At 48.4% G+C, this 65546-nt stretch overlaps 2 protein-coding genes across 4 annotated transcripts; both read left to right on the plus strand.

The window, feature by feature from the left end:
• The first annotated feature begins 20921 nt into the window (after positions 1–20921).
• Eif3d (eukaryotic translation initiation factor 3 subunit D) lies at positions 20922–34949 on the plus strand. The gene is made up of 14 exons (XM_008851337.2): positions 20922–21128; positions 23384–23517; positions 23742–23787; positions 24576–24712; positions 25289–25374; positions 25921–25993; positions 27991–28103; positions 28785–28917; positions 29668–29815; positions 30527–30657; positions 31101–31316; positions 33769–33911; positions 34088–34371; positions 34784–34949. The coding sequence occupies exons 1-14, from the start codon at positions 21041–21043 to the stop codon at positions 34795–34797; spliced, it is 1746 nt and encodes a 581-aa protein (XP_008849559.1). The 5' UTR covers positions 20922–21040; the 3' UTR covers positions 34798–34949.
• Positions 34950–37554: 2605 nt separating this feature from the next.
• On the plus strand, positions 37555–59866 carry Foxred2 (FAD dependent oxidoreductase domain containing 2). 3 transcript variants are annotated; one of them, XM_008851338.3, is made up of 10 exons: positions 37555–38701; positions 40666–40917; positions 42109–42378; positions 43117–43283; positions 49256–49421; positions 50323–50415; positions 50617–50858; positions 52338–52508; positions 56614–56867; positions 58437–59866. In XM_008851338.3, the coding sequence occupies exons 1-9, from the start codon at positions 38181–38183 to the stop codon at positions 56844–56846; spliced, it is 2115 nt and encodes a 704-aa protein (XP_008849560.1). In that variant the 5' UTR covers positions 37555–38180; the 3' UTR covers positions 56847–56867; positions 58437–59866. The 3 variants fall into 3 exon arrangements, with proteins under 3 accessions (XP_008849560.1, XP_017658247.1, XP_017658248.1); XM_017802758.2 differs by having other exon boundaries at positions 56614–59866; XM_017802759.2 differs by lacking the exon at positions 50323–50415 and having other exon boundaries at positions 56614–59866.
• The last annotated feature ends 5680 nt before the right edge of the window (positions 59867–65546 follow it).

Genomic DNA, 65546 nt, shown 5'->3' on the forward strand with positions numbered 1-65546 from the left:
CAATCCTCCCTTCCTCCCTCCCTTTCTCCCTCCCTTTCTCCATCCCTTTCTCCCTCCCTCCCTCCTTTAGCAGGTTATACTGTGATTCCGTCCATTCTCCAGACAAGGCTCTGAAGATATCATCTGCCCAAGATCACCTAGTTAATGGAAACCTGGGATCAGACAGCCTGACCCCTCAGACATCTGCCTGCACTGCATCAAAGTCACACTGCCTCCAGTAGACCCCCCCAAAATAAGATTTTGCAGGCACCTGACCCCAATGATGGGTCAGGACAGTGGACACCAGGACATGTGCTGTTCAAAGGGCTAAGGCTGAAAGGCGCCCCTCCTATTCTACTACTGTACAACCAGATCAAGTCAAAATCAGTTTGCCTTTGGCCCCAGAACCCTAAGCCCCACTTCCAACAGAGGAAAATGTGGGGTAGAGGAAAGAGCCACAGGAGGCCTGGCTATTGCTCATCCCTTTGAAACAGTCAAACACTCTGCAGACCAGCTAAATGGTTCTAAAGGAAATGGGAATCTATTTTGTCCCCTGTCATCAGGGCTGCAAATCCTGATATATCTTGGGCATAACCAAGAATCGGATGGCTCAGCACTTGGAGAAATGCCCACACGGCAGGAAGTGGGGAGGGGGGGCTCAACAGGTGTCTCTCTATTCTGAGCATAGTCCTGTGATGGGTGAGTGTATACCCAGCTGAAATAAAAAATAACTTTCAATGCCCGTCACTAGCACCAACATGCAGGCAGCCTCCCTTTCTCCTAAGGACAAGGGAGCATGCTCTGTGGCTTGCATCCTTCCAGGCTGGCTACTTTGACAGTTTTGTGGGGGCAGTAAGGCTCTAGGGAGGCTAAGGAGGGTTGGTGATTTCAAAGCTTCCCTTTGCCTGGACGTACCCTCCCAAAGAAGGACGGAATGCTGAAGTTCTCGGGAGGGTCTGCCTAGGCACTGTGTCCTCATCCCTGAGTCTTCCTCATCTGTAAGAAGAGGGTAGTGAAGTCTGTCTCAGCGAGACGGAAAAATATCATGGGAGAAGCAAAGCCCTTGCAACAAAATATAATTTAGAGCTTTAAATCTGTAAGCATTATTTACCATTACTTAATTTGAGGTGGGGCTAGAGAGATGAGTTAAGAGCACTGGCTGCTCTGGCAGAGGATCAGGGTTCAGTTCCCAGCATCTATATGGCAGTTAACAACTATCCATAACTCCAGTTCCAGGGGATCTGATGCCCTCTTCTAGCCTCCATGGGTATTGCATGACACAGGTGCACTTATATACATGCAGGCAATACACTAATACACATAAAAAATAAATAGTTTTAATTTGGGGGTCTGTTTGCACAGGCATACCAGCCACAGCACATGTGTGGAAGGCAGAGAACAATTTTTAGGAGTCGGTTCTCTCCTTCTACCATGTGGATTCTGGGGAACAAATTCATAGCATCAGGCTTGATGGCAAGAGCCTTTATCTGTTGGGCCAGCTAGCCAGCCTAGAGCTTTAAATTCTTTGGATTGGATTGCAAAGCATTTTCCAGCGGGTTAACCAGCAAACTCCAGGCAGAATTCCATACGCCCTAGGTCTTTACTTCAACAAAATAAATAAATATTCATGGTACATGGGATTGATTCAACACAGACTCACTTCTGTCATCAGATGTTTGCCTGACTTTATGAAAAGCTCCTAGCTTCAGAGTCTGGGAATGTTAGCACTGTGAATGAGTGTCAGCCTCAGTCACCACTGTGCCTAGTTTCTATTCCTACTGCACCTTAAGCAGTCAGCTGGGCTTGGGATATACAGGCCTCTGAGCCTCAGTTTTCTCACTGTAACATGGGGCACTGACCCCATGGTTCTGAGTGTTGCACTGGAGATGCACGTTGGCTCACTAGAACTGGGGCTGCCCACATCAACAGTCCACAAGATGTACTCAGTACCTCAGGTCTATCTGCATACAAAGCAGAAGCAGAACCCCTTAAAGCTGACACATGAACAGAAGATCCATCAGTAACAGACAAGAAATCCAGCCACCGGCTGACTGGGACACTTTATGGTACTTTATTAGCCTAGCCAGTCCAAGCTCCACAGCACTGAAAGCACCAAGAGGTTCACAGACTCACCAGGCCAATGGGGAACAGGGACTTCAGGCCCCACCATGTGGTGAAGGCATAGCAGCCGGAACTTAAGGCTGGTCACACTGCATTCACAGTCAGGAAGCAGAGAGAGATGAATACTGGTGCTCAGCTCGCTTGAGTCCTTTTTTTTTTTTTATTTTCATCTTTTGGAGACAGGGTCTCCCTGTAGCCCCAGCTGGCCTGGAACTCCCTAAAAGACCAGGCTGGCCTCGAACTCACAGAGAAACACCTGCCCCTGCCTCCCAAGTGCTAGGATTAAAGGCTTGTGCCACCATGCCTGGCTCACTTGATTCTTTTTATTGACTCTAGGTCTCTAGCCCAGGGAAGATACACTCACATTTAGAGTGGGTTTTCCCATCCCAATTAACCCCATCTAGAAATTCCCTCACACATATATATGCACAGAGCTTTATCTCCTGGTTATTCTAGATCCTGATACGTGGACAATCAGTATTAACCATCCATATGCTTTTTCCAACAAGGGTACAAGCTAAGTGACCAATGTCCCAAGATAAATCCTGATCCCAGCCAAGGGTCCTCCCTCAGAAACTCCTAGTACCTGCTGTGTCCTAAACTCTTCAGTCACATGTTTGCAGACAACCAAACTGATGATTCTTAGAAAAAAGCTCAATTTTACAACCCTAAGCAATATCTCCCACCCAACCTATCCTTCTAGCACCTTGGACTTTACCCAGAATGACAGACATTTCAGCTTCCTCTACTGTTGCTGTGATAGAATGCTCTGACAAAAGCAACCTAAGGGAGAAAGGGTTTCTTTCAGCTCAAAGTCCACCATGGCAGGAAAGTCAGGGCGGCAGGTGCTTGAAGCAGCTGGTTGTATTAGGCCCAGAGTTAGATAAGAGCCATGAATACATGCTCAGCTTACTTTCTCCACTCTTACACAGTCCAGGACCCCCTGACTAGGGAATGGTCCCACCCACTGAAGATGGATCTGCCAGGCATAGTGGTAAATGCCTTTAATCCCAACACTCAGTAGGCAGAAGCTGGTGGATCACTGTGAGATCAAGGCCAGCCTGGCAAGTTTCAGACCAACTGGGGCTATATAATGAGACCCTGTTTCAAAAAAAAAACAAAGCAATAAAACAAATATGGATCTTCCCATATCAATTAATGTAATCAAGATAATCCTCCCATAGGCACATCAATAGCTCATCGCCCAGGCGAGTCTAGATTCTGTCAAGCTGACAGTTAACACTGACAATCAGAACACTAACCTTCATTCCTTTCCTTTGATTCTAGGAAAGCTTGTAACTCATTCATAACCGTGAGTTACAGGAGGGAGACTTGGGTGATGCAGCTTCCAACTCTTGAAGTCACCAGTGCCCGAATGAGAGGTCTAACCACCCAAGGCCACCTTACTGTGAGGAAGCCAAAACATCCCAAGTGGACTCACCACACAAGTACTAAGACCAAGTAGAGAGGAAAAAAAAAATCCAGAAGCTTCCACCTACTCCAACTCCACCATCTAACTCCAGAGATGCCAGAGACCCCAGATCAGAGCCTCCTGGCCAACCCTCCCCAAACCCCTAACCCACAGAAACTGAAAAACCACACCTTTAATCCCAGACTTCGGGAGACAGAGGAAGGTGGATCTCTATGAGATGGAGGCCAATCTGGTTCACATAGTGACTTCCAGACAGGTTAGGACTAGGGGAACCATGTCAAAAAAAAAAAAAACCCTGAAAAACCATGGCAGGATTGCTGCTGTTTTATCTGCTAAATTTTGGAGTTCTTTCTGACTCAGTGTAAATGGTCCCATCCCAGTGAACAAATACCTGACAGAAACAATGTAAAGGAGAAATTTATTTAGGTGCCTGGTTTCAGGGAACTTCAGTCCATCACAGAGGAAAAGCATGGTGGAGCAGCTCCATCCATGGAGGCAGGAGTGTGGGGCAGTGGCTGTTCACATGGTGGCAGACCAGGAAACAGAGCAATCAGGCCAGCACCAGGGAGGATATGACCTTCAAAGGTCCCCCTCAGTGACCAGCCTCCCTCAGCCAGACCCTACCTCCTAAAGGTTCTAGAGCCACCAGCTAGGGACCAGGTACATCCAAAACATGAGCCTGGGGTGGTGCACTCCTTTAATCCCAGGACTTGAAAGGCAGAGGCAGGCAGATCTCTGTGAGTTTGAAGCCAGCCTGGTCTACACAGCTAGTGCCAGCCTAGCTGGGGCTATAGCGAGATCCTGTCTCAGAAAAACAAACAAAACAAAACATAAGCCTATAGAAGGCAGTTCAGTTTCAAACTTTCACACATAGCAACAGATAAGCAGAGCCAAGGGTGACCATGTATTATGAGAATTCTTTCTTTGGGGAGACTTAAAGGTCCAGCCACACCTTCTAAGATCCCAACAACAAACCAAAGTACAATTCCACTGAAGTCCACCTTGAGAAATCAATCCGTTTATTGGGCTTACCTACAGCACATGGGCGACCCCCCCGAAGCAGCCACACCACCAGAAAGTCTCACCTCAACATGGGTGACAACTTCCCATAGCCACAAAGATGGAGTACCACCCCTTCTGTTACCCTCCACATTTTATATACTCCATCTTCCCGGGACCATGAGACTACATGCAACTTGGGCAGAATTTCATTCTAGTGTCAGGGAGGCACAGGAGGAAGCAACTGGAAACTCAGGTGAGGGTCCAATCACCCTCCTTCTAGGAGGGAGGGTCAACTGTCAACAAGTCTGATCTCAGGGGTCTCTTGCAAGTTGTCACCGCTGCTCTGATGATGATGATGGCTGTTATGCTCAAAGAACAGAGCTCTCTAACACCACACCTCCCATGAGACATGGAACAGTCCCAGTTGACACCTTTTTTCTGACATTTATTGATCATGACTCCTTTCTCTCTTCAACATGCTCCAATTAGAGTGATATACAGTCACCCTTCACTTGTCCAAGCCCTCCCTCACAACCCAGAATGACAGCAATACATGACATACCTTGCATACAGAAAGTTCAAGAAATTGATGCTCTCAGGCCTGCCTCTGTGGTGAAGATGGGTTTCCTCGCAACATGGCAGCTTTGGGTGGTCAGACCACTCATGTGGACACTGGAGACTTCAGAATGGAAATCTGCATGTACCATGTAGCCTCTCTGTAGGAGGCTAGGCATGAGACCTTGGCTGCAACATCTGGCACCCAATGTGGTAGATGGACCCGGTGTTGATCTTGGCGATCTTACACCCTTTTCGTTTTTCTCTTCTGGATCATCATTTTTACAGTCTGCTGCGCCGACTGCACCCGCCCCTGACCTTTCCCGCTCCTCTCAATCGACACACTTCTTGGTGTCCCCTTCCACTGTTTTCTTGGTAAGTAGGCCCCTTTCTGTTATTTGTTCTTTGCCTTTGGTCTGGTGAGTGACCAAGGCCCGTCTCCTCTTCTCATTTGTCCATGTTTGTCTGTCCATGGGGCACAAAGCCTGAAAATTGGTTCGCCCGGCAGCATCTCCACATAAGGACTGACCATCCAGGAGACGAAACCACGGACACCCTCCCGACAGGGTGTCCCACGACCAGAGACACCATGTGGGCATACGGCCATGGCCTAATGAACCTCGGAAGTCCCGCACCAAGCACACTGATACCTGGTTCCTAAACACCACCTTTCACTCTTCTTCCTCCCCTACTTTCACTTATGGTTTCGATATTTGCCTCCTTTCTCTCAAAACCCGTGAGGCAACCACCAGTTAAACACCCCAGGGCGGTGGACGGTCTCTTAAATTTGCGGGGAGCACTGTGGAATTCCCTTCCGCCTTCTGGGTAAGGCTGGTCGGAACGTTTACGTTTTCCGGCACGGCTTCCTTTCTCTTACTTTCAAGTGTATTTTGTCTGTCTGTGCCCCCCTTTCCCACCCCCTTCGCATGACATGGGCAACTTCCCGTCCCACTGTAAAGAGCCCCAAATTTCAGCCCTCAAATCCCTGCTTACATCCCGTGGGATTAGGATTAAACACAGTCACCTAGAGGACTTTTGGACCGAGGCTTTGGTCCTTGCTCCGTGGATCTCCCCTGAAAACATGTGGGATCCTGACATGTGGATGCGGGTCCTCTTCCTAGCAAAGAAGCAAGAGGTTCAAGAAGGCAAAACACCACCCGCCCCTTTTGTCCCTGTTTTGTTGGGCATCCTCAGTTCCATTAAAGCGGGCTCTACTGAGGAGATCCTTAAATCTTTTAATGACCACTGCCAAGACCAGAAAATGGTGGCCCTTTCTATTCAGTCACCACCCACCTTGCCAGAAGATGTTGATTTGGATGTGAGGAATGATTCCTTGCCCTCCCCCGCCAAACCGTCGTTCTCATTGTATGGATGTTCCTCTCTCCACCGAGCACCTTTGACAGCTCCCCGCCTTCCGACGCCACTTTATCCCTGGGGGCCGTTACAAGCCCCCGTGGCCCCTACCGGGCCTCCTCCTTCCCCGGCCTGTGCTGCTAAGCCTCCTGACTAGTCCCCTGACCATTCTAGGCCTCCACACGTCTTTGCTGTTAACTTGGGCCCTGGATTCCTACGCTGCTGTCCGATCTATCCCTGATCATAAAGCCTGCAATGACAGCGACCCTGACTCACCTTATTTTGAACAGATTCTTAACCAATGGAGTCAGACATTACAGATACATGACTGGTACCACCTTCTTAAAGCAGTTCTCAATCCCCCGACCTTCCTGACATGGAGGGCTTCTTATCAAGATCTAGCTGAGGACCAAGCTAGGACCAATGCCCTCAATAACGTTCCAGTCTCACTTGATATGCTCCTGGGCCACAGAGCCTTTACCACCCATGTCAGCCAGGCTCAGATTGGAGACGCCCATTATTTTACACAAGTCCATCAGTTGGCCTTTCAGGCCCTTAAATCCTGCTCGCTGAAGGATCCCTTGTCCTATTTTCATAATCTCATTCAAGCCCAGGGTGAATCCTTTACGGACTTCTTGTCCCGGGCCACCACTGTGGTCCAGTGCCGTATCCCCTACGGCCCCCATCAGGACATGCTTTTAAAGCAGCTGGTTTGGGAAGGCCTTAATCCACTGACTCGCACTGCCATTGCCCCGATTCACGTGGAAGGCATTAATAAATGGATCTCAGCCACCAGAGATCTCAATTACACACAGGGACCCATTCAGGTGCTAACTGCTTCCCTTTCTGCCCTGCTCGCTGACCACCTCCCTCCTAATCAGGCACCCCCCCACCGGGTTTGCTGGGGTTGTGGTAGCCCCAGCCACTTATGCCGGGATGGTCCTAAAGGTCATCCTAAGACTAAATGTCCTAAATGTAACAAAGGATTCCATTGGGCACGTGATTGCCACTCCTCTACCACTGCTCCTTTAAACTTATCCCAGGGCAACCCTCAGCCCCACAAGTAAGAGGGAAACAAAACATTTTTTGGACTCTTCCTCTGCTCTCCCATTCTCCTATGATGGCCATTTATCTTGACAGCCTCCCGGTAAAGGGTCTGGTCAATACGGGGGCTGACGTAACCATCATCACAGATAATGAGGCCCTAAGATTCCCCCACTGGAAGTTCAGACCCGGCCCTCTGATCACGGAAGTCTGAGGACAGCAATCTTCCCTTATGACCCTTCACCACATCCAATGGAAGGACTTGGATGGTAGTAAAGGGACCTTCCGTCATCATCGCGGATGTCCCCCGCGTCCTTTGGGGACATGACCTCTTGGAAGAGATGGGGTGGTCCTGATGACGGACGATAGAGCTTCTCTTGAGGACATCATTGATCACGATTCCTCTGGCCTCTCAGGCCACCCTATGGAACCCCTTCACCCCCAATCCTAAGGGCCATTGCTCCCCCAGGCAACGTCGAAACACCCGAGCCTGTCCCACTGACATGGCTGTCTGATGACACTGTATGGGTAGATCGGTGGCCTATTGCTGAACCCAAGCTCTCTATCCTTAAATCCCTCATGGAGGATCAACTCAATCTGAAACACCTGGAACCCTCTTTGAGTAAACATAATACACCCATTTTCATCATCAAAAAGAAATCCAGTAAATACCATCTGCTTCAAGACTTGCGGGCAGTAAATGCCCAGATGGAGAAAATGGGCTCCCTACAACCTGGCCTTTCCCATCCGGCCGCTATTCCCCTAACCATCACATATTAGTGCTTGACATTAAAGACTGCTTTTTTCAAATCCCCTTGGTGCCACAGGATAGGCCTCGCTTTGCTTTCATTGTCTGGGAACCTAACCTACAATGACCTGCAGCAAGGTTTCAATGGAAGGTTTAACCTCAGGGTATGAAAAACAGCCTGACCATATATCAAATCTATGTTAGGAGGGCCCTCACCGAGGCCCACAAGGAGTGTTGGTTATAACTATACGGATGACATCCTGCTTGCCCATGCGAGTCCCTCCCTCCTTAAAGAAACTTTCACCTTAGTCCTTAAAAACTTAAAACTCCTTAATCTTTTTATTGCCCCTGATAAAATCCAGCATGTACCCCCTTTCATGTTCCTGGGATACCATGTCAGCTCAAAAATAAAACCACTTCCCCAGGGATCATACCCCGCAACTCTTACACTCTTACTACCTTTCAGGAATTGGGTGGAACAATTAACTGGCTCAAGCAATTCCTCCCCATTCCCGATCACGAAATGAGATCGCTCTTTTCACTTCTCAAAGGCCATGCTTCCCCAGCTGAGGAAGTCACACTCACACTGGAGGCAAAATACCTCCTTGTTAAGGCAGGATCCCTTCTCCTTTCAGCCTCGCTAGATTGATACAACCCCTCTAGGCCCCTGCTCGCTCTTGTGATCTGGACCCCTACCGGCATGCTGGGAGCATTATGGCAACAGGGACCTCTCCTTTGGCTATATATAGCCCACTCTACTCTCAGGATAGTCACTTCCAAATTTGATATGGCTTTCCAATTGGGACTTAGAGCTTATCAGGCACCCACCGCATGTTTGGTACGGAGCCAGAGAAGGTTATCCTCCCATTTTCATTAAGGGACTCCCAACCTCTGTGGGCGGATTCTATCCATTTCCAGTTAATGATGTCAGGTTTTACAGGAACCTTGGACAATCACTTCCCACGAGATAGGCGATTAGCTGCTCTCCCTTCTATGGAGATTACAATCAATGCCTTCTCAAGCCCATCCAACTGCCCCCTGCCCACCAGCACTATGGCCTTCACAGACACTAATAAATCTACCTTTGGCCTTATTATCATGAAAGAGGGCTTGGATGATCTGCATTATCGTAGAGATAACCCGGGCTCGGTTCAACTAGGGGAACTCCTAGCTATCCTTATAGTCCTTGAGATATGCCAATCTGAGTCCGTCAATATATTTTCTGATAGCCTATATGCAGTTCAGACAAGCAGGACAGTATCTTTTGCGAGGCTTAAGGGTTCTCAAGATCCCATTTCGGTTGCTATGCAATCGCTACAAGACCTCCTAGAAAATAGTATCCCTGGTTCATTTCCCACATTAGATCCCATACAAATTTGCCAGGCCTGCTCTCGGAGGGCAATGACAAAGTAGATAAACTCATTGTCAGTTGACCTTCCCCTGTTAGAACAGGCCAAACTGCTACACCACAGATTTCACCTGACACCCCAGAATCTCCACCGCATCTTTCCTGAACTTAGTATTATCTCCCAATGTAAACACCTAAGCAGGTCCTGTACAACCTGAGCACCTTTAGCCCCCTTAGACTCCCTCAATCATTATGGAGATAACCCCCGGGGCCTTTTGCCCAATGCGCTCTAGCAGATGAATGTTACGTACCACCCTCCTTTTGGAAACCTTAAATACATCCATGTGAACATAGACACTTACTCCTCCTATGTTTTTGCCATTGCCCAGTCAGGTGAAAGGGTGACAATGATTAAAGCTATAAAATCTGCCACAGTAGACATGGGGGTACCCTGGGCCGTTAAGACTGATAATGGGCCTGGCTACACTTCTCAGGAACTTCGAAGTTTTCTATCAGAATGGAAGATAGATCACACCTATGGCATTGCTTACAACCCACAGGGGCAGGCCATTGTAGAAAGAGCCAACAGAACCTTAAAAGAAACTTTAAAAAGGGCAGCAAGTCCCGAGTCAAAAAGGGACCCCCATTTGGCTCTCACAGAGACGTTCTCCCTCAATTTCCTATCTTTTGATGATAAGGGCGTCAGCCCTGCTTACAAGCATTGGGCCTACCTCCCAAGAAGCACCCCCCTCCCATTGGTAAGATGGAGGGACCCTATTACTTGCCAGTGGCAACCCCCCGCTCCTCTGCTAACACAAGGGTGAGGGTATACTTGTGTTTTTCCACAGGATACTACCTGGCCAATATGGGTCCCGTCCAGTGACATGAGACCAGCCATGGATCAGGAAAACCTGACAGATGCTTCTTCTCTATGATCTACTATTGGTAAGAGCCATGTGGACGATAGACCTGTGGGCCCTGGTGCCTCTCCCTCCAAATGCCCATCAATGTGGATTCCCCTGCTTTCCCAGTTCTCTTTACTACCAGTTCCCTACAAGGCTCCCATATATGGATACAGTAGACATCGCTACCCCAGCCGAAGGCAGCTGGAATCTATACAATGTCCTCTGTTTCACCACTGATCCTGCCCCTGGCCCTTGTGTCAGATTATTCAACACAGCTACGGCGGATTTCATTGGAAACTATTCCAAGGGACAATACTTCTCATTGACCGGCTACATGCCACTGATAGAGTTGATAACAACAACCTGTTTTACAAATAGTTGCCCAAATTTACAAAAGCCCAACCTTACCAGATGTTGCCCAAGCGACTGGACCATTGATTTAAATATTCCCATCACTTGGGAAGAGTGTCTACCCATCCTACCTTCTAAAACAGATCATTTCTTTAGAATACCGAATGTAACTTCCTTGGGCGTTTGAAAACAAACGCTGACTAATGTATCTGATTCATATCTCCTAGCTGGGTCCCCTTCTCGATTAAATCAATTCAACCCTGTCTTCAGCTCCTGGAGCCTTTGCGGCCCATCCGCCTGCCTGGACATCCATCCACTTGCTTTCCTATGTGGAGCCATCTTGGGTAATGGGACATACACTGGCTCCAATGTCACTGATGGTTGGCACAATCAGGCAAATCTTACACGAGTCAATCATACATCCTTCAATGCTACCGCCGTCTGTGTGTGGCCCCCTTTCTTCTTCTTACTCATTAATTCATCTAACACCTCCTTGGCCTGCACAAATAGGACCTGTCTCCTTGTGGCATGTTGGGCCCCCCCACATCAACGGTCCATCATCATGCAGGAACCGGCTGCCATATGGTTCCCAGTGACCTCAGATTCTCATTTTCACTCTGTACAATTCATGGAACGAACCGAGGTTGCCTTAACTAGGAACAAGCGTGATTTTGGCGTTACCGCTGCCATCATCGCTGCTATTCTGTTGGCCATACTGGGGGCTACTGTGGTGGCGGTATCCCTGACCCAATCCACGACTACCACTGTCGCACTCAATAAGGTAATAAGCAAATCCGCCGCTGCCCTCCACACTCAAGATTTAATAAACCAACACCTTTACAGTGCCATCCATATTCTACAGCAACAAATTGACTTGCTGAAGGAAGAGATACTGTTAGAGAAATTACCCTACTTGCCTGTGACCCAAGGTATAAGGATGTCTGTTTGACCCCTTACCCGGTCTCCAATATCACAGTAGCTAGAAAAAATTTAAAGGATTACATTACTGGCTCATGGTACAATAAATTTCTCAATTACACCATCCAATTGCAAGGACAAATTATTGCTCTTAATTACAGAAGAGCTCCAGTTATAGAATTAAATACCACATTCCTTGAACAGAAACTTTTTGACCCATCCTGGTTGGTCACTTGGGCCCTCCTGGGTTGCACAGCTATCACACTAATCCTCTTGTTCACGTGTCTTTTTCAGCACATCCATAGGCAAAAGGCTGCCAACAAAGCCACCTTACAGATCCTCATGACTCTACGAAATCCCAATAGGGGCCCCCCTACTGAAGTAATCCAAGCCTGGTTCACCAAAATAAAAAAAAGCTTCGGGCTAAATGGCACCTCCTAAGAGCTAGCCCACCACCCTGGCAGATCTCATGCTCTCTGAAGGACATCTAGGTCAAAGCTGGTGGTCAATGACGGGTAAGATTCTCCCACAATAAGTCAACCTAAGACAGGATGGGCATGAGGCTAGATGCACACTCCAATGACAGGTAAGGCTCATGTGTAGGGAGAACAACCTAAGACAGACACAGCTTCATAAAAATGTCCTAAGACCTGAGAGGACAGTTAGCTACTGCCTCCCCCGAGACTGCCAACAATTTAAAACAAAAAGGGTGGATTGTAGGAGCCTAGGCATGAGACCAACGGTGCTGGTGCACCCTGCTTCCTGTTGATGAGCAGGAAGGTGCTGACTGGAAATCTGCCCCGGCAGCTAGAAACCAACAACACATCCACAGCTCCAATAGAGGGACACCAACGGGACATAAGAGACCAATGGGAGGAGGGAAGGGGGTATAAAGGAGACGCCTGTGTTCACAATAAATGAGCTCACTTGCACATTGCCTAGTGAGTGTCCTGGAGTGTGTGTCATTGACTTCTTGCCTACTTATCCCCTGCCCCTGTGGGGAGGAGGTCAAAGGGACCTTGGCTGCAACACTCTCTAGGCATTCTTCTATTCCAAAGATGATCACTGATTCCTTGAATTCTGTATGTGAGGCAGGAGTAGGCAAAGGGGAAGAAGGTGATGAGAGAGGGCAGTAGGGATGAGTATGATCAAAGTACATTCATGTGCATGTGTGGAAATGCCATAATAAAACCCATCACTTTAGACAATATACACTAACTAAAATGTTTAAACAAAAATTTCAAAGCAAATGTCTCCCACATGTCATCTAGGCACTCAGGACTGAGGCAGAAAGACCACAAGTTCAAGGTCAGCCTGGACTACAGGAGCAGGTTCAGACTCTCAAAATCTCCAGAATGCCCTTCTCCACTAACCACACATCTGGCACCAAGAGAAGAGTCCCACAGAAACTCAAGAGCTTCCCTTTCATAGAGCTGCAGTCCCTGAGCCCTTCCCATAGGCAAATGCTGCAAGTGCTTCTGACACTCAAGAGTGAGAAGAGTCTCTGTGTTTGGGGGAGAACAGGTAAGAGACAAAGAGGACAGATACAGAGAACCCTGCACCCAGGGAAGGCCGCCTCCACCTTGCCACACAGTGGGAAAGCTTTAGTGTACACACACTGCTGTCTAATCTTGGCTCTGTTGCTTGCTCTTGGACTACCTACCCAACTGCCCTAAGACCCCTTCTCCCTTGCAGTCATAGGACCGGTGCTCATCTCAAAGAACTCTCAGAAAGAAACAGTCACTGAAAGTACCTAGCACTGTGCCTGACATACTCATACTCTGTACATGTTATGCCCCTTCTTAAGGCTTTATAGGTTCCCATTAGAGCACACACTTCTCTTATCTAGACAAATGTCTTATCAGGACAGGACGGTTTGGCACAGGATGGGGCCTCTCACTTCTAGATGTAACATGTGGGGACATACATGGAAGGCCTGGCAGGCTCTTGTAGTCACTTCCAAATCTACATGGGAGCTCTTTGAAATAAGAATTCTCTTTGTCCATCTTCAAACACTGCTGCAAAGGGGAGGCTCTTGATGATGCCAAGTAAACACAACCTTGTCCACTGGACTGACTCCAGTTGTTTCATTCCTTTACTAAGCCAACAAATCCCCACTGAGCACCCACTCTATGCCTGGTGCAATTCTAGCACCTGAGAACTCACTCATCCTCATCTCTTGGGCTCTATGTGCTGCCAGAGATACCTGGATCAAGTAAGTGCTCAGATATCACTGGTCCTACAGTGTGTGGAAAGAGCACAGGGAGACTGGTCAGAAGGCACCTGACTTGTTTGCCAAATATCACTGCTTAGGAGACACTTTCCTTCCACCCCAGCCTCCCTCTCACATCAATCACATGGAGCATCCCAAGGAGTGGAACACATGGCTCTCAATTGCTAGAAGAGCATGGACGGAGTAGGTATAGGGAGGATCTGTCACTCACTAGCCGTGTGAACTTGGCTGAGTGAACTCATGTCTCTAAACCTCTTTTGGCCATCTGTAAAATCAATACTAACATATTGCAAACATGAGGATGATTGAAACCCAAGGCTTCATCACATAAATCCCTGTGCCAACCTTGGCCATTGTGAGCAATAATGAGAGGATGGTTATTCAATTACATGAGGAGATGCTGTGTCTCCCCAAACTAGACAGACTGTGAAAACTGTTTTAGAGAAAAGGGTTCCAGTTCCCAACTGTATAATTTTTTCCTGGCAAGAAGATAAATTTTGTTCCTTTGAGACAGGGTCTCATATAATCCAGGCAGTCTCAAACTCCATGTGTAACTAAAATTGACCTTGATCTTCTGATCCTCTGCCTCTATCTCCCAAGTGCTTTACAGGTGTGCACCAACCACCATGCCTGGTTTGCACAGTGCTGGAGATCAAACTCAAGGCTCTATGCATGCTAAGTAAGTACTCTACCAACCGAGCTACATCTCCAGCCAAGAATGCAAATACTTTTCATTTCCTACATCTAAAAGTGGGCTCTAAAGGCCTTGGATCCCCAAACACTTCTTGGGCACCCTCGAGAATGATACCACCCCACAAAGGTGGTGAAGAATTGAAGAATCAGAGTCTGGGAGGGGAAGCAGGGTCACAGCATAAACTGTAGGGAGCTGAGAACTGGCAAGACTCTCCAAATTCTTCTCCATCTGGAGTGAGCAGGACATCTGGGCCAAAATAAGGGAAAGATGATTAAACTCTGACACGAGAGAGGCTGCAGCAGATGGCCTGTGAGCCTACAAGAGAAAGAAAAAAGACATAACCCAAGCAGTTCAGTAAAAACACATGCCCCCTTATATTGTAGAACACATTCCAATTTTCTATTGATTTTGAATCTTGCTATTTAGCTCAGGCTGGCCCCAAATTAGTAGCAGTCCTCCTGGCTCAGCTTCTCAAGTGCTAGGAGTTCAAGACTGACCTGGGCAACTTAGTGAGACCCTGTTTCAAAAATTTTTTTTAAATGAGCCAGGCGTAGTAATGTACGCCTTTAATCCCAGCACTTGGGAGGCAGAGGCAAGCAGATCTCTGTGAGATTGAGATCAGCCTGGGCTACATAGTGAGTTCCAGGCCAGCTGGGGCTCCAGGGAGACCCTATGTCAAAAAAAAAATTTTTTTTAATGTTTTAAGCCAGGTGTGGTGGCACACACCTTTAATCCCAGCACTTGGAAGGCAAAGGCAGGCATAGCTCTGTGAGCTCAAGGCCAGTCTGGTCTACATAGTGAGTTCCAGGCCTGCTGGGGCTATGGGGTGACCCTGTCTCAAAAAGACCAAAAAAAAAGTTTAATAGACATGGCAAGATAGCTCAGTGGATAAAGACACTTGCCACCAAGTCTCATGACCCAAATTTGATGATCATATGGTGGAAGGAAAGAACCGACTCTGGCACGTTGTCCTCTGACTGCTGTACACTCTAAGTATCAAAGAGTTTTACCAGGGGATTAGAGATGTAGCTTCGGGAGACAGAGTTTGCCTAGCTATCTCAAGACCCTCAGTTCACTCCCTAGTCCTGTCATAAAAAAATGTATATTCTGGGGCTGGAGAGATGGCTCAGCGGTTAAGAACACTGGTTGTTCTTGCAGAAGACCTGGGTTCGAATCCCAGCACCCACATCAACTGTCCAAACTCCAGTTCCAGGGGATCCGACAGCCTCTTCTGTCCTAGCGGGCATTGCATGACACGGGTGCACTTACCTACATTCAGGCAATACACACATACACATGAAATAAAAATAATAAATAAAATATTTTTAAATGTATATTCTAAGGGGAAGCCTAGTACCCAAACAAAAATCAAACAATACTTCAGAGAACGACATTATATCCAACATTTAGAAGCTGCTTTGGCTAACGAGCATTGACTCCTCACTTGTGTCCACAAGGTAACTAACATGAGGACAAAAGCCTGGTGGCGCTGCCTTCATTTAAGTCACCTGCTTACCTCTGCACATACGCATGTAATAGGGCACCTTCTTGACCATAGCTATGCCATGTTAAAGTTTAGGCTGACTCTAGTCTCTGAGATTATCAGACAGTTGTCCCAGGATATGGGAACACAGGCAAGCTGGACCCTGGTTGTCTTGGGAAGAGCGCAGAGCATTCTAGAGAGCTCCTTCTAACTGCTGATTTATGGCTTCTGTAGGTTTTGCTTAGCTTGCTTCTGCAAAATAGTAATTGTTGCTTAATAGAATAGAAATTATTTAGGGGACTCTCCAGCTGTATGCTTGGGAACCTAAACTTTTCACTCCTGGTTATAGTTTCTCTATACAAGAAGCATCCCACAACATTTAGAGGTTCCTAAGACACAATTGCTATACAACAAAACCCCCCTAGAGGGAACTTTGTGACTGGTAAAGACAATATAGAATAACAGTAAGGTTGATAATGTCAGTTTATGAAAGAGGAGGAAGCTAGTTCCATGCAGGTGGGGGGTGGATGGAAAAATGTATTTTCTTATGTATTTCCTTGATAATGTTTGCTCAAGCTTAATGCTCAATGATTGTCTTCTGTATTCTGCTTGCTTGCCTAGCAACATGATCAATACAAAAGGAGCCAGAGTGCTTAGGCTCGGTGCTGCACTCGGACCCTCTAGGGAAGAATGTAGCCTGGCCATACTAAATCTTTCTTCTTTCTCCAGACTCACCTGTTTGTCTGTCTATTTGGAGCATTCGTGGATCCCAGACTATAACACACATTAAGAAGTGTCAAGAAGTGTCTAGGAACTGGGGTACCTAATATATACCATCCTTCCTCCAGGCTGAAGGCCTGTTCACTTTTTATAACATCCTTTTCCAGACTCCTAAAAAGCACCTGAAGGTCACCAGTCTTTGTGTTAAACCCGAAGTCATCTTGCATTGCAGGGACAGCAGAACTTTGCAGGTCAACCCCTGCCCTCTCTGGATGAAGACAATATTCCTCAGGACCAGGGTGCACCTTGGAATAGGAATAATGACCTCCTGAGAACCAGTGTGTCCCATCAAGCATTAAGGACTTCTGACTACCTTGCAGGACCCAAACTGAGATAATTCAAGGAGAACTTGACTAGGACTACTCAATTATGCATTTCTGGGCCAGTGAAATGGGTGTGCAGGTTAAGGCCCTTGCCACCAAGTCTGAAGACCAGAGTTGATTGATCCCTAGGACTCACATGGTATGAGAGAACCAACTCCTGCACGTTGTTCCCTGACCCCCACATGCACACCGTGGCACACACAAAAAAATAAATGTATAAAATTACACATTCCTCTTGCAGGATCCCCAATCCTTCCTGTATTTAAATATGAAGCCCATAGCAGTGTCCTGAAGACAGGCCTGAGGTCACTGGACTGCTTTATCTATTCCTTTCCCCAATGTAGCCACATTCAAAACATCTCTGCTTTTCACCATCACTGTCTCTTTAGTTGGCACAAGCCTAGACTGTAGGGGCTGTTGCAGCCAGAGCTTTTGTGCTAAAACTCTGATTAAAATGAGAACTAGGAGGAAAAAGGAACAGAGGAAGAGAGCAGAAGGGAAGGGGAGGAACTCTTTGGGAGTGCTGGTCAGAAAAGATCTTAGGGAATCAACTTTTTCTCCCTGTGATAAAGGACCTTGCATAAACTACACCCCTAGCCAGGAGTCATGGGTAGGGGAAGGGAAAGGAGGAGAGTGAGAGAGACAGACAAGGATGGGCAGGACAGCAGAGGACAGGAGAAAACAGGGAGACTGACTGGCTCTCACTGTGTTACCCAGGCTGGCCTTTATTATTTTTATTTTATGTGTATGTGTACTGCCTGCATGTATGTGAGTGCACCCGTGTCGTGCAATGCCACGGAGGTCAGAAGAGGGCGTCGGATTCCCCTGGAACTAGAATTAAGGACAGTTCGCAGCCGCCATGTGGGTGCTGGAAATCGAACCCGGGTCCTCTGTAAGAGCAGTCAGTGCTCTTAACCACTGGGCCCTCTCTCCAGCCCCTGGCCTTTTTAATTTAAATTTTTTCAGTGTGTGTGGGAGAGAGAATATGTGAATTTGTGAAGTGCAGAAGAGCCATAAGCCTCATTAGGGAAAGCCATAAATCCCTTAAAGTATCTCACTGGCCCTAAATTAGCAGCCTGGCCTTGCTCAAGCCTGGGCTTTCTCAAGCCTTATCAACTGGTCACTCCCTGGACTGAGAGAGGCTGTTTGTGGAGCCCACCTATCTCCTTCAGTGCTATAGATAACTCACCCACTGTGTGAGAAAATAACCTGAAGAGACCCTCAAGGACACCAGACCCCGGCACGGAGTTAACTCTTGCAGCTGTGCACAGCAGAGTTCCTATATAAGACCAGACTTCTCCCCCTTCAGATCGCAGATAATTATTCCTCAGGAAGAGCTATCAGCCCTTTGCTGGGCTTCCTGAATCAAAGGAACTCATTCCTTGCCTGTTGCAAGTCTGGCTCTGACTCTTATTTCTAAACTTTAAACTCCTTCATTTTTCTGCCCTCCTAAATCTAACAGAGGGGGCATGCACATCACAGTGTGGAGGTCTGTGGCAGTCAGCGGACAACCTTCAGGAGTCAGTTTTCTCCTTCCACCTCGGGATCAGGGGAATGAACTCAGGCCTCTGTCCACTGAGTCTTCTCTTCTCCAGTTTCTCAAGTGGCAGGCTGGCATTATGATCTTCCAGCCTCAGTCTCAGATTACAGGACTCCCAGGATGTGCTGCCACATCTGGCTAGGAGCCAACTCTCGAAGACACCAAGATGACAGAACCAAGTCAGTCATGAGTAAATCTTTGGGACAGAAAGAACAGCAAATTGGGGCTGGAGAGTTGGTTCAGTGGTTAAAAGCACCGGCTGTCTTATGGACAGCTCAGTTCCCAGCACTAACACTGCAGCTCACAACCATCTGTAACTCAAGTCCCAGGGGATAAGATGCCCTCTTCTGGCTTCTGTGGGCATCAGGTACATGCATGGTGCCAAGACATACATGCAGGCAAAGCATCCAAATACATAAAAATAAAAATGAATGAATCTTAAAAGGAAGAACAGCAAGTTTCAGAGCCTGTGGACCAGGGAGTGAGAACAGACCTTGGTGACCAGAGCAAAAGAAGCCAGGACTACCAAGATGCAAAGTCAAAAGGTAGACAGGAACCAGATAGGCCACAGCAAGATACTCCTATTTCATGCTAAGCTTCACAAAGAAGCTGCTAGGAGAATGGGAAGAGATTGTTTTGACCATGCTGAAGAAGCCACCAGGACTAAGAATGGATTCAGCCATGGGGGGAAATGGCACTAGAGAGCACTCCAGATGAGCTTCAGACTAGTAGTGAATGTGGCTGGAAAATGGAAGGAACACTCAAGGACCACAAGGTTTGGAACCCAAGAGAATCCGCCAGGTGCCAGGAACAAAAATTAGAAAAACAACCAGATAGGTCATTTAAGGAAACGGGTACTGCTACAACAATTCTCATCTTACAGATGAATAAGCATATTTCCAGAGGTTGAATAGGCTGTCCAAGTTCTCCCAACTGGTACCCACAGCAGTGAGCAGAAAATGGAATGCATCTTCACAATAATTTATTTTACCCCTTATTATCATCTCTGTTTACAGAGAAGGAACCAGGCCTGCAGAACCTAGACACTCCTAAGACATATCTTAGAGATGTATTTTCTAAAACATTTTTAAAATTTTTATTTTTTATGTGTATGAGTGTGTTGCCTGCACGTATGGAAGTGTACCCATGTTGTGTAATGGTCATGGATGCACAGAAGGTGGTGTCTGGATCCCCTGGAACTGGAGTTACGGGCGGTTGTTAGCAGCCATGTAAGTGCTAGGAACCTAACCCGGATCCTCTGTTAAGAGCAGCCAGTGCTCTTAACCGCTGAGCTGATGGGACACTGACAAGGAAACCTAGACAGCTGGGCAGAAGTGGCCTGGGGTTTAAATAAAAGCCCATCCTTGGGTTCTCTTTCCTAATCTGCCAGCACTCCAGGACTCAGCAGGAAAGAAGTGGCCACTGAAAGTTCCTAAGTCGTCCCTCTGAATAGTAATTGCCAATTAAAACGCAGGCTCCTGGACGCCAGCTTGCATAAACCCGACCTGAATGTCAACCTACGAAGTGAGACTCGAAATCTGCACTTATTGTCTTTTTTGAGACAGGGTCTCCCTGTAGTCCCAGCTGACCTGAACTCACTATGTAGACCAGGCTGGCCTTGAATTCACAGAGATCCACCTGTCTCTGCCTCCCGAGTGCTGGGACTAAAGGCGTGCACTACCACGCCCGGCTTTGATTTTTAAGAAAACGGTTAGCTAACGAAGCTTGGGATCTGTGGATCGCTCTCACATCCACCCCGGAACTAGTAGCCTGGACCACGCAAGTCTCGCGACACCCTCCGAACCTCCATTGGCAACACTGAAAACCAGGGTAAGTAATCCCTGGCGCGGAGGCACTCAGCCAACCTGCGGAAGAAGTACGTGCGCGCGCGAGACGCGGGGCATTGTGGGAGGCAGAGGGGCCGCGGCGGCCGCGAAGCATTGTGGGACACAGCAGGGCGGGCAGCTGCCCGGGTCCCAGCTTCCCTTTCCCGGAGTGCCGCCTCGTTTCAGTTCTGAACTGCGCCGAGCGACCCCAGCTGCTGCTGACGTAATCACTCCCTCTCTTGTCTGGCGCCTCAGAGGCTGAGAACGCTCCGCCAAAAGCGGTGGGGAACTTCCGGTTATGCGTTCGGTTTACGGCCTGACGTTTTTCCGCTGACTAAGGAGGAAGCGGTGGGGGCCGTTTACGACCCCGCCTGTTGTGTTTACGGCGCCGGCCTTTGCGCGCGCATGTTCCCTCCTTTCCAGGTTTTTCCGAGTGCTCCACAGTCTCCTGCCGGCCATCTGTCGCCATCCCGGCCCGCGGAGGCCGTTACAGGTGAGCCGCTTGTTTAGTAGAGCTCCGTGGAGCTCCGGAGCTAGCCTACGCTAAGCCTGGCTGTGGGGGCCTCCCGGAAGAGCCCTCCAGTCGTCGCTGCCCCTCGCTGGGCGGGGCAGGAATCTGCCTTGGGTGGCCCAAGGTCCGGCACAGTGTGGGATGCAGGACACTCGTCATGGCCTTGAGGGGGGAAGCGACCCTCACCTGGGTTTCCTAAGGTGGTCCGGTCTCCATAGTTTCCGAGCAGGATGTAGGCGCTACCAAGCCGGGCAGTGTTCGACCCCTGCTCGGAGGAGCTGACAGAGCAGGGTTCCTTCTCTGCTCTTAGGTGGACGACCAAGAGGAGTAGAGTCCATCTCTGGTCTCAAACCGAGATCCGGGATTCATGGCTGGATTTGCAGTGGCCACAGTGATCCACACTGTGATGTGGCCAATACAGCTGTCACATCGTTCCAGTTTTCTCCTACTGGTTCCTTTCTGGTTAAATGTGCTGAAGCCAGAGGGCTTAACCACCCTGCCCTGTTCATCCAGGCAGATGGTGCATGTCAAGCCTTGAACCATCTTGAACTTGTGACTGCTAAGTTTTGAGACAACCTTGTTGTAAAGTAAGGTAGGGTATAAAACCCGTGATTGACAGGCTTCCTCTTAACTAGTGTGGCTGAAAAAAGGTCAGGTATAGGTAGACAGCCTTGGAATCAAATGTGTTTTTAAGTAATGGGCAGATCAACTGCTTAAGTTGGCTGAGCGTCACATTTTTATCTCAAATGTATAGGGAACGGTGGTGTCAAAAGTGGCCAGCAGAGTGCCTGGTACAAGTGGGGGCTCTTGTTTCACATGAATTGCTTGAAGACCACCACACCACCCTGTGCCATTTCTTCTCTTCCTACAGTTTAGGTTAAGTTCGTGTTGGAAGGATGAAGCTCTCAGGCTTATTCTTTAAGTCCTTGTGTGTCACCTAATGTCATCCTCAGCCTCCCTATGGCCAAGCAGTGACAGGTTACTACCTGTGCTCTTACGTTCTCCAGCCTTCAGGAAGTGGTTGTGTGATGACTTCCTCTGGGTATTGTCAGAGGGTTCTTGTGGATAGTGAGTCCAGCAAACCCTGGTATTGTAGAGCCTTTGGTTTTTACTCTTTATTTCATCATGCCTTTATTTTCTTACCTGGAAAATGGGGGCAGTAGTAGACTCTACTCAACAAGATTATAAAAGTTTTATGAATTAATGGTGCTGTAAGCCCTGAAAAAAATGTCCTGAAAAAAATGTCCTGGTGCTTAGTGTTTATGAACATTTGACATTCAGCCACTTTTGCAGCTAAGCCATCTCACCTGCCCTTATTTGACGGCTTTTGGTCTAAAGTTTATGGTGACCTTGGTCATCTGGCAAGGCTTTTGTCTGGCTCCTTGTTTTGTACACAGGATTTATACTGATAGAAAACTGAAAGAGAAAAGGAAAATCAAATTTTAGGATATACCTAAGGTTCTTTTTTTTTTTTTTTTTTTTTTTTTTTTTAATCCTTTTATCATGTGTGCAAGAGAGCTGTGAGTGCCCGTACGTACGTGTATGCCATGGCACACATGGAGGTTAGTGGACAACTTTCTGGAGACAGTTCTCTCCTTCCACCATAGATTCCTGGGGTCCTGGGGTTGCACTCAGATTGCCAGGCTTGCACAGCAAGCTCCTTTACCTAGTGAGCCATCTTCACAGCCCAAATATTGTGTGGCATGGTAACAGTTAAGACTTTGAAAATGATCTTATGGTACAAATTGTTCTTGATTTTACAGACTGGGGCTTAGGGAAGTTAAGTATTAAATGCTTTGGTGAAGATGTTTCCAAGGGAGCTTATTACATTCTAAATGGTAATATTTTTTATGAAATCTGTGACAGCCATTATCTTGTTACACTGAGAAAGAAAATCCACCAAGTAAAATTACACCCATCAAATGTAAGGTGCAGCCTTGTTTCAAAGATGTTGGCCGGAAAAAGAGGTGTCCTGGAGGCAACAAAACACAGGAGAATGTCTGCCTGTTGGCAGTTTTCTGAGCTTTAAATGTTGATAATTAATTGTTTACAAGAATACATTGTTGGTGGAGCTCCAGAGTGCCACTTCCTATAGTTGATGTCTGTTCACTCTGGAGGTTGTTTTGTCCTTTAGAGGCCTTTCTTGTACAGCTACTTAACATTGCTTGCTTTATATTGTTCTGCTGGGATCAAAGGCGTGAGCTACCACGGCCAGCTGACATTGCTTGTTTTTTAAGGTTTTAGAAAGATGGCAAAATTCATGACACCTGTGATCCAGGACAACCCCTCAGGCTGGGGTCCCTGTGCCATTCCTGAGCAGTTTCGGGATATGCCCTACCAGCCATTCAGCAAAGGAGATCGACTAGGAAAGGTACTGAATCTCTTCCACTGGGGCTGCTACTCCACAGATTGTGGTTTCCATTTTCTCTCAAAGAGCACTGACCTCCACAGCAGTCTGAAGGCTGGGCACTTGTGGGTGCCTCAGAGCCAGTGCTGATCCCTTTCCTTACAATCTCTCAAGATGGGGTTTCTGGGTCAGCAGAGGCTTGCCTAGCTGACCTGTATGTTCTGTCTTTTCTTCATTGCACCTAACAGGTTGCAGACTGGACAGGTGCCACATACCAAGACAAGAGGTACACAAGTAAGTACTCTTCAGTGAGCTGCCCAAACCAAGGGCCTAGGGAATTGTTTTTCTAGTAACTTCCACCTAAAAGCTTTCTGGACAGGGAGAGAAATGCTAACAGGAATGATAGTTTTTAGGGGAGTATTCTGGGCTGTAAACACTAACTGGTTTTCGAAACAGCCCCAGAAGTTAGACCATTCATTGCAGGAGTAATGGCTGGAGACCACTCTAAAAATCTGTCAAGCATGCTGCCATTTGCATTCTATTGTTTGAAACTCCCTGAGGCCACCAATCAATGGACTCTAGGCTTTGGGCTCCAGTTTTAAGATCTGGTAAAGGAAAATTTTTTCCTCAGTGCCAGATAGTTGAAACAGCTGCCTGGGGCACTAAGACAGCAGAGAGGCCGCTGAGGTCAGCAAGAAAGTGCATGCTGGTCATGGTCATGTCTCCTTGGCTCTGTGTGGTGGGAATGGTGCTGCATGTGGCCATGCTTACCTCTCTGTTGGCTGAAATCATAGCTTAGAGTCTTTAAACAACCAGACAGAAGTGAAATGGTTAGCTAGAGTTCCTCAGGCTCTCTTGGAAAGTTCTTTAGACCAACATGAATGTGAATACGAATCACCTGAGATTGTGTCGGGTCCCATTTATTAGGTCTGGGGTGGGGCAGTGAGTCTGCACGCCTAACAAGCTCCCAACCAGTGCTGCAGGTCCTAAGACCATACTTCAAAGAACAAGCCTTAAAACTGTCACACACTGTGCATTGCCTATAGGTAGCATTTACTACATGCTGTCTCCTTTGCCTGCAGATAAGTACTCCTCTCAGTTCGGGGGTGGAAGTCAGTATGCCTATTTCCACGAAGAAGATGAAACTAGCTTCCAGCTGGTGGACACTGCACGCACACAAAAGACCGCCTACCAGCGGAACCGGATGAGGTTCGCACAGGTAGGCCAGGAGCCAGCAGCTTTTCCTCCTCAGCTTTTATTGTGGGGAGCTCCTGCTGCTCAGCAGCTGCCTTAAGGATGTGGGTGAGACAGGAAAGCATCTCACAATCCTCTAGTGAATCCCAGATGGCTGTTCCATGACCAGTTATATCAAAGTCGTCTTGTACCAGGTCCAGGGATGCTTTAAGAAGTTTAGATTTCTGTTCTGCAGTAATTTGTATATTACACACCTGTGCTAAGAACAAATGCTTGTGCTGAGAACTCATTGCCTCCCTTAATTGCCATATGCAGATTTTATTAAGTAGATGGTCCAGTCAGGTTGCATCCTACTCCATAAAGAAGCAAATTCAGCAGCTCCAGTAAGACCAGTAAACCCACATCAGTGGAAATGAGAGTCCAAGCTAGCCCCAGTACTTCTCCACTTGAATCCAAAGACTATAGATGTCATAGAGTAAAAGCACAGGGATGTAAAACTAGGGGGTTACACCCTGAACTTGGTCTCATGGTCTCACATAAGCCTTACATGTCATAAGCCTTGTCTCCAAGGGGTTAATGTGGGTATCTTCCTTATCCCCAGCGGAACCTCCGCAGGGACAAAGACCGACGGAACATGCTACAGTTCAACCTGCAGACCCTACCCAAGAGTGCCAAGCAGAAAGAGAGGTAAGAGCCCCTTCCTGCCAGGGCAAGGCATCTTTCCCAAACAGGTTATACTCGGAGATCACAGGGCCACAGCAGGAGGGAGGCTGTATTCCCTGCCATTACAAAAGAAACCAAAGCCAGTCACCGTTTGATCAAGACCAGTTCATGGCAGCCAGCATGGACAGGAGGGTGACTGTTATCAGCACACAGGCTGTAAGGCAACAAACAAATAGTGGCTCTGTGACCTCTCTAGCTTCAGTCCTGGCTGCCAGCTATAGGCAACTCCATTTGTACTGTATCTCCTGGGGCCCAGAGCTGAGTACAGCAGTCACCGTGGCCAGGACTCAGGAACGGTCACTGTGGGCTCAGTGGTACACCCAATCAGTACAGGGACCAGTGTGCTTCTGCTCTGCTAGCATCCCCAGTGTGCCCCCACTTGGTCCCTTCATCTCTAAACCCATTTTCTGTTGTGAACGAATTCAGGGAGGACATTCAGTTCAGCTAGAGAGAAGGGTAGCTCCTGCCCTTTGAAGAAGCCACTGAAAGTCCAGGATTCTGTCTTTTCAGAGAACGAATTCGCCTGCAGAAAAAATTCCAGAAGCAATTTGGAGTGAGGCAGAAATGGGACCAAAAGTCACAGGTAATAGATCCATACTGGATTCCACTATGCATTAGGTGGGGTTTTTTTTTCTTTGTGTATCTTTAAGATAGAATTTGTATAATTAGCAATTGTGTGGTCTCCAGTGTATTCAGAGTTACTACAATTTCAGACCATTTACATCACTCTTTATGAGAGAAGAACTTAGTCACCTCCTACTAAGTTCTCCCCAGTCCTGGAAAAACAATATTCTTTTCTGTCCCTGGATTTTCTGATGTTGGCATTTCACATAAATAAAATCATCTTATGCATCCTTTATTTAGCATAACGTGTTCAAGGTCCATCTGTGTTGTAGTCTGTATTGGATCCCCTGGAAATAGCCATTTTCTCTTTCTTTTCTTTCTATTCTTATGTATATGAGTGTTTGCCTGCGTATTTATAAGTGCACCCATCCATGCAATGCCTTGAAGGCCAGAAGAGGGCATCAGATCCACTGGAACTGGAATTAGGACAGTTGCTAGCCACTGTGTTAGTACTAGGAACAAAAGCTGGGTCCTCTGCAAGAAAAGCCAGGGCTCTTGATTACTGGGCCATCTCTCCAGCCCTTGTGTATTGGTGTAGTCTTTCCTTCGTATCTGCTGAGGATTGGTTCCAGGATGCCTTAAAGAGGCCAAAATTTGTGGGTGTCAACTTTCCTTACATAAAATAGTGTGGCATTTGCATGGAACTTTGCACATCCTGCATGTACTTCAGTAACCTCTAGATTATATACAGGTTGAGAGTGTCACACATCCAAAATGGAATCTGAAGGTTTTCAGATTTGGGAATTTTTTTCCCTCAGGCGTTGGAACAGACTACTGCGTAAGCAACCCTGATCCAGATATCTATAATCAGATTCAGGCTCTCGAATCAGGGCCAGTGAGATGGCTTGGCAGGAAATGCACTTGCCACACAAGCTTGATGACCTGAGTTTGATCCCTGCAACTCACATAAAAGTGGAAGGGGAAAACTGACTCCCCAAAGTTATCCTCTGGGCACCCACACACAAATAATAAGTTTTGTTTGTTTTTGTTTGTTTTGTTTGTTTGTTTGGTCTTTTTAAGACAGGGTCTCCCTGTAGCATCAGCTGGCCTTTGGAAACTCACTATGTAGACCAGGCTGGCATTGAACTCACAGAGATCTGCTTGCCTCTGCCTCCTGAGTACTGGGACTAAAGGCATGCACCACGATGCCTGGCTTAAATAATAAGATTCTTAAATGAAAACAAAGGCTCTAGAATGTGAGCTACGTGTCAGTAGTCAGTTTTCAGTTTAGAGCATTTCAGAGTTTTAGAATCTATAATGCCTGACAGATTGTAAATAGTATGTAAATAGATCTTGCTTTATTTAAGGAATAACAAAAAGTCTCTGTGCCCATTACAGATGCACCTTCACAGACATATACGCCTGTGTGGGTGGGTGTGGTTTTCTTGAGACAGTGTAGCCCAGAGTGGGCGTGAACTCACTATGTTGCTAAAATTGGCCTTAAACTCATGGTCACCCTGTGTCTGCCTCCTAAGGGTTAAGACTGCAGGTATGTGCTTTGATGGCTCGCTTCTTTTTGTTTGGTGGTGGGATTTTCACAGTGTTTCCCAAGGGGCTTTTGAACACCTAGGCTCAAGTGATTCTCCTGCCTCAGCCACCCAGTCAGTAATGAGACCATCTGCACAACAAGTACCCTGAACATTTTCAATCCATAGCTGGTTGAATCTGAATGCAGAACCCATGGGCGTGAAACCTGTAGATTTGGAGAGCTGATGTGTCAAAAATACAGTTGATACCCTGAGAATTACAGAGGAGCTAGTTGCGTCTCGTCTGCTGGGTGGCATCATTACCGAGTGAGATGCCATGTTGAGTTCCTTCTCTAAGCACCTAGGAGTCACAGAGTCTGTTTTATAAAACAGCCACACTGGTAGAATAAAAGCCCTTCGTGCATTAGCCTATCTCTTGCTGAGGTCTGCATGGGATATAAATTGTTTGCCTCCGTGGTTTTCGTGGCAGAAACCCCGAGACTCTTCCGTTGAAGTTCGCAGTGACTGGGAGGTAAAGGAAGAAATGGACTTTCCTCAGCTGATGAAGATGCGCTACTTGGAAGTGTCTGAGCCTCAGGACATGTGAGTGGCATCCTTGCTCCTGTCAGCCACACCACATTGAGCGTGTGGGTCAGCTAGAGAGGGGCAGTGTTTCCTTAAGCCCCAGCAATTCCAAAGTGGAGATGAAGCTACTCACTCAAAACACTGCAGGAAAGTCCCAATTGTCTTTCTGATCTGACATCTGCGCAACACAATAGTTCGCAAAGCTCTCTGGGCAGACAGAGGTGTGGCAGTTCTTTAGGAGACTGCTTGTCCTGGTGTTTCACGGAGTCCCGAACCCCAAAGTTAACTCAGTGGGGAGCCAGAACATCAGATGAGAGGTCCACCCACCTGGTGCCTCAGTGATGGCAACTGACAAGTTGGCCTGAGTCTCCTGGGGAATTAGGCTGGGTAGAGTGTGTTCCCCATGTTCTGCAGAGGCACATTGGGAACTAGAACAGAACTGAGCCAACACTGAAAATTGGTCTCCCATTCAGAGACATGTGCTCCATTGCTTGGCTTTGGGGTAAGGCTTCTTTTTGAGACAGTGCCCTCTGGTGTAGCTGAGGCTGATCTCAAACTTCCTGCCTTCTTGCCTCAGCCTCCCTTATGCTGGGATTGCTGGTGTGCTCCATCATACCCGGTGGTAGATAAGACTTCTAATTCCATGGCATAAAAGCGAAACAGGGAGGAACCTTGTGACACTCACCCTTCTTCCTTCAGTGAGTGTTGTGGCGCCCTGGAATACTATGACAAAGCCTTTGACCGCATCACCACCCGAAGCGAGAAGCCACTGCGGAGCATCAAGCGCATCTTCCACACTGTTACCACCACAGATGACCCTGTCATCCGGAAAGTATGCGCCACTGTTCTCCCTTGCCTAGCTGTTAAATGTTGTTGAGGCCTCAGAAAGAACATGGCGTGGGATATGCAGTCGACTCTCCATATCCACAAGCGCTGATTCAAGACCATTCCGTGGATTCTGAACCCCGTGGGTGCTCAAGCACCTTCTATGTAACGTAACTTGGGTTGGAACCCTCGCACATCCTCTATACTTTAGGTCATCCCTAAATTACTTATAATACCTAAGACACTGTCATTGCTACGTAAATAATGGTTACGCCGTTTTGCAAACAGTGACAAGGGAACAGTATACATGTTTGGTATAGGCACAGTCTTTTTGTTCCGAACATTTGGTGGTATCTGCTGATCCTGACCCCCCCATAAACAGAGCTGACTACATATCCATAGCCTGGTCCTTAGATAAGGTTCTTCTGGATCAGACTTAACAACTAGATGGAAGTGGAGGCTTGTTGCTGGGATACACTGAAATGTGTTAAGCAGAGCCAGACTCACCGCACCTCTGCCATGCTGGCTGCCTTTGCTACTCTAGAGCCTTAGCTTTCTCGGCTGCAAAGGTGGAAAAGTGTGCTTAGCAAAAGCAGCACACCATGGGACTGAGGAAGAAAGCACTGTGAAGCCCTTGCCTGCACCGGCGTGTGAAGCATGGCCGGTGCTTCCAAGACCGGGGAGGTCTTGTCAGCTGGTTTGCTGCAGCTTTCAGGTGACCTCTGCATCCTCATTCTCTGTCTCATCCCCCTTGCAGCTTGCAAAAACACAGGGCAACGTGTTTGCCACTGATGCCATCCTGGCTACGCTGATGAGCTGCACCCGTTCCGTGTACTCCTGGGACATTGTTGTCCAGAGAGTTGGATCCAAACTCTTCTTTGACAAGAGGGACAACTCTGACTTTGGTAAGCAGCCTGTATGGGAAGCAGCAGCTCAGAGATAGGCATGGATGTTAGTTAGTTGGGAATAACTCCTCTGTCCTGAGAATGGGTAGCGAGCATATCAATCTTTCCTGGCCTATCTGGAGAAGGACCTGTGCTGCAGTGAGTCCTCAGACTTCAGCTCTGGGTCCTTACGTCACCGCAGTGGCTCTGCATGCTGCTTGCTTGTGTAGCACTTTCTTGTCCTGATTACGCCTTCTCCCACCTCATGCCGTTTTTCTTTTGCTTCTGCGTTCATTATATAAAGAAAAATACATATGCATGTATTTTATACCACACACACACACACACACACACACATACACACAGCATAATGAGTCACTCAAAGAATGACAGCATGAAAACAAAGCAGTCTAATTTTATCATGAGCCTCAGGCCTCTCCTTTCTTAAATGCTGACAGAAATCCAGCCTCTTAAAGATCCAGAGAGATTGAAAGGAACAGATTTCTTACTGTGTGACTGATACTGTTAGGCCATATCTAAGACTACCCAGGAGCACCCACCATCCCCACACATGCTGCACCCTGGGGAGAGACCTGTGCAGTAGGCAGCTGTTCTTTGAAGGAAGGCCTCTGTGGTCTGGGTCCCTACATCTCCCCACCCAAGGTGTTGTGAGCATTGCCAGTGGCTTTGGGCTCTGTGGGTAGGTGACCATGCCTGCACATCCTTTTACAGACCTGCTGACTGTGAGTGAGACAGCCAATGAGCCCCCTCAAGATGAAGGCAATTCCTTCAATTCACCCCGCAACCTGGCCATGGAGGCCACCTATATCAACCACAACTTCTCCCAGCAGTGCTTGAGAATGGTGAGCACAGGAGTGGGTGGGTCGGCAGGCACAGCCCCTCCTACAGCAGAGGGTAGGAGCTGGGATCTTGGGGTCCAATTGCCCGATTGAACCATAGATCCACCACTGACAAGCCTTGTGCTCTCAGATGCATTTCCTCTCTGTAGAATTAATATTTGTTTCACATAAACATACAGTGGAGATTATTCCAGTCATTTAACAAATTTGCCTCTTTCGCCCTGTAGATAGCACATTGAACAGTGTCACCAGGTCTGTTGGGTTAGCAGTCTGCTGTGGTCAAGAAAGAAACAGGGCAGCATGGTGGCTATTGCTTGTTGGGATCCTTTAGGTACCAGCAGACAGGAGGGTGACATGGGTATACACATGTAGCAAGCCCCAAGCCAGTGCTGGGTCTGCTGGCTTGGGTTCAGTACCATCCTCTGAAAGCTTTGTCACTTCTGCAGGGAAAGGAAAGATACAACTTCCCAAACCCAAATCCATTTGTGGAGGACGACATGGACAAGAACGAAATTGCCTCCGTTGCTTACCGTTACCGAAGGTGGAAGCTTGGAGATGACATTGACCTAATCGTCCGTTGTGAGCATGATGGCGTCATGACTGGAGCCAATGGGGAAGTGTCCTTCATCAACATCAAGACACTCAATGAGTGGGACTCCAGGGTGAGAGGTCACTGCATGTGTCTCTGAGGGCTGGCTTCTAGGAACTGGATGCTCCCTTTCAATGCTCACAGAGCGGGGAGGAGGGGGGTCCTTTTCAGGTTTTCCTCTGCTTAGGTCTCTGCCGATGGGGTGGAAGGACCTGAGCGTTCTCTTCTGCACATCCTATCATCCAGTGCTTCTCATTCTGTTTATTAAGGCCGCCATTGATGTCTCTCTACACATCTGATCTCGACCTCTCCTTGTCTTGGCTGGCAGTTTTCCTGGAAGCGCAGCTGCTCCCTGCGACCTCTTTACTCAACCTCTGCCTCACCTCCAGCTTCTGATCCTTTATCGAGTTCTGTGGCTACTGAACTCAAAGACTCTTAAGATCTGGCTTGAGGTTGACTGTTGAGAGGCACCTTGAACAAAACCTTCCTGCAGTCCTCCATCCCTCCAGTGCTCCAGGACAGGCAGGCCGCTGTGCTTTTTCAGCTGCCTGCTCTATGTGCCACATCTGGCTAAAGTGATTAACAGGGCTGCTGCCGCTCTGCAAAACAAAGGAGACTGGGGAGAGCAGGTTTGAGGCCTAGCTAGCCTGTGGTGAATGGTCTCAAGATGCAGCACACAGGGCCATCCTCTTCTGGGGCCGGTGGCCTTCTAGACTCCACTGAGAGTTCCTGTGGCACCCGATGTTGCTATGTCTCCATCCCCTCTTGTCATGTTAGTGTGCTGTCCTGGCATCACATGTCCCTGCCCCCCTCACATGGGGTCTTTCTTGACCCCTGTGGGGTTTTGCTGGGGTCAGTTCCCCATGCAACTGTGTGTCCAAAGCACTTTATACCTTACTTCAGTGTCCTTTTGCTTTGTAACAAATGAACAGATGCATTTGGTGGTTAAAACAGCACCCATTCAGTAACCTGGAGTTTGTAGGGCAAACATCCAGCATGTTGTGGCCTGGTTCTCTGCTCTGAGTCTCACAGTGGAAATCATGGTGTCAGTAGAACTGAGTTCTGTTCTGGAAGTGCTTGAAGAAAGTCTGCTTGAAGCTCATTCTGGTTGTTGGCAGAATTCAGGTCCTTTTGATGGTACAGCTGAGGTCCCAGATCCCTGGCAGCTGGGGTCCTCTCATCTCCTAGGAGCTACTTCTCCCTTGCTACAGTCTCCTCCATCTCCAGGTTGACAACAGCTGAAGTCTTTGTGCTTCAGATCCCTGCCTTCCTATCATCTGAGCCCAGGTGTAGGAGGCAGCTGTGGTTGGCAAGGTCCACCAGAGTGCCTCCCCATCTTAGAGCCAACAGACTGGGGACTTCGGTTACAGCTGTGAAATCCCTTTTGGCCTATTAGGTGCTGTCATTACAGAAGTGACATGTCACTGTAAGTCACCAGTTGTGCCCACAGTGAAGGGAGAGGCCCACTGCAGGTGTGGTGGTCCTTGGGTTGTCTTAGCACACTGCCCCAACCTCAACCAGAGTCCCCAAGTCTCTGACTTGCCTCCACTGTTTTTTTGCTGAAACACTCCCCGAGCCCCAGAGTCCTCTGTCCCCACTATGACCTCACTGGGCCTGAGTCCTCCTGCTCACTGCAACCCAGTGTCCCAATCCTCTCCCGCCCACTTTTGTACTGTTGGGGGACTGCTGACAGGACCCTGTGGTCCTTACACTTGTCATTTGGCATCTGTCTCCTGCTTGACCCCTATCTCAACCTAGTTCTGTTTGTCTCAGCCAGCTGCTTGCTTCTGAATGGTGGCCGAGCTCCTCAGCGTCAAAGCACTCTCCACGTACTACAGTGGGTTTTAAAGTTTGTTTGTTTTGTCTTTTTGAGACTGGGTCTTTCTCTAGTCCCAGCTGGCTTAGCACTGACTATGTAGACCAAGCTGGCCTTCATCTCACAGAGATCTGCCTGCCTCTGCCTCCCAAGTGCTGGGACCAAAGGTGTGTGCCACCACGCCTGGCAAGTTTTAATGTTTAAAGGGAGACAGAATCTGAGAAAACTGTTCTGCATTGTAAGGACCTAACTGCTGAATAAAAGGAATTTTTAGTGTTTCTCTTGCAGTGAACCAAGAAAGTTCGGGTAGCTCCTACCTGGACCAGTCTCCCTCTCAGGTCTGGAAGCCTGTGTGCATGTAAAGCATCAGGCACCAAGCTCCCGCCCTTGGCCCTCCCTGAGGCTGGCCCTTCATTCCCTTTCTCCTTTTTCACTGTGGAACACCATGGGGCCCTTCTTCCCTACATAGCACTCTTGCCTCTGCCGCTCATGTGGCACTGGGTTTAATGTAACTCTCGTCCCCCATCAATCAGCCAGCCTCTTAGTGAGCTGTATGGAGTGGCTCCTGTGTCTTTGTCTCTTGGGTGTGTCAGTCTTACCTCTGACTCTGCCTGCCCTTCCTAGTGAGTCCCTCTCTGCCAGAGCAGCTCCTGGGGCCTCTCTTGGGAGGTGTCACCCTCACACTTGTAACCAGCCACCTTTTCTGCAGCACTGTAATGGTGTTGACTGGCGTCAGAAGCTGGACTCTCAGCGTGGAGCTGTCATTGCCACTGAGCTGAAGAACAACAGCTACAAGTTGGCCCGGTGGACCTGCTGTGCATTGCTGGCTGGATCTGAGTACCTGAAGCTTGGGTGAGGTTCCTGTGCAGGAGCTGTGGGTAGACCAAGGACTGGAAGGGGCACAGAGGCTGCTTTTGCCCCTTTGGGAAAAGCAGCAGACCAGGCGTCACCATTGAACTGACATTTGATTCCAAGCATTGTCATCTCTATGCCTTCTTGTCTGACTACCCATCTGCCTCTCCCCACAGGTATGTGTCTCGATACCATGTGAAGGACTCCTCTCGCCACGTCATCCTGGGCACCCAGCAGTTCAAGCCCAATGAGTTTGCCAGCCAGATCAACCTCAGTGTGGAGAACGCCTGGGGCATCCTGCGTTGTGTCATCGACATCTGTATGAAGCTGGAAGAGGGCAAGTACCTCATCCTCAAGGACCCCAACAAGCAGGTCATCCGTGTCTACAGCCTGCCTGACGGCACCTTTAGCTCCGAAGAAGATGAGGAAGACGAGGAGGAGGAGGAGGAGGAAGAGGAAGGTAGGCAGCAGGCTGCTCTGAAACCTTGGGAGTGGTTTGTGAGCTAGTGAGAGAGCAAAGCTGGAGCCATGGTCACCTTTACCTTGGTAGCACTCTGAGTGCTCCCTGACACGTCCATTTATGGTGGCACTCGCTCCCTCTGGCTCCCAGAGCTGCCTCTGGGGTCTGTAGATCATTGAAGGGTAGAGCTGGAACATTGGGAGGGGCAGCAGCTCCTGAGGAAAGCCCTGGCCCTGCTGCTGCCAGTGATCCAGAGAAAGCAAGGCTGCTTGGGGTCTGTTCCACCAGAAAAGCAGCCTAGACAGCTGCTAGCTGCTGGCTGCAGGAAGTTGCTCCGCCTCAAAGGGTCCAGAAAGGAAGGGATGCGTCATGTCACTTGCGAGCTCAGTTCTCTTAACATTTTGTCTTTCAGAAGAAGAAAGTTAAATGAGATGGTGATGGGACAGTGATGTGGAGCGGGCAACATGGAGAAGGCATGAGAGGCTCCACCCAGCCTGGAAGAGTCGTGGTGCTTTGGCAGTGCCTGATGCCTGCTCTCTAGCAGGTGGAATAAAGTTTAAGTCCTTTTAGTCTCTTTACCTTCTCCTTTGCCTCCATGGTCATTTACAGTCTTCCCTAGCAGCGCTTGGAAGAGAGAGGCCAGAGTCCGTTTCTGCTGCGGTTCAGATGCTGGTTCCATCACTTGTTGGAGCACTGAGAACTACATTCCCAGTGGAGGGTGAAGGCCTCCAGTGCTGTCATGAAACCCCACGAAGTGCATGTGTAGTGTGGCAGTTTGAGGTGCCTTATGGGGGGAGGACCTGACTCCACATGAAATCCACTTGGCAGGTGCCCAGGGGTATGTCAGCTATGTAGAACCCAGCTGGTACCTGCAGAGCTTACTGGTGGGGAAGTGAATGTTCTTGAGAAAGACTGGTTTAGAAGAGTTTGCTGGATGCACCTCTGGGTGGCCATCCTAATGGTTTATAGGTTGTTTACAAGGTTGGCTTGAGCTGGTGACAGTCTGTTCAAGCCAGTACCCACAAAGCAATGTGTCATACCAAAAAAACAAAATTTAAAGGCTTTGTAAACTCCAAGTGAATACTGTTCTGGACACTGAAGTAATTACCCTGCCTTAGTAATTACCCCAAGCTTTCTATAAATACCTCATCTGGGCCCTACAGAACTGGAATGTGGGTGGAAGCCTGGCTGCTGTGTAGATAAGGAAACAGGCTCTGCATTGAGATTGCATTCCTAAAGATCAATTTTAATCAACATAATTGGACCTCAGGAAGCAAGCACGGGCTTACTCAACTTTATCCTGGGGTACTGGAAAGCTGAGGCAAAGAATCTGCTTGGGAGTCTTACAGTGTTTTTGGTTCAGGTGTTGTACTTTTTTGAACAGTCAACACTGGTAGCCTCAGGCTGGTCTTCAACTGCAGCAGTCTTGCCTCAGCCTCCTGTCCCGAGTGCTGGGGTTAGGTGCCTCGTGGGTTAATGTAGAGTGCAGAAAACAAAATGGTGTGAGGTTCGTCATGGGCTCCAGGGATAGACCAGAATCCAAATTCCTGAAAAATCCGTGGCCCAATCCACCTACACTAACAAAGGAGCAAGAAATTCCTGTGGGGCTCATTAAAAAATATTTTTTGGAAGGCTGGGCGTGGTGGCACAGGCCTTTAATCCCAGCACTCAGGAGACAGAGGCAGGCAGATGGATCTCTTGAGTTCGAGGCCAGCCTGGTCTACATAGTTCCAGGACAGCTGGAGCTACAGGGAGACCCTGTCTCAAAAAGACCCAAAAAAAAAAAAAAAAGGTTTTATATATATATATGTATGTATGTATGTATTGGGGGCTGGAGAAATGGCTCAGCGGTTAAGAGCACTAGCTGCTCTTGCAGAGGACCTGGGTTTGATTCCAGCACCCACATGGTGGCTAACGTCTGTAACTCCAGTTCCAGAGGAGCTGATGCCCTCTTCTGACTTCCCTGGGCATTGTGCAACACAGATGCACTTGCATATGTGCAGGCAATACACTCATACACATAATAAAATTTATTTACTCATGTGTTTTTTCTGCCTGTATATAAGTGTACCATGTGCATGCTGTGCACAGGCCAGAAGAGGGCATTGGATTCCCCTGGAACTTGAGTTACCCTTATGCTTGTTAGCTGCTGTGGGTGCTAGGAACCAAAACCAGGGTCCTCTGCAAGAACAGCAAATGCTAAACCATCTCTCCAGCCCGTTGGACTTTAAACTGCCTCAGGTCTTGTTGTTGGGTCATGTGTTGGACTGAAGATCAATTGCTGGAGACCCCGCACTGGGCTGGTTACAGTACCCCACACCTGCTGTCTATCAGGGTCCATCAGGTTTCAGGTCCCTGATCCTAGTTCCCTCGTTCATCCTTGCAGTCTTCCCAGCTGATAGAACAGACCAGTCTGCCTTATTTGGGTAAGCTATTTTGCCTAGATATTTTGACCACAAAGACAATTTCTGTCTGCCCTCAGGAGGCTTTTCTAATATTGGTTGTCAAGAAAATACAGGCATTCCTTGGTGGGGGCTTTATTCTGGGACACGGAGTTCTTTCCTGTCTTCCCTGAAGAACCCTTAGCTTTGGGTCACTGGAGTCTGCATCGCCCTCTCAAGGCTGCGGTCTTTCCCTCATACAGATTTCCAGGTAAGTCACCCCTGGGACGCCAACATCCTCTGCCCTCCCATTCGGTTGCCTGCACTGTTTCAACTCCATCTGTTATGTTGCTTTGGTTTTTGAAACAGTGTCATGGTAACCCAGACTGGCCTCAAACTCCTGGCCATTCTCCTGCCTCAGTCTCACGAGTGCTGGGATTGCAGGGGTGAGCCGCCATGTGGGCTCAGGCTCCGGACAGTCATCTTTGGCAAACACTTGTCTAATTTGACAAGTCGGTTATGTGATGTTAGGAATGGCATCCCTTGCCCACCCCTTCTATCGCCGGACGAGCACTGGCTTAGTAAAAAAGTACGGATTTAAAGCAGAGGTCCACTGCCCATCCCGGGTGTGCTGTACAGCGCAGCGGTGGCGCACCGGCTCCTGCCCCTGTATCCACTGGGGCAGCGCGCAAGCACGTGCACTCCGCTCCCGCGCCCGCCCAGACCACCCCAGCCCGTCCCGGCGTGCCCTGCGTGGAGCACGTGACCCCGCCCCGTGCCATTGTCGGGCTGAAGGGGCGGGGCCGCGGCGCGAGCCGGCCGAGGGCCTCACCCGATTGCAGGCCGTGGTTGGGCCCTCAGCGAGCTGGGAGCCTCACTCGGTGGGCCGGAGCGTGGCTTGAGCACACGCAAGTGCCAGCAGCAGCCCCCTGAGCGCGGGCACTGGAGGCAGCGGCAGGTGTGCCCCGGAATCCTCACGTGACCCGGGAGGCTGGAGGCGGGGCCTTGCAGGCCACACCCCCTTCAGGTTCCAGTCCGAGGGCGGGGACGTGGCTAGAGAGACCTGTGCCTGGAGGGTCCAGCCCGTGGAGGACTGTGCAGCTAGTGGGGCGCGTCTAGAATGAAGGGAAGTTGGGGCGGCCGCCTCTCCTCTGGGGTTACCATGACAATCAGGGAGTCTGGCGCGCTGGGAAAGAAGACCCTGTGGAGATGAGATGTAGGGATTCAGGATTCCTGAGCGCACTAGATCCCACCTGTAAGGGATGGAGTCGAGGCCGATGAGCCTCTAGGTCCCGTCAGTCCTAGACCTGTCCCGGGCCCCTTGGAGGTTCAGGACACTCTGCGGGACACTCGATCTTGGCTCCTCGGAAGAGCAGGCTCGCACCTGCCACCCGGCCCCGAGGTGCGAGGCCTCCCCTCTGCGGCAGGATGGGGCTCGTGGCCGCGCACCGGGGTCCCGCAGGGCTGCTGCTGGCGCTGGCCCTGCACCTTGCTCTGTGCGCCCGTCCCCACCGGGACTATTGCGTGCTGGGCGCCGGTCCCGCGGGCCTGCAGATGGCCGCGTTCCTGCAGCAGGCCGGCAGGGACTACGCCGTGTTCGAACGCGAGTCCGCGCCGGGCAGCTTCTTCACGCGCTACCCGCGCCACCGCAAGCTCATCAGCATCAACAAGCGGCACACGGGCAAGGCCAACCCCGAGTTCAACCTGCGCCACGACTGGAACTCACTGCTCAGCCACGACCCACGGCTGCTTTTCAGACACTACTCACAGGCCTACTTCCCTGATGCGGGGGACATGGTGCGCTACCTGCGTGACTTTGCACACCACCTGGGGCTCCACGTGCTGTACAACACAAACATCACCCACGTGACTCTGGACAAGGACCCGCAAGCCTGGAACGGCCACTACTTCATCCTGACGGACCAGAAGGGCCAGGCTTACCAGTGCAGGTAAGGAATGGCCTGCTGAAGTTGGACCCATCTTGGAAGGACATCACTGGATTGGCCTCGAGATGGGGGAGGATCGGGAGAAGAGGGGGTATTGGTGCCGCCCCTTGCCCGCGCAGGACTTCAGTGCTGAGGTTGGGCGCAGCCACCGTTTCTCAGGTGTGTCCCCAAAACATTATGGCCCAGTATGTTTGGAAAATTCTCGCAGTTTATCCTCCAGGATTCGTCAGACTCCATCTCCCTGTGATCCTCAGCTGTTGAGTATTCTCTATAAGCACAGCTGGTACCCACAAACCTTTGCAGGCTTGTCCAACCTTCTGACATTGCAAGACAAGGCTGTCATTTATAAAACTACAGTAAAGTTTTACAAAACTCATACCAAAAAGAATCTCATGTTTTAAGCAAGTTTGCCATTTGTGTTGGGCAGCATTCATAGCTATCCTGAACCACATGTGGTCCAGAGTCTCCTAAAACTACTGTCCCCCCCAAAATCCAGGCTGGGCCAAGTGTCCAGCCTGCATTAGACTGGCTGATGGGACTTCAGTAGAGCAGAGGTCCAACAAACAGGGCTTCCAGCCACCAGCTTTATCTTGCTTTGGCACGAGAGACAGTGAACATTGTATGGGCACCTCAAACTTGTCGAATCCTCCCAAGCACCCTAGAGAGGATGTTTACTGATGCCCATTTGGCAGGTGCAGACCTGACGATCAGCAAACTCCAGCACTGTGTCACACCACTGACTTGGTAGATCTGCAACTTAGGCTTGTATTTTGCTGACGCCAAAGCCTGTGTTCTTTCTGCTGCTCCAGGCTCTCTTCCTGGCTGTCAGCCTCACTCCTGCCTCCAGGCAAGGAAGGACTCAGCCAGTCTTCAACTGGTTCTGCAGCCCAGAGAAAGGGGGCTTTCCTGGGGGCTGTCATGATTTGGACTCCTGTATTTCAAGTAGCTGTGCTAGAGTGGAAAGGAGTTTGGAGGAAAGCAGACCAGGGTCAGAAAACAATGGGCGATAGGCTGCGTGTTCCCCTTCAAGAAGCCAATGGGTTCAGCATCAAAACCACACCTGTGGTCAAACCATCCCACAACCTGCAGAATGGAGACCTCCAGCTGCACTGCTCAAGTGTAGTCCCCACCAGTCAAAAGAGTAGAGCTGGGCACGATAGCACACACCTGTAATTCAGTACTTGGGAGGTTACGGCAGGAAGATCACTGCCACATAGCAAGACTGTATGGGGCGGGGGCAAGACCTTGGAATCGGGCCCATCTGTTCTGATTGTGGCTCTATTGCTTTGAAGTGCTCTGAGGCCAAGACCCTCAGGGCCAGTGATTCCTCACCTGTGAAGCAGGCCACAGAGCAAGATGGCACTGAGGAATAGATAAGATGATAAGCAAACAGGCTGTCACAGGGCCTGGGGCAGAAGTAATGCTCGCAGATGAGCGTGCCTTGCCTGCAAATCAGGATGGGGAACCAGAGCTCCTTGTTCCCCCTGTAGGGAGTGGAGGGACCTGGACGGAGACTTGATTGTACTCCTGTGTTCAGTGTAAGGAGACTTTTTTGTTGGTCTTTTGAGACAAGGTCTTTCTGTAGCCACAACTGGCCTGTGACTTGCTACGTAGACCAAGTTGGCCTCAAACTCACAAAGGTCTGCCTGCCTCTGCCTCCTAAGTGCTGGGATTAAAGGTGGGTGCCGGCCACACCCAGCAGAATATTTGGTTTGTTGTAGCAACCATCACCTTCTCAGAGAGCACATGTAATCCCCAGGCATGGTGAAACATGAAGGACTCTGGCTGTGGCTAGCTGAGAGAGAGGCACACTGGAATTCGGACTAGTAGATGGAGGAGGGAGAGAATGGGTGAGCAGATGAGTGGATGTTTCTCTGAGGAGTTGGCAGTGGGGTGGGGGGGATTGTCACTCATGAATGACTTTACGGCTGAGATACTAAACTGTCTTTCTTTGTCCCCACCTGTAGCATCCTGCTTGTAGCCACAGGTTTGTCAGTCCCCAAACTGGTTGACTTCCCTGGCTCTGAACATTTGGAAGGTTATGAATCTGTGTCGGTGGACCCTGAAGACTTTGTAGGTCAGAATGTGCTGATCCTGGGCCGTGGAAACTCGGCCTTTGAAACGGCAGAAAACATCTTAGGTGTCACAAACTTTGTCCACATGCTGAGCCGCTCCCGGGTGCGGCTTTCCTGGGCCACCCACTATGTTGGGGACATTAGGTATGCTATGTCTTATGTATTTTGTGTTATAAACCCCAAATCAGTCTGTTTCTTGATACTGTAAGAAAATACCTGAAGATGAGTAGATTACAAAGGTCTATTCGTTATTTTGCTCATGATTGCAGAGGCCACATCCACACAGTGCTGGCTCTAGCAAGAGCTCACCAGTCTGTATCACTTCATAGCAAATGGAATCAAGGTGGATGGTGCGCATGCCAGAGGGAAAGTCACATAGCAAGACAGGAAGCCGGACAAGGGAGGGGTTGAACTCCCTTCTTTTTTTTTTTATTTATTTTTTTGGTCTTTTTGAGACAGCGTGTCCCTGTAGCCCCAGCTGTCCTGGAACTCACTATGTAAACCAGGCTGGCCTTGAACTCACAGAGATCTGTCTGCCTCTGCCTCCCAAGTGAAGTGCTGGGATTAAAGGCATGCACCACCACGCCTAGCCGAACTCCCTTTATTTTTTTTAATATTTTTGTTTTGATTTTTTTTTTTTTTGAGACAGGGTCTTACTATGTGTCCCGGTTGACCTGGAACTCACTATGTAGTCCAAGCTGGCCTCCAACTCACCTGCCTCTGCTGGGATAAAAGATTCGTACCACCATGTCCCTCAGGCCCCCTTCTTTCATAGCAGCCCTTAAGTTAGAACTAACCAGCTGTCCCAAAACTACCTCAACCTCTTCCAAGTGTACGCCCTAATGATCTGTCACTAGACTCCACCTCTTCAAAACCTATCACCTGGGGCTAGGGCTGTAGCTCAGTTGGTAGAGTGCTTGCCTGGTATGTACAGAACTCTGAGTTTGATCTCTGTCTCTATGTAAACTAGGCATGGTGGTAATACCTGTAATCCTAGCACTCAGGAGGTAGAGGCTGGAGAATCAGAAGTGTAAGATCATCCTTGGGTACTTAGTGAATGTGAGGCCAGCCTGGGCTACATAAGGCCTTATGTGAATGAGAGCAAGAGAGAAAGAGAGGGAGAATGAGAGAAAGAGGCTGTGACTCTACCTTTGACCATTACCTCTGTAGGGACAAAGTTTCCAGTGCAATGCATGACCCCTTACCTTCAAACCCTATATGTGGGAGCTTCCCCCACCCCACCTATATTAGCCAGGCCTCCTGAATCTTCTCTCTTTGTCTCTGTCTCCCGTGTGTATGTGTGTGTGTGTGTGTGTGTGTGTATGTCTCTCCCAGAGCCATCAACAATGGCCTGTTGGACACCTACCAGCTGAAGTCCCTGGACGGGTTACTGGAATCGGACCTTGAATATCTGGCCCTTGTAAAGGACAGCAAGGGCAAGTTCCATATTACTCTCAAGTACTTCCTGGAGGAAAACAACAGCAGTCAGAATGCAGACTCCATCCCCCTCCCCCAGGACGACAATGACAACTTTGCCATGCGAGTGGCCTATGACCGTGTCATCCGTTGCCTGGGCTGGAAGTTTGACTTCTCCATTTTCAACCAGTGAGTCTAAGTGGGGCGGAGGTCGGGATCTCTCACAACCCCTTCAGACCTCTGTAGACACACAGACTTCAGGACAGCACTCCAAGGGTACAGGCGGGTGCCCCATGCCTCTATCCCAGGACAGGAACTATGTCCCAGCTGGCCCTGGAGTGGCCAGGGGACTTTGTGTGGGTTGTGAACCTCCACTCACAGGATGGATAGGCAAGCTCAGAACTTGCTTCAAGGCAATGTAGGCACAGAGGCTCCAAGCCCAGTACAGGGAACACCCCGGAGCCTTTGCTGACCTAATCTGTGAGCCCTGAAAGTTACTCTCCCAGTTCCAGCCCTAATTCTTCATCTCTAAAGTGGAGGTAATAGTTTCTTTCTTGTGTAGTTTTTGTAAGGGTTGGTAGAAGCAAATGCTTGGCATGCGCAGATGCTCAGATAAACATCACTTGCTGCAAGCATTTATAATTGTGCTGTGAAGAACTGCCTGGTCTTGGGATGTTATGGCCCCTTGCCTCTGGCAAAGCATAAGAGGCCAGAGCTTGCTCTGCCCACCTTCCCATCTGGTGACAGCAGCCTCCAGTCCAAAGTCCAACCTTGGGCCAGGCTTGAATCCTTAGTTATCTGTTAAATGACAGTGATTCCCCTCTTCCCAGGGTCACAATGAGGTTAAGTAAGATTCAAAGTATAAAGCACACATTCACTGAACCAAGAGCCCCATCCTCAGCTCCTAACAACCCTCTCCACTTCTAGGTCCCTCAGACTCTCCTCAGGGAATGAGTTCAGCAAGAAGTACCCACTAATCAAAGCCAGCTATGAGTCCAAAGGAAGCCGGGGTCTCTTTGTCCTGGGTACTGCCAGCCACTCAGTGGACTACCGGAAATCCGCTGGGGGCTTCATCCATGGATTCCGATACACAGGTGAGCCTTACTGAAGGGCAGGTGTCCCAGGGCTTAGAAAACCTACAGGTTCTTGACTATGGAAATGGCAAAGGGGTTTCTTATCAGAGTTGATGCTCATAACTTCACTGTTTTCATGGTTTACAGATGTCTAGAAAAAGCTACTGCAAAGATCGTGCCATGTTTTTTTCTGAATATAGTTAATATCTGTCCCTATGTCACAACTTCACAAAAAGAAATGTGTGCTTATTGTAGAAATGTAAAATAACACAGAAAAAGGTAGAGGATACCTCTGAGGGTAACCTGTGACATGCAGAAGCTCTGTGCAGGTTGACGTCTGCTCCTCCAGATGGGTGGTCTCAGAGGTGGTGCTCTCACAGGGCTGCTGTGAGGACTAAATGATACCCAGGCATGTGTACCTGTGAAGCATCTCCCACACTCTGGGTACCAGAAAACTTCCATAAAAATTCTGATGGATTGTATCAGTTCTTCTGGAAAACTTTCAGTATGAAAGGTATTACTTTCCCACTAACTTGAGAATGTTGGCATATAAAATGCTAAAACATATTTTTAAAAAGTAATTAGGCCCGGTGTGGTGGTACATGCCTTTAAAGCACTCAGGAGGCAGAGGCAAGCAGGCCTCTATGAGTTCAAGGCCAGCCTGGTCTATATAGTGAGTTCCAGGCCAGCTGGGGCTACATGGAGACTCTGTCTCAAAAAAGACCCCTCTTCCCAAAGAAAAAAGTAATTTGAAGAGTTAGAGCGATGGCTCAGTGGTTAAGAGCACTGGCTGCTCTTGCAGAGGACCTGGGTTCAGTTCCCAGCACCCACATGGCGACTTACAACTGCCCATACCTCCAGTTCCAGGCAATCTGACACCCTCCTCTGACCTCACAGGTGCACTTACATGCAGGCAATACACTCATACACATAAAATAAAAATAATATAAAAAAATTTTAAAGTAATTTGAGGGCATAGCACAGTGGTAGAGTACTTGTCCAGCATGCCTAAGGCCCTAGGTTCTTAATGCTAACGGTGATGATGGTGATGATTTGACTTAATTGTGTGAGATTAATGATGCTTTGTGATGTTAGGGATAAACATAAATGGAGAAATGAATTGCCACTTGTAGGTTACATACTCCAGAGGCTGGGCACTATAAACACATGTCCCCCAGTGCCTCCAGCACTCTGAGGTGGCTAGGGGGTCACTTTCTTCTGCCTTATTCCCTGTCCCTCCTCCCTCCCTGTCCCTCCTCCCTCCTTGTTCCTCCTCCTCCCTCCTCCTTTCTCTCCCTCCTCTCCATCTTCCTCCACCTCTTCTCTTCTTCCTCTTCCTCTTCTTCAATTGTACTTATTGTGTATCATGTGTGCATACACATTCGTGCACTGTGGTACACACGTGAAGGTCAGAGGACCTGGTTCTCTCCTTCCATCATGGACTCTGGAGATTGAACTCCAGTTGATGGACTTGCATAGCAAGCACTTTTACCCACTGAACATCTGGCCAGGCCATCCTTTGTTTTTTGAGGAAACATCTGAGGGTCAGACAGATCTTTTTGTTTCTGGTTTGGGGTTTTTTAGAGAAAGGCTCTCCTGCCCCCACCCTCTCCATGGAGGAAGCAGTTGAGTGAGATGTTTAGCAGTTACCCACATTTTCATTGGGTTCAACGCTGCAGCTTGGTAAGGCTTTTGCATGAAGCATTTGCTTTGCATTCTGTAGATGGAGGATGAAGTCTCAAAGTCCTTGTTATCAGGAGTATGGTAGAAAGTATTCCCTTAGGACTCTGAATGTTCTTGGTCTGTGTATCCTCAGTTCCTACTCCAGTGTCCACAGTGCTGAGGCCAGGGAGAGAAAGTTGGATGTGTAATAAATAATGGAAGGGAAAATGTTTATGTGGGTGTGGTAGCCCAGGCTGGCCTCAAACTCCCAGTAGTCTTCCTGCCTCAGCCTGCCAGGTTCTGGGATTATACTGTACACAACACACCTGGCTTGTTTTTTGTTTTCTTTAAAAAACAAAAAACGGGCTGGAGAGATGGCTCAGTGGTTAAGAACACTGGTTGTTCTTGCAGAAGACCCGAGTTTGAATCCCAGGACCCACATGGCAGCTAACAACTGTCTGTAACTCTAGTCCCAGGGGATCCAACAGCCTCTTCTGACCTCCTCAGGCATTGCACAACACAAGTGCACTTACCTACATGCAAGCAATACATGCAGACACATAAAATAAAAATAATAAATAAAATTTTTAAAAAAGGCCGGGTATGGTGGCGCATGCCTTTAATCCCAGCACTCAGGAGGCAGAGGTAGGTGGATCTCTGTGAGATCAAGGCCAGCCTGGTCTACATAGTGAGTTCCAGGACAGCTGGAGCTACAGGGAGACCCTGTCTCAAAAAAAAAAAAAAAAAAAAAAAAAACCAGACAAACTTTATGTATGTATGTGTCTGTGTTGCCTGCTTGTCTGTATGTGCACCATGTGCATGCATGTGCCTGTAGAGGCCAGAAGAGGGCATCAGATATCATGGATCTGGATTACACGTGGTTGTGAGCCACCCAGTGTAGGTGCTGGGAAATAGACCCAGAATCCTCTGCAAGAGCAGCAAGTTCTCTTCACTGCTGAGCCACCTCTCCAGCCTCTGTTTTCTTTTTAAAGACAATAGGCAGATGTTATGGGGGGAACAGACTTGGTGATCAGTGCAAAGATCTTGCCATGTTTTCTATAAATATATATAGCAGTATCTATCCCTACTTCACAACTTCATAGAAGTAAATGTATGCTTACTGTAGAAATGTAAAGTAACAGGGCTGGCGAGATGGTGCAGCAGTTAAGAACACTGGTTGTTCTTGCAGAAGACCCAGGTTTGAATCCCAACACCCACATGGCAGCTAACAACTGTCCGTAACTCCAGTCCCAGGGGATCTGACGTTCTCTTCTGTCCTCCTCAGGCATTGCACAACACAGGTGTACTTACCGACATGCAGACAATACACCCACACACATAAAATAAAAATAATAAATAAAATAGTTTTTTGAAAAAAGAAATGTAAGCCGGGCATGGTGGCAAATGCCTTTAGTCCCAGCACTCGGGAGGCAGAGGCAGGCAGATCTTTGTGAGTTCAAGACCAGCCTGGTCTACATAGTGAGTTCCAGGCCAGCTGGGGCTACAGGGAGACCCTGACTCAAAAAGACAAAAAAGAAAAACAAATGTAAAGTAACACAAAAAGGAACTCAGTGTAATCACAGCACACAGACCTCTAATTGACATTTGGGGTTTTTATTTGTTTGTTTTTTGGGTGTTCTTGTTTTAGATTTTTCTTTCTGAGACAGGGTAGCCTCAGTTGGCCTGGAACTCGCTATGAGGACCAGGCTGGCCTCAACCTCACAGCCAGCCTCTGCCTCCAGAGTGCTGAAATTAAAGATATGCATCACCCAGCCTGCTCCCCCTCCATCTTCTCTTTCTTCCTAACTTCCTTTTTTTAAACTTTATTTATTTAATGTGTATGAATGTTTCGCCTGCATGTTTGTAAGTGCACCTGTGTTGTGGCAATGCCTGCGGAGGCCAGTAGAGGGCGTTGGATCCCCTGGTACTGGAGTTATGGATGGTTGGTAGCCACCATGTGAGTGCTGAGATTCGAACCCAGGTCTTCCAGTAAGAGCAGCCAGTACTCTTAACCGATGAGCCATCTCTCCAGCCCCTAATTGACATTGGGGGTTTTTGTTTCCTTTTTTTAAACTTGGAACAGAATTTATGTGTATGTGGGTGTGTCTTGACCTTGCTCCTTGTTGCCTGAGAAGCAATCCTAAGGGAAACCAGAGAGAAAGGCAGTAAAGTGTCAGGAGACAAAGGCAGTGGCACAGACTACCACTGCATAGGAGAAATGACACACTGCAAACCCTGCCCTGACTTGCTCTCACAACCCTCCCTGCCTGGCCTCCACACAAATTAGGGCTTCTTTGGCTCCTGACTAGCCTTCCTGCCAGCAGCCTTTCTAGCTTCCCATCTGATCATGTCATCTGGTCATGTGGTACTTGTAAAAACACCCTTGATTTAAACCAAAGGTCTGGGGCTAGGGATGTGGCTCATTTGGTGGAGTGCTTGCCTGGCATGCACAAAGCCTTAGGTTTGATCCCCAGCCCTTCATAAACTGGGCATGATGGTGCATGCCTGTAATCCTAGTGTTCAGGATGAAGTGCTGAGACTTTAAAGGTCTCCTCAGCTATAGTGAGTTCAAAACCAGCCTGGCTTAGAGACCCTGTCTCAATAAAAAAAAGTGGGAGAGCTCTGAACTAGATCTGGTGGCTCAGGTGCCTGAGGCAGAAGGATCATATGTTCAAGGCCAGCCAGGAGTACACAGTGAGATCCTGTCTCAAAAATAAATGAGTAAGCCAGACAGTGGCACACTCCTTTAATCCCAGCACTTGGGAGGCAGAGGCAGGCAGATCTTTGTGAGTTCGAGGCCAACCTGGTCTACATAGTAAGTTCAGGACAGCTGGGGCTACAAGGAGACCAGGTCTCAAAAAGAGAAAAAAAAAAAAGAGTAAATAAATAAATAAAATGGGGCTGGAGAGATGACTCAACATCAACAGTTAAGAGCACTGGCTACTCTTACAGAGGACCAGGTTCAATTCTCAACATCTACATGGCAGCTAACAACTATCCTTAACTCCAGTTCCAAGGGAATCCAACACCCTCTTCTACCTCTGTGGGTATTACACAACACAGGTACACTTAGTCACATGCAGGCAATACAGTCATACACATAAAATAAAAATAAATAAAATATCTTTTAAAAGATGGGGGGCTGGAAAGATGGCTCAGCAGCTAAGAGCACCCACTGCTCTTGAAAGGACCCAAGTTCAGTTCCCAGCACCCACATGGCAGCTAACAACCATGCTTAACTCTAGTTCCAGGGAATCTGTCTCTTCTTCTGACCTCCATGGTCATTGCATGCACACTTATATACATGTAAGCAAAACATTCATATTTATTTTATATAAAATAAAAAGATAATTTTTAAAAAAGAGATTCTATCCTCAGTACCACTAGATGGGGCTGGGGGGTTGTCTTCTCCTTGAGTCTTGTTCTTTCTGACTCCTCCTCCACTCCTTGGAAACTTCAGCACCTCAGCATGGCACCACCTGCCCTCCACAGGTCCTGCTTTGCCAAGGTGCCAGGTTTGTTCTTCATCCCAGGCGCCCTTCCAGGTGCCTCCAGCTGTTCTGCTCCCAAACCTCAAAAAACTCAGAGGGCCACAGTCACCTCCAGGGAGCAAGAGGCCCACCACAGCTCCTTTCCATGAACTCACTTTTGTGGCCCAATTTTTTTTTTTTTTCTGAGACAGGGTCTCCCTGTAGCCCCAGCTGGCCTGGAACTCACATTGTAGACCAGGCTGGCTTGAATTCACAGAGATCCTCCTGCCTCTGCCTCTGCCTCCCAAGTGCTGGGATTAAAGGCATGTGCCACCATGCACAGCGTGGCCTGATTTTTAATTGCATTGTTTGTTGACTTTGGAAGCACACATGTCTGTGGTGGGCCATTTCATGACAATGTAGAGCCACCCCAGGTATGCAGAAAATCTACCTCACTCTTAGATTAGACAAGGGTTGCTTTCTACAGAACATCTCAGAACAGAACCCAGGTACAGCTGGGTTTGGGCTGTGAGGGAGAGGAGCAGTCAGAGACGAGCCATATGTGCTTCAGATAGAAATGGCCTCAGGAGGGCTCTGTGTCTGGGTTGGCTATGCCCAGTGTGAAGGGATGGCAGATGGCAGTGGGTGGACCACTGAGACCCAAATCCTATCCCACTCATTCTTTGCCTGTTACTTGAGGGACAGAACAGAGCAGGGTCCTTCAGTGGCATGTGACTATGAACAGAGAACATCTGTCACCTGGCCCTTTATACACAGTGCGGCTCCCCAGGCCTGGGCCTCCATCCAGCAAAAGGATAAAATCTTAAGTACCACAGGCCCTTCCTCCTCTGGCCATTTCAGTGCGTGCAGTCCACCGGCTCCTGGAGCACCGGTACCATGGCATCACCTGGCCGTCCATGGAGCACCCCATCACACAGCTGACCAGCTCCATCATCCGGCGTGTGAACGAGGCTTCTGGGCTATACCAGATGTTTGGTGTGCTAGCCGACATCATCCTGCTGAAGAAGTGAGTAGCCTGTCCCCTCCACCTTCCCCACCTGGCTCTACCCACATATCCTACACTTTGCTTCTCTTCCTATCCAGTGTGCTAAGTAGCCTGGTGTTTTTCTTGCCAAAAGGAAGCCTGCAGTGGGTTGTTCTATCCTGGGAGGATAAATCATTGAAGTGAATACCACCATCTGTGCAGGAGTGAACGCTGAGTTTACCAAATTCTCTGTGTGGCTTTGACAGTTAGTTGGCCTCTCTGAGCTTTCCTGTTGCATCTGTAAAATGAGCCTCACAGCCTTGCAGCCTTGAAGGAAGGTCAAGGTGGTAAGCTATAGATCACAGGACATTCAGAGTCTGAGAATGCAGTACAGGACGTAGGAGGAGAGAGCAGGGGAGGGCTGTGGGGAGAACTCTCAGAAGACAGGGAGATAAGTAGAGGAAGAGCCCCTCAAAGGTCAGAGGGCTCAGCACACCCACCTCACTTGTCCTTAACAGTTCCAGAGCTGTCTAGATCTGACCAGCCTTCACCACGTTCCCACTCTGGGTCTGTATTCCAGTCCTGCCATCCACACTGGCCCAGCATCCTTCCTCCATGACTGGCCTACCTTCAGTGCCATCCCTTCAAAAGGAGAATCATGGGCCAGGCATAGTGGTGCACGCCTTTAATCCCAGCACTTGGGAGGCAGAGGCAGGTGGATCTTTGTGAGTTTGAGGCCAGCCTGGTCTACATAGTGAGTTACGGGCCAGCTGGGGCTACAGGGAGACCCTGTCTGAAGAAGACCAAAAAAAAAAAAGAGAGAGAGAGAGAGAGAATCATACTGTCATCTCTGCTTCACACTTCCTAGGGGCAAGCTGATCCACTGGACCCCACATTCACCTTGTACCCCCCTTTATGCAGCCCCCTGTGCTCTCTTGCCCAGGGTCTCTTGTCTCTACCCACACTGGCCAGCAAAGCCTTCATCTGGCCCCAGGCCTTCTCTGCTTTTCCTCAACCTGGAGCACTCTTGCCTCAGGTGTGTACTCAGGGTACCCTGAATTTCTGGAACCTGCCCTTAGTGTGAGAGGGAGCACAGCTGCCGTGGTGATATGATAGGGTGGGGAATTCCTGATCCGTCTACACCACTGCACTGGCACCTGCCATGCCCAGTTGCCACCTGTGAACCTGTACCCCTTACCAGAACCCAGCCCCGAATCTCCCTGGGTCCCACCCCCAGGAACGCCACAGCATTTGAGTACCTGGAGGAGTTCCCCATGCAAATGCTGGCCCAGTTGGAGACCCTCACGGGGCGGATGGCACACCACGGCCTCTTCGTCATCAGCATGGAGTATGGCAGAAACTTCTCTGGACCTGAGAAGGACGTTTTCTTTTACGACCGGTCTGTGGGACACACGGAAGACGCCTGGCGATCTAACTTCCTCCACCCTGTCATTTACTACTACAGACACCTCCCCACTGGTGAGCTGACATGCTATCCCTGAACTCTGCCTCTCCCAAAGGGGTACTCCAACTCCTTCTTTCTGTACAGTCATTACCACAAGCCTCACAGAAGTCCTGCATATGCCGGGGGGCACCCGGGGGAACCTACATAAGCCAGGCTGAAGTGCTTAATCTCTGAGCACCATGCAGTGTGAGCTTTGTTGTGCTGCAGTGCCTCCAAGTGAGGGGCAGAGATGCTACAAGTAAGTATGAGGAGGGGCGAGTGAGGACCACAGGATGGCTCAGCGGGTAACAGTGCTTGCTCCACAAGCCTGGCAACCTGAGTTCAATTCCTGGAACCCACATAAAGATGGAAGGAGGAAACCAACTCCAAAAAGTTGTCCTCTGACCTCTATACACATGCTGTGGCATGCAAGCCCCACCCACATGCCATGTACACACATTTTAAGTAATTTTTATATATTTAGCAGCATATGACTGTTTTTACCTGAATATATGTAAGTGCACCATGTGTCTGCAGTGCCCACAGAGGACAGAAGAGGGCGTCTGATCCCCTGGAATTGGAGTTATGGATGGTTGTTAGCTGCCATGTGGATGCTGGGAACCAAACTTCGGTCCTTTGCAAAAGCAGTGGTACAAAAATTCAAGGCGAAATCTCCAGCTCTTTCCTCATTGCTGTGTGATCTTGACCATTACTTAACCTCTCTGAGCCTCAATTCCTGCTCTAGAAAATGAAATGACAATAGTCACTTTGTACAGAATTATGGAAGGATACACACACAATACCAGCAATACCAGGACAGTGTAGTGACCAACTCACAGCCTGGGTAACTCACCTTCCACTCCAGAGCTTGAAGAGCTGCAGCTGGAAGAGGGTGAATGTAATCCCAGCACTGGGGAAGCTGAAGCAGAGAATTGCCCCAAGTTTATGTTGAGACCCTCTCTTAAAATTCAAAACAGCTGGATGGTGAGGCACTTGGGAAGTAGCAGTAAGAGGCCAGTCTGGGCTATCTAAGACCCTGTCTCAAAAGAAGAAGAGGTGGTCCTGCGGGGGATTGCTCCCAAGGGCAGAAGCAGCTTGAATAGGCAGAAGAGACCGGGATGCATGTCTGTATTCAATAGCAGGAGCACTAGCCAACTAGGATTCGTTGTCTGTCCTGGAGTCTAGTTCCCAGGATGGCCAACTGTTGGCTCGGGGCTGGTGGGCTGCTCCTTCCCTGAGGGCAGAGTCCACAGCAGTGGGAAGTGGACTTAGAGAAGTCCCACACAGGGCCTCTGAGCCCATCACCAGCCTCAAGTCACTGGTCCTACCCTGCCCTCAGAAACTGCAAGTGGCAGCTCTATTTCCTCTTTCTCCCATCAGCCATCCAAGTATGTGAAGATAGCTATTAGCCAGGCTGACCACAGCCTTGCAGAAGTGCCCCAGGAGGTGGGCACAAGAGCAGGGGGAGGCCCTGGAGGTCCAGGACCTGCTCTGACACCTGCCTCTCACCACAGAGCAGGAGGTACGGTTCCGGGCGGCACACTGGCCTTTGCCCCGACCTGCTGCCATCCATCACATCCTGGAAGACTTTCTGACTGACTGGACTGCACCAGTGGGGCACATCCTCCCACTGAGACGCTTCCTGGAGAACTGTCTGGACACTGATTTGAGAAGCTTCTATGCAGGTAACCCCAGTTCCCCAGAGGGCAGAGGGTCAGCCTGATAGAGTCCTCTGAGGGAGGGCCAGACAGCTCCATGCCCTGTGGAGTTTCAGGATCCAGATCTAGAAATCCAAAGCCCAGATTCCTGTTTGCTGCAGTGGCAGAATGCATGCTCACCCAAGGTTCCTCCCAGTGCAGCATACCTGAAAACAAGCATTAATGTGTCCTTTTTAAAGAACTAGAAGGAAATGCAGGGAACTCCAGAGGCCAGACCACTGCTAGCCCAAGATGAGGTGCTCATCTTCAGTAGTCCAAGACCATGGTGTGTGCTGAGTACCACCTGGCACAGGAAGATAGGCGGGGCCTGATGGGACGTTTATTTAGAGACCTTCAATAGGCTTGGAGCTCAGTGGGTAATGAGATTTAAAAAAAAAAAAAAAAAAAAAAAAAAAAAACACACAGAGGTTAAATCCAGGTGCTTGGGAGGTGGAGGTAGGAAGACCAGGAATTCAGATCCAACCCAGACTACAAAACAAGTTCAAGTCCAGCCTGAGCTCCATAGGACATTGTTTAAAAAATGGAAAAAAGTCCCAAGAGAGGGAGCAATGGAGGAATGTATGTTTGTTTGGCCTTTAGTAGAATAAGGGAAAAATCTCCCCTAAGAATTTCCTACCACTAGGTCCCACCCTAGTAAATTTAGGGCCTAACTCCATACCATCTTATGGTATAGAAATCACAGAAGCAAACACAAATCTTTCCTCAAGAAATACACTTTAAAACTGGTTCCCCAAGAATTACCATGGATGAAGTTCCGAGGAAAATTAATTCCCAATCAAAATCACTTACCTTGTAAGGACATAAACCACCATGAAAGATTGTTAGCAGACACAATAAACTACAGGATCAAACCAACAAAGGCTGCAGATATTGGAAATACAAGAAAGAGATGGTTGAAATACAGCGAAAAGTGAGTCTACATTTTGGTTGGGTGAATACTTCAGTGGCAGAGCACTGGCCGAGGATGGATGGGTTTGATCACCAGCACAGAAAGGGAGAGAAGGGAAGGGAAAAAGGAAGGAGGAAAATACAATGAAAAGGTAGGGCCTTCCAAAATTGATTGTGCAGGTTTGAAAAAGATCCAGATAGAACTTCTGGAATATGCTTGCAGTGATAAATTCAGCATACAGGTTTTAATGGTACATTAGACAGCTGAAGAGAGAATTGATGAACTTGAAAGTAGATCTGACCCAAACTCAGAGAAGGACTGATCCAGAGGAGAAATTGAGAAACAAGGCAAATTGTTGTCTTTTTAAATCGTAGAGTGTTGCAAGTCCATTCCTTTATTTATATTGACAGATCATCCGTTGTGTGTCAGACATCATTCACACCAAGTCAGTTGAAGATCGACTCTAGCCTAGTCAGAGAGCAAGCATTTCGCTTTGCTTTGAAATAATGCTGTTTGGGAAATGGCTTGAAACAAATGCTTAAAATGATAATCTAAATTCATCTTTATTTTCATTTAAATCATTTCTTTTGAGATGCTGTGGGTGAACCCAGGGCCTCATGCATGCTTGGCAAGTGTTCTGCCACTGAGTGACATCCCCAACCTGATACTCTAAATATATACCCATCACAAACTTGGGTTCATTCATAGAGTCAGAGCTGAATACCTTTGCATTCTAGCAGTCTGTCAGCTGCCAACATTACTCATAACTGACCAGTGAAATGACCAATGAGATGAGAGCCCTCAGCTCCAAACTGTCTCCCTGTTCCTTGAGGCTTTGAGTCCACAAAAATGCCAGTGCATGCTCAGGAGCCTGTCCCATGGAAAGCCGTGCGTGGCTGTATTTTCCCAGCCCTGCAAGCTGCTGGATGTGCTGGTGTCCTGAACTGGGACAAATCCTTACAGCAGAAGGCCGCTGGCGCAGCTTGAGGCTCCCTGCTGCCATTTAACCATAGCACAGCTGCTAGCTCTGGCCTCAGCCGTTCCTGGGCCCTACAGAAGGATGACGTCATCAGGCAGTCATGCTAGCCAAATGGCCACCAGGCTGTCCTTGCATCTGCCCTCTTCCCTGCCAAGGTCTCTGTACTGGCAGTCAAGTGAAACAGGAGAGGTGCTGTAGAGACCTCAGCCTGTTCACCATGTGAGCCTCATAGCAGCTTTCCTCATATGGCCCTCCTTTTGAACATGAGTTAGAGACAGGGAGGTGAAGAGTTTTCCCCCAAAGTTGCAGGACTCTGGCCGGGCTCTAACACTCTGCCTTCCCATCCTGCCTCGCTCCCTGCTCCCTCAAAAGACTAAGCCTCTATATGTCTCTGCTCCCATTTTCTCAATCAAAGCCATGCAAGTGTGCTGAGTTCTCTCCCCACCCCCCTTATCCTTGGAGGATACAGTCCAAGACCCCCAGTGGATTTCTGAAATGGTCGAACCAAATCTTAGACTTCCATGCATGCCTAGCCAAAGATGCATTCTTACCATAGATCTTAGCAACTGCAGCATACAAGTTGGTTTTTCTTTTCTTTTCTTTTCTTTCTTTTTTTTTTTTTTTGAGACAGGGTCTCCCAACTGGCCTGGAACTCACTATGTAGAGCAGGCTGGCTCACAGAGATCCACCTACCTCTGCCTCCTTGGGATTAAAGGCGTGCGCCACCCCGCCCAGCATTGTTGCTTTTTCTTACTCAGTGTAGAACTATCATCTTTGCACTTAAAGCAAGAATGTTATGGCTTTCCTTTGGCACATCCAAATTGCCACATCACTGTTCCTATGCTTTTATAACCATCATTAAATAAGGGTTACCTGACAAGCACACTGTGACATTATGACAGGCATGTTAACCAAGACAGTTACTAAGTATCTGATGGGAAGGTAGTATATACAATGTGGATACCTGGATGAAGAGATGATTCCCATCCTGTTAATCAAGTGGCTACTAAGTAACTAGCAGGTAGACCATATATACAATGTTAATTCTTCAATGATTGAGTTCCAAATGTGGATTCCCACCCCTGGTGGACTGGAGCAGAAAGGCTCTAGATTTTCATCACACAGTTTAAAACATATGATTTATTTCTAGAATTTCTTATCTAGTATTTTCAGACCACAGTTGACTGTGAATGAGTGAAACCATGGAAAACAAAATCCTAGGTAAGATGGGACCACTGAACTTGGCTGAAAAGACTTTTCCCAGCTCCCCACTCTCATTCTCCACAAGGACTACTGCTGCTTTTGTGGTGGTCCCTCCTGAAGCCTTCACTTTGCTCATAGCTTCTTTAGTTATTCATATTTCAAAATAATACATATCAGCTGGGTGTGGTGGCGCACGCCTTTGATCCCAGCACGCAGGAGGCAGAGGCAGGTGGATCTCTGTGAGATCAAGGCCAGCCTGGTCCACAGTTTCAGGACAGCTGGGGCTACAGGGAGACCCTGTCTCTAAAAGACCAAAAAAGACCAAAATATTACATATCCACAGTGCTGGTAACAGAACTTTTTTATTACCTTTGAGTGTGGGTGTGTGTGTTGGCATTCTTGTACGCAAGTGCATGCATGCACACACACACACACACACACACACAAAATGGAAGTCAGAGAACAGCTTGTAAGTCAGTTCTCTTCTTCCACCATGTGGGTTCCAGGGATCAAACTCAGATCCCCAGACTTGACAGCAGGCACCTTTGCCCACTGAGCCATCTCACTGGCCCAGGAATAGAACTTCTCATGCAATATTTGCAGTGTTGATATTATTACAGGCAATGCTGAGCTCAAAGTGGGACTGGTCCCAAGGAAAGCCAGCTTCTAGAAGAGCAAGCTGGGGGCCAGCTCTCCAGAGATGGCTCCTGTCCCAGGCCAGCCCCATGTGGAGCATAGTGTTCAGCTAGCTTTCTGGGACCCATCGTTTCTGTGGTTTCATTCATTTTGGTGCTTCATGGAGAATCTTGGCCCATGACCTGTTTGGGTCATCCTGGGTCATCCATGAGAATTCTGGGGAAGGGCAACTCCAGGTTGAAGGGCTGGAAAGGGCTGTATAAAGCCCCCTGATTAACAACGCCCCCAAGTGTCCCCAGCATTGGCCACTCCTCTTCCAGCTTCTCTGTCCATTCCTGGCCTTTTTTTTTTTTGCCTTTGTGTAGAATCCTGTTTCCTGTTCATCTTCACACGCCAGAAGCTGCCTCCCTTCTGCCAGCATGGGTACCTGCACATGCAGGGGCTTGCAAGCACCGAGAGCCTTCAGCAGCACGGGGTGGAGAGCAGACTCCTGAAGAGCTATGCAGCCATGGAGGACAGCAGCCAGGGACCTGGTGACCACCCCCTGGCTCCAGAGTCTCTCACTCAGTCCCTTGACAGCAACAAGGAGGAGCTCTGAGTGTCCTCTCCCAGGCTCTCGGTGTGTGACAGTGCCTCCACCCAGGAATCTTTGCCTCCAGGCAACCTCTTTCCCTCAGCTCCTGACAGCTCAGGACACCTGATCATCACAGGGAACACAACAAGGCAGCTTGTAGAGTGCAGAAGGCTGGGGCATGGCCACAGTGGTCTCCCTTCCTGTGCTGGTCCTGCATGCTAGGATGCAGGGTCGGTAGAAGGGCACCTTCTGCCAGGTGTGAGCTGCTTTCCATGGCCAGCTTGTCTCCAGTTGGAGCACTGCTGAGCATCAGGCTGGCTGGTAGGTCCCTTCTAGGGCTGCTCTCTTCCTAATGGCTCACTCTGCAGGTGAGCCTGGCTCTACCTAGGGAACAGCTCACAGCTTGAACTCACCCTGATTTCCACAACAGGCATGTATCAAGTGTCTCCCAGGGTCCCCATCTGGAGGGCCTGTGTCTGCGCCCCTCTTCCCGCACTGCCTTGTGGCACCTGTTCTCAACAGAACTCAGGGTCCAGGCTGACTGTTCATCACAGGCCCAGAGAGCTGGCATAGGGCAGAGATGGGAAGCTCCTGTAACGCCAGCTGTCTATCAGGCTTCTCAGAAGCAGGGCATCTCAGAGCTGCCCTGTCCCCAGGATCACACTCCGAGGGATAAGCGGCCTCAGTGTCCTTCTCCCGCCTTGCTCTCTACCATCCTGAGCCATGTCTTGTTTGAGACCCAGCAGGGCAGGTTGAAGGCAGCAGTATTCTAGCGCCTGCTGTCTTGTGCATGGAGACAGTCACAGGTACTTACCAGCGCCTGGTTGCCTTCCTGCTCCTCTCCATCATTGTTCCTGGACAGAGTCCACACTCAGCTGATAGTTTAGTTTCACTGAAGAATAAGCCAACACTTGGTGATCACGTGATGCCTCATAGCCCCAGAGCTTATGCACTCATCAGCCCTCACTCTTCCTTCAGGGGGCCACTTGGGCATCTAAGGACGACTCTGGACGCAAAGCCCCTTCCTGGGAGCATCCTCTTCCCCTTGGAAGAGTCTTGACTGAGTCCAAACCCCCTTAGCTACCCGGCCTCCTGTTGGCCTGCAGCCACGTCCCATCCAGTGCTCCAAAGACTCTAGCAGGGCAATTAACAGCCTCATGTCACCAGAAGGAATTGTGTGCCCAGGTTCCTACTTGGGGTAATTTACACAGGGCCAAAACTTGTAACTGAAACATCTCCTAATCCCAGGATGGCAGATGTGCTGTGCATTTCATGCATGTGATTGGCAAGCCAAAATGGGGCCCTGCTGCCCCACCCTCTCTTTTCCAAAGCAGTTTTAAATGAATCTTTCAATTAGCACAGTACGGTGAATCGAATTCTGTTCCTTACATCTCACCCAGCAATCACTGGCGCTGTCTGAGCCACTTGTTCCCGTAAGTTTGAGGTGCTTTAACAAGTAGTTGGCTGCTGCCTGTGTGTGTGACATCTGCTGTTTCCTGTCATCTGCCAGATCATTCATGCATCGAAATACCAGGCAGCCTTGTTTTAATACAGAGGATTCCATTCTTGCTCAGTTGACAAGAGATGTCTTCCTTGCTTTTTCTCTTTTGACAGGGTTTCGATATGTAGCCCCTGCTGACTTCCTGGTGCTTACTCCACAGCCCAGTCTGGACCTGGACTCTTGGCAACTCTGCCTCAGCCTCCCAGGTCCTAGAATTACAAGTGTGAAGCACATGACTGTTTTATTAAATAAAAGGTTTAAATTAAGGGAAACTTGGTGTGGTGGTATCCATCTGTATCCCAGCACTAGGAAAGCAGAAGCAGGAGAATTGGACTGAAGCCTGGCTGTGGAGAGTTCCAGGGTAGCATGGGCAACTCAGCAAGAGCCTTTCTAACAAAAAAACTTTGTTGTTTTGTTTTCCTTTTTGAGACAGGTCTCCCTGTAGCCCCAGCTGACCTGAAACTCTGTGTAGACCACGCTGGCCTTGAACTCTCAGAGATCCACATGCCTCTGCCTCCTGAGTGCTGGGATTAAAGGTGTGTGCCACCATGCCCAGCTTAAATTTTTTTTAAGCCATAAAGACAGAATGGGTAAAAATAATTCTAGTGAAGGAACTGATTGAAATAAATGAGAAATAAGGTGAATAGTTAAGTAAATCTTCACCCAGTGGATGATGATCTCAAGTGGTGTGGAGAAGGATGGATCAGTACACACATTTGATAGTGAAAAGAAGCCGGTGTGAAACTGCTGCAAGGGCTGAGCTGCTTGTCACTGCAAACCTAAGAGATCACAGCACAGAGAGCCAGGAAAGGAAACCAAGAGATGCCAGCAGCCACTTCTCTGCATCTTGGGGACTGAGTTCTTTTTTCTCCTCCATCAAATTTGTGTTCATTTTTAAAATGTGATTATATAATACTGAAGTAGTTTTTTTTTAATCTCTGATCTTGAAATTGCTGGGAAAGAGTGAGCATAGGAGCCCCAGCAATAGGGGGTATTCTGCTGTGCTGGTCCATGTGGTTCCAGGGTACTGTCCCCTGGGGAAAGAGCAGCAAGCATCAGGGCATAACTGCTGAATCTGCGGCAGGGTAGGATACCTGTAATCCCAGCACTCAGGAAGTGCAGCTAGGAGGATCAGGAGTTCAAGATCATGCCTGGGTACATTGAAAGTTAAAGGTCAGCCTTTCTCAAAAACCATGCTTAGACTATAGGAAGTGAATTATGAGCTGTGTGTTCCTCACATTGAGGCATAAATGCTTGGACTTAAAATGATCCTGAGCTAACTTCTAAAGGGCTTACACTGGGTGTAGTAAACTTTAGGTAAACCTCAGATCCAAGATAAACTCCAAGCCAGGAACTGTGTGAAACCCCCAACCCAGAAATCCTGTTACCTGGGAAAACAAATAGCCCCTATTGTCTCAAAACCTCCAAACCAAGTCACCAGCACTGGCCTACCCACCTCCCCCTTTCCAATCCCCCAACCCTTATACGCAGCCCACCAACTGTGCCTGAGGAGAAACTGTCACACCTTCACTGTTCTTCATAAAGAATCTGCTCCTGAAGTCGGTCTCATCTTTCATTTTCATGTTGCCCTGGTCAATCTAATTAACATTTTCTAGCACATGTGGATTCTGAACTGATGGATACCACACAACAGAGATTGTCTTGGAAGAATCTTTTCTCCTAAATCATAGAAAAATAAAAATCCTCATTTTGGGAGAGAGTTCCTAGGTTCTGCAGTGCATTGTAGAACCCCAAATTTCCTTTTGCCTGATAAAAGTGGGGGTGTCCATGAAGTCTGCCTGGAAACCAGCTAACCAAGAAGTGAACTTGAAGGCTGGGGATGTAGCTCCTTGGCAGAGTGCTTGCCTAGCATACACAAAGCCCTGGAGTCAGACATGAATCAGGTGTGGTGGCACACACCTATAATCCCATCACTCTAGAGGTAGAGGCAGGAGGCTCAGAAAGCCAAGGTCATCCTCAGCTACACAGTGAGTTTGAGGTTAGCCTCAGATACACAAGACTCAGTCTCAAAAAATAAGAAAAAAAAAGAAAAAGCATGTAAACCAGGCATGATGTTACATGCCTATAATTCAAACACTTATGAGTTAAAGGAAAGGGGACCAGTAATTCAAGGCCAACCTTGGCTACATAGTAAGTCTGAAGCCACCCTGAACTTCATGAGACCTATCTCAAATCAACACACACAAAGTCCCGTGTAGCACACAACAGAGACCGGCCTGCAATACAAGTGACCCTGAACATGGACCTTACCCAAGCAAGCCAGTTAACTGTAAAACCAGCTGTACCTCAACAAGCCTAATGAGAGGCCCTGAGCTAGGACTGCCCAGGCAAGCTACTCAAGATTCCTAAGGAGGGAAATTCCTGATTTAAAGAAATTTTAGGCCAGGCATGGTAGCCTACCCCTTTAATCCCAGCACTTGAGAGGCAGAGGCAGGCAGATCTCTGTGAGTGTGAGGTTAGCCTGGTCTACATAGTGAGCTCCAAGCCAGGTGGGGCTATACAGGGAGAAACTGTCTCAAAAAGACAAAAAAAAATTTTTTTTTAGACAATAAGTGTTTGCTGCTTAAGCTGCTAAAAATAGAGGGCTGGTTGTTTCACGTCCTCGGATAACTAATACATGCTCTAAGTCACTTACCTGCACTGATTTAATTTTTACCACAACCACATGCAGTAGAGATTACTGTCCACTCTACAGGGGTGGGGTCCTTGGAAATGCATCTTGTTGAAGCCATCTACCAAACAGCAGCAATCCATTCAGGAACAGAACGGCACCTGTGTTAGTTACTCTTCTCATTGCTGTGACAAAACACCTGACAAAAGCCACTTAAGGAAGTGTTGTTTCTGGCTCACAGTTCCAGTGCACAGGCCTTCGTGGCGGGAAAGGCCTGGTGGCAGGCGCATGAAGCATCTGGTCACAGTGTGTCCCTAGTCAGGAAGCAGAGAGATGGATGCTGGTGCTCAGCTTGCTTTCTCCTTTTTTTTTTTTTTTTTTTTTTTTTTTTTTTTTTTTTTTGTCTTTTTGAGACAGGGTCTCCCTGTAGCCCCAGCTGTCCTGGAACTCACTATGTAGACCAGGCTGGCCTTGAACTCACAGAGATACAGAGATCCGCCTGCCTCTGCCTCCCGAGTGCTGGGATTAAAGGCGTGTGCCACCACGCCCGGCGCTTTCTCCTTTTTTATTGGTTTGGTACCCCAGTCCATGGGTGCTGCTGCCACATCCAGTTAAACTTTTCTGGAAACACCCTCATAGACATACCCAGAGGTGCATTTCCATGGAGATTCTAAATACAGTCAAAACGACAGCAAAGATTATTCCAACAGCCTTGTCCTCCCCGCCCTCCCGATGGGTTTCCATCATATGAGCACTGGGTGAAAAGAATTCTATACTTTCCCTTTCTTCTTTTGTTGGGGTGTGGGATTTTGTTTAATTTAAATTTTTTCTTTCCTCATCACCCTCCCCCTGGTGTTTTTGTTGTTGTTGTTGTTGTTGTTGTTGTTACATTTTATTTAGTGTGTATGGATATGTATGTGGGTGTGCATACCACACATGTAGAGATCAGAGGACTTGAAGAGTTGATTCTGTCTTTTTACCATATGGGTCCCAGGGATCAAACTCAGGTCACCAGCTTTGGCAGCAGTTACCTTTACCTGATGAGCATCTTACTAGTCCCAAAACTCTCAAACCTAGGAATACCTGAGGTTCCCACATGAGGGTAAAGGGACTGTTAAAATGAGATACTGATTACATAACAAGTGCCTCAGAAACAGAATGAACCCCCTCTGTGGGACTAGAGCTCCTGACACTGGCAGGGTGGGCTGACTCTGGATGGGAAGTGGGGAGCCCATGGAGTCAGGGTGTCAGCCCTCAGCAGCTGGCAGACTCAGTGCCCTCTGCTCTGTGGCCAATTACAACACCAGCCCCCAAGCCAAACTGGGTTCTTCAGAAACAAGCCATCAGCAGCAGCATTCACTGTAGATGCTTATTTTTAAAGCACAGGGAAATGCTGACTGGATAAAGATGCTGTCAGACTGCAGGCTTTGAAAAACATTTCATTCAATCTGGCATCCCAGATGGAATGTAAATCTGCTACAAAGTGAAGCTGATAGGCAAACAGGAGATTCTTCAGCCCAGGTATCAAGTCCATGAGCATCACAAGACCAATCCATCAGCCCTGAAATAAAAAACAGCATGCAACAGATGCACTTCAGTGAGGGGAAAGAAACAACAGGCTACCCTGTCTCGCTCCTTCGGTCTGCATAAATAAGGCTGGTTTGCTGGCTCTTCTGCAGAAGCCCCAAGCTTGGTCTCATTGCCGTCTTCTCAAAGCCTGTCACCTGCTTTTTCATTTCTCCATGAGATGCTATCATCACAGACCCAGTCTCTCAAGTTCTTTCAAATCATCAGGAAATAATTAGATGCAGAAAAACCTACTGAAAAAGAAGATGAAGTATCTTGAAATGTTTGTGTTATAATCTGGCACCGTGGTTCTGAGATTAAGCAATCACCAAAACACATGAGATGATCCCTTAACACTGCATTGAGCTTTAGACAAGTAGGTTAGGAAAAGGGGTAGTACCCAGAAGCCCTTGCTCGAAGGCACTGTGGTAAGGATGGTCCAACTCTGACCACCACAGAGATGTGTCCTTGTCCCCTCCTTTTGAATCACAGTGGACAAAAAGAAAGATGGAAGCAAAGCTATGCCCATTTCCAGAACAGCCTCAAGAGCTGACAGCTCCTACTGTCTAGGCACCCGGTGTCATGCTGTGAGGCTGCCCCTTGGAGAGAAAGGCCCATGGGAACAGGAATAAAGCACCTGGATGAGCCACCAGCCACCAGCCAGCACCACCTCAGTAGCTGTGAGTGAGCCATGTTGGAAGCAGGTTCTCAGACCCACTTGACTCTCCCTAGTTGACACCATGCGGAACAGAGCTGTTCTGCCATTACCAAGTGCAATTTCAGGTGCATGGGCAATTTGTTGTTGTTATTTGTTTTATTTTTAGAAAAGAAAGCTGCTCTTTAATGGGGAATGAGGAGGGATTTCTGGCTGGAAAGGGTTAAGGTGTCAGATCTGGCTCTCAGGCAGTAACCTCATTGCAGCTGTGAAAAGTGGCCACAGGATAGCCCCAGTGTCCAATGCATCTGGCAAACACCAGCAGATAAGCAGGCAGTGCCCATGGGACTTCCTGGCAGGGAAAGACAACTCCAGGTCCAGTGCTTCCATGGTCAGGGTCACCCAGACAGAAGCTGAGCACACCAGTCCCCAAACCACTGGACTAACAGTCATGTGTAGGAATGACTTGTATAAAATGGACAAAATCTGGACTAATGACTTTTAATTAATCTTGGCGAACTCACTGAACCATGTGCTCTTGTGACTGGGCACCTTACCTTGATTTCTGGGAACCCCAAATTACTATTCAACCCCAAGAGAGTGAATAAATGTGGGCATGCTTGAGAATTTACATATCAAAATGCTGAAAGACAGCACACATCTTCATTGAAAACAATGAAGATTGAGAACACTTGACCTTGTGTGTATGAGATGTTTTAGGCCTAGGGATGAAAGGGCAAGATTGTCTGATAAAATAAGGGTGGGTCTACTTTGTAGTTCCACAGAATTGAAGCTAGAAAAACAGTTTTGAACAAATTATGGTTGAGGCCTAGCTTCAGAGCACAGTTCCATAGCACAGTTCCAAGAGACATCTGGGGGAAGGTGTTCTCCAAGTTCGGGTCTACTCTTAAAAACCAAGCAGAGTTTTATTCAGGTATTAACTGTAACATGGCTTGGTAACACTGTAGTCATGGGCATTCCTGGAGGTGTCATACTACCTGCACTGCCCAGGTCTGCATCTGAAATTTTTTAAAATTTATTTTTATTATGTTTAATAATATGTATATATACATATATATGTGGTGCATGTCTGTATCTGGGTGTGGGTGTTTGCTCAAGTGTAAGTGCCTGTGGAGGCTACAGGCTTCAGATTCCCCCTGGAGATGGAGTTACAGGCAGTTGTAAGCTGCTGGATATGAGTGCTGGGGGCAGAGATCAGGTCCTCTGGAAGAGCAGTACCATGCTCTTAGCCACTGGTCTATCTCTCCAGTCCTGTCACAGAGATTCACCTGCTTCTGCCTTCTGAGTGGTAGAATTAAAGGTGTGTGCTACCACAGCATAGACAAGTTTTTAAGTGTTTCCTTTTTTGAGGTGGCTGTGGTGGTGCACACCCATACTCCCACCATTTGGGTGACTGGGGCATAAGGATCACAAGTTTGAGGTGCTACATAACAAAATTCTTCCTCAACAATATTTTAAAAATTGAATTAAGGGGACTGGAGAGATGGCTCAGCAGTTAAGAGCACCGACTGCTCTTGCAGAAGACCTGGGTTTGATTCCCAGCACCTACATGGTGGCTAACAACCATCTGTAACTCCAGGTCAAGGGGATCTGACACCTCTTCTGACCTCCATGGACATTGTGTGACATGAGTACACTTACACACATGCAGTCATATGCACATAAGAAATAAGTATTAAAAAAAGAAATTAGACTCTGGACAGCTTCATTTTGCTCAAGATCAGAAAGTTCCTAAGTGGCATAGACTGAAATAAAGATCAAATAGAGTTGATTTCATATCTAAGGTTTCTAATTACTCCTTTAGACCCCCCCCTCACAATCCAAAGTATGTGCTCACCTCAGTGTTGTAGAAAAGCAGATAAACGAGTAAAGGAGACTGAATTGAAAGCAGAGAGAATATGTGTGAACCTAAGCACCCCAATAAATGAGGGACCTTCCAAGAGGTCAGAGTTTCTTTGCTACTGCTCTGTGCACTTCCCTCGGCCTGCTCCTCTTAGGGAATGACAATCAGGATGTCATGGCCAGAATGAAAGTAGCCCTGTACCACAAAACAAAAGTTAATCTTCCAATCCAATGATGCAGTACACTCCTAGAGCATGGTGTGGGGTTCTGGCTTAGTCAAGGTCAGCTAAGGTCATCCAAGTAGCAGAAAATGTATAGTTATATACCACATGGAAACTCTCTGCCTGTTCAGACCTATAACTGTTAGAAATGTCTCTCTTTACTTTTATTATTTTTATAATTTAATTTATGTTTGCTTGCTTACTACTTTTTTTTGGAGACAGGTCTCCCTGTAGCCCCAGCTGGCCTAGAATTTACTATGTAAACCAGGATGGCCTTAATCTCACA

Source organism: Nannospalax galili, unplaced genomic scaffold (assembly GCF_000622305.1).
Source record: "Nannospalax galili isolate Female #2095 unplaced genomic scaffold, S.galili_v1.0 scaffold445, whole genome shotgun sequence".
In the NCBI taxonomy this organism is placed as follows: Eukaryota; Metazoa; Chordata; class Mammalia; order Rodentia; family Spalacidae; genus Nannospalax; species Nannospalax galili.

What these genes read in the sequence shown, in the direction of transcription:
- Eif3d (XM_008851337.2), top strand. Translation starts at nt 21,041, where the DNA reads ATGTTCCCTCCTTTCCAGGTTTTTCCGAGTGCTCCACAGTCTCCTGCC. An exon ending in GAGGGACAACTCTGACTTTG is followed by an intron (nt 29,816 to 30,526) that starts GTAAGCAGCCTG and finishes ATCCTTTTACAG; the next exon opens with ACCTGCTGACTGTGAGTGAG. An exon ending in CCCAGCAGTGCTTGAGAATG is followed by an intron (nt 30,658 to 31,100) that starts GTGAGCACAGGA and finishes TCACTTCTGCAG; the next exon opens with GGAAAGGAAAGATACAACTT.
- Foxred2 (XM_017802758.2), top strand. Translation starts at nt 38,181, where the DNA reads ATGGGGCTCGTGGCCGCGCACCGGGGTCCCGCAGGGCTGCTGCTGGCG. An exon ending in GGCCAGGCTTACCAGTGCAG is followed by an intron (nt 38,702 to 40,665) that starts GTAAGGAATGGC and finishes CCCCACCTGTAG; the next exon opens with CATCCTGCTTGTAGCCACAG. An exon ending in TTTGAGAAGCTTCTATGCAG is followed by an intron (nt 52,509 to 56,613) that starts GTAACCCCAGTT and finishes GCCTTTGTGTAG; the next exon opens with AATCCTGTTTCCTGTTCATC.